The sequence below is a fragment of the Brassica napus genome, chromosome C3 (assembly GCF_020379485.1).
Source record: "Brassica napus cultivar Da-Ae chromosome C3, Da-Ae, whole genome shotgun sequence".
NCBI classification, from domain to species: domain Eukaryota; kingdom Viridiplantae; phylum Streptophyta; class Magnoliopsida; order Brassicales; family Brassicaceae; genus Brassica; species Brassica napus.
In genome coordinates this window covers 31,398,204-31,470,292 of record NC_063446.1, presented here as the reverse complement: position 1 = coordinate 31,470,292, position 72,089 = coordinate 31,398,204, and the positions used below count along the sequence as shown (strand labels likewise).

General features: G+C 40.6%; 6 protein-coding genes, 1 non-coding gene and 1 pseudogene across 7 annotated transcripts; 4 read left to right on the top strand and 4 right to left on the bottom strand.

The window, feature by feature from the left end:
• Positions 1 to 1,472: 1,472 nt before the first annotated feature.
• Positions 1,473 to 2,624, bottom strand: LOC106384417. Its single transcript, XM_013824382.1, has one exon. The coding sequence runs from the start codon at positions 2,622 to 2,624 to the stop codon at positions 1,473 to 1,475; it is 1,152 nt and encodes a 383-aa protein (XP_013679836.1).
• Positions 2,625 to 13,125: 10,501 nt separating this feature from the next.
• Positions 13,126 to 14,431, top strand: LOC106389392 (36.4 kDa proline-rich protein). Its single transcript, XM_022699627.2, has one exon. The coding sequence runs from the start codon at positions 13,368 to 13,370 to the stop codon at positions 14,175 to 14,177; it is 810 nt and encodes a 269-aa protein (XP_022555348.2). The 5' UTR covers positions 13,126 to 13,367; the 3' UTR covers positions 14,178 to 14,431.
• Positions 14,432 to 16,132: 1,701 nt separating this feature from the next.
• Positions 16,133 to 16,915, top strand: LOC106384416. Its single transcript, XM_013824381.1, has one exon. It carries the CDS (start codon positions 16,133 to 16,135, stop codon positions 16,913 to 16,915), a length of 783 nt encoding a protein of 260 aa, XP_013679835.1.
• A 2,307-nt stretch (positions 16,916 to 19,222) lies between these two features.
• On the bottom strand, positions 19,223 to 19,329 carry LOC125584590. Its single transcript, XR_007321503.1, has one exon. It is a non-coding gene; the product is annotated as a small nucleolar RNA R71 (small nucleolar RNA).
• A 7,798-nt stretch (positions 19,330 to 27,127) lies between these two features.
• Positions 27,128 to 28,154, top strand: LOC106384415 (proteasome subunit alpha type-4-A-like). The gene has a single exon (XM_022697686.2). It carries the CDS (start codon positions 27,607 to 27,609, stop codon positions 28,141 to 28,143), a length of 537 nt encoding a protein of 178 aa, XP_022553407.2. The 5' UTR covers positions 27,128 to 27,606; the 3' UTR covers positions 28,144 to 28,154.
• On the bottom strand, positions 28,152 to 28,943 carry LOC106384414 (annotated as a pseudogene).
• A 1,273-nt stretch (positions 28,944 to 30,216) lies between these two features.
• LOC106389391 (cysteine-rich repeat secretory protein 26) lies at positions 30,217 to 33,240 on the bottom strand. Its single transcript, XM_013829624.3, has 2 exons — positions 32,780 to 33,240; positions 30,217 to 30,825 (listed from the first exon to the last, which is right to left on the bottom strand). The coding sequence occupies exons 1-2, from the start codon at positions 33,119 to 33,121 to the stop codon at positions 30,382 to 30,384; spliced, it is 786 nt and encodes a 261-aa protein (XP_013685078.1). The 5' UTR covers positions 33,122 to 33,240; the 3' UTR covers positions 30,217 to 30,381.
• A 20,493-nt stretch (positions 33,241 to 53,733) lies between these two features.
• Positions 53,734 to 55,226, top strand: LOC106384413. The gene is made up of 4 exons (XM_013824378.1): positions 53,734 to 54,090; positions 54,220 to 54,273; positions 54,323 to 55,030; positions 55,140 to 55,226. The coding sequence occupies exons 1-4, from the start codon at positions 53,734 to 53,736 to the stop codon at positions 55,224 to 55,226; spliced, it is 1,206 nt and encodes a 401-aa protein (XP_013679832.1).
• Positions 55,227 to 72,089: the final 16,863 nt, after the last annotated feature.

The window sequence follows — 72,089 nt, the reverse complement described above, 5'->3', positions numbered from 1 at the left end:
CAAAGACCAGTCGGGTGGGTTAAAATCTAGTTACAGTTATTACTGTAATTGCGATTTTGCCTGAGACGGGTCTTTGACGTTGATCGACGTTAATATCGAGTCTGGCCAATATAATACAAAAGCCAAACATTGACGAAATGATAAAACCGAGTGAGAAATGGGTTAGGAAGAGGGGATGAATCTAAAAACATTACGAGTCCCATTAACCTCAATATGCATTTTGAGCTAAATTCCAATTACAATTAACAAAACAGCTCAAGACTCTCAATCATATTTTATAACTTTTAATGTTAATTATGATTAAATTATATTCACATTATATAGGGTTGTAAACACACATCAAATGATAGGCTGGAACAAACTTTTCTAGTATCCTTTCACCTAGCATTTTTGTAGTTTTATAAAAAAGTACAACTGTGTGTATAAATATATTTCTTACGAGTTTATTTAGTGGTGGACGACTAGTGGTTGAGTTTAATGACTAGTAAGTTTTTTTTTCGGTTGTTCATGCAATTTTCAATCTCCATGCATATGGTAGTTGTAATATCTAATGTGATCATCATATACAAACCAAAATAAAAACCCTACTATAAAGTTCAACCTCACTAATAAATACATTATAAAATTTATTTTTGATATTCATAAGGTTATGGTTATCGTTTGGCCAATGGCTTGTTGTTGGTAATAACTTTTTATTAATTCAAAGCAAGTAACATTATTACGTTTATGTGATTATATCTTACAAAAGTTTACATGATTTTTTTTTTTTTGTAACGGAGTTTACATGAAATTGTCGGGTGTAAATTCAGTTACATTCACCTGCCTTCTTCACCAAGTCTTTTAAGAAACTCGTAGGCTTCATCAACGCGGTCTACTCTCCCTGACAAGTCTGTTATACAGCAATAGTGCTCATTCCAAGGCTGGATGCTATACATTTTCTCATTTCCTCGAATATTTTGAGAATTGAGACCATCCTATCCACTGGACCAGAAGAAGCTTATATAATGGGCCGTGAAATCTAATATAATTGGCTCAGGTTTACTTTGAGTTCTTTAAATCGGCCCAGGCTGTTAACTGGGTTTCCATGTGACAAACCCAAATCCAAATCCTCAAAACTTTTTTTGCTTAATATGTAATAATACCAAATAATTACTCTACTTTTGTTCTTTTGTCAAGGAATACAGTACATTTGTTATGTATTGAAATACATGAATATGTTTCTTTTTTTTTTGTAACTTAGGCTTTCATTAAATAAAAAGAAAATAAAATTGTTTACAAGTTTTTGGCTTTAGTTAAGAGGGTTCAGCCCAGACTTAAAACTCATAATAAAAAAACCTTAATAATTCATGACCCATTAACTAAACAGAAAAAGAACCCACATACCCAGATTAGAAAAGACGATCAGCTTTCTTGTGACAAAAAACACAATGGTTGAGAGGTAGGAGAGGATGAATCCGTCGATGGAGAGAAGTCTAACCCACTGAAAACCATGCTTGCAACATCGCTGAGGAGAGAACCGGATTAGATTCTCTGAAGCTCATAATCTTGTTTCTCAGTTGACGATCAATGACTGCAAAGATAGTATCGACTGATCGGTATACATTGAAGTGAAGCCGAGCATTCCTTTCATTCCATGTCCAGTATATTGTTGATTTCCAAGCTAGGAGAGTTAGGAGAGTTTGATGGCGCTTCGATTTGCTTCTCGGTAGTCCAATCATCTGAGAGACTGTATCGTTCCAATCTCTAGTGGGGGTGATCCTACACCACGAAGCAGCTAAGGACCAAAGATCAAAGCTGAAGGGGCAGTCGTGGTAGAGATGATTTCTAGACTCCATAGTTGAGTTGCAAAGAAGACATAGTGGCGAAACCTGAAGGCCCCATCCGAGCAGTCTGTCTTTAGTTGGACATCGGTTTTCGATTACCAACCAAACAAGGAAGCTGTGTCTTGGGATCTCATAGGAAGACCAAACCGTGTTAGCCCAAATCACATAATTGATTTCTCCTCTCAAGTAAGTGTAAACATCTCGGGTGCTATAAGTCTGAGTAGGTTTACCTTCCAGCTCCCATTCATAGTAGTCCTGAGCCTGAGTGAGAGTGACGGTAGTGAGGTATGTCTGTAACTGAACTTGTTCTTCTGTTCTTGCAGGTGGAAGCCACCAAATTGATCCATTCCTACACAGTGAGGCTACATAAGCTTTTTCATGAATACCCAATCTTGATGAGGAGTTACTGAGGAAAGTCGAAAGGCTTCCAAAGGGAGTCCAGTTATCAAACCAAAATTTAGCAGAGACACCATTCTCCAGCCGCAATTTGATGAGTGGGAAGACTTCATCTTTTAGCTTGAGGAGGTTGTTGGCTAGCCATGAGTAGGAGATGCTTGGTTTAGTTGTCCAGTAGTTGTGAATGGACCCTTTTAGAATGACCTCCTTGAACCAAGCGACCCACACAGACCCATCACGAAAGAACAACATCCAGATCAGCTTTAAGCAGCAAGCCTTATTCCAAGTTTGGAGGTCCCTAATCCCCAAGCCTCCCTGATCTTTTGTAAGTACTACTGTCTCCCAAGCCACTCTTGCAGAGTTGTGGCTATCAATATCTCCCTTCCATAAGAACACACTGCACATAGAGTTGATACGCCTAACACACACTTTTGGCAGGATGAAGGCTGAACACCAAAATGTTGTGATTCCCGCAATCACAGTTTTAATGAGGAGGAGCCTGCCTGAGAAGGAGAGTGACTTCACTGACCAAGAGGAGAGTCTTGACTTGATCTGGTAATGAGAGGCTTACAATTGGCAAGGTTCAGTTTTTTTGAATTGAGCGGTACTCCAAGATAGCGGACAGGTAGAGTCCCACAAGACATTCCAGTAGATGCCTGCCTGTATTGTTTCAATTTCTTGAGGAGACAGACTTATGCATAAAAACTTGTTTTTTGGTAGCTGATCGCCAAGCCAGACTGTTGCTCAAATTCATTGAGGACTTGAAGCACATTCTGCCATTCTGGACCGACTCCAAAGACCCATCTATGAAAATCAGTAAGTCGTCGGCAAATGATAGGTGTGTTAGTTTCATCTTACTGCATTTGGAATGGTACTGAATGTTCCCATGAGCCGCTGCATTGTTTAGCATAAAGGATATGCAGTTCATAGCGATCACAAATAAGTAAGGAGACAGTGGGTCACCTTGCCTGAAGCCTCTTTTGCCTTTAAAATAACCTGAGACTGTACCATTGTAGCCAGTCATGTCATGCATATGCAGGCCCCGAGCCATGAAATGAACTTAAGAGGGATGTGAAGACCTTCAAGACAGGAGAAGAGAAATTCCCATGATAGTGTGTCGAAAGCTTTGGCTATGTTCATCTTTATGGTAATTTTTTTGATCCCTTGTTCTTATGGTATCCATGGATCAGCTCACTAGCAAGTACTGTGTTTTCAACAAACAGGCGATCCTTAACGAATGCAGTTTGACACGGGAAAATCAGGTGCTGTAGAATAGGTTTGAGTCTTGAAACTAGAAGCCTCGAGATGACCTTGTATACAATATTCAGACAGGAGATAGGGTGGTATTCTGAGACTCTCGAAGCTTCAGAGAATTTGGGGATCAGAGATATATTTGTGCTGAAAGGCATATTTAAGAAATAGGACATGTGGAGTTCCTTCAAACGATTTGTTAATTTAAAAGTTAGCTAAATCCAGAGTTAACTATGATTTCACTTCAATTTTGATAAACTTGAAAACCAACCATTCCGCTAGTCAACCTCTGTTTTACAAAAAAAAATCTGCAATCAATAAAAATGTTTATTTTTATTTTTTTAAGAGTATTTCTAATGAATGTGTTTTAAGAAAGTATATATATATATTACAATATATCACTACTTTAATGTTAAGATACTTTCCTCAAAAAAATCAAAATTAAAATTATTATTTTTATTTCAATATTTTTAGTGGAGATGTAGGTACATGCGTAAATTAAAATATCAAAACGATGATCGCTTTTTGATTCAATATATATATTGCTATTTTCTGCTATTGAGTTACCGACATAAACAAATTCATATGGCATCTGGATTTTATTTTCTTTTCTGCTGTCGACGGACCGACGTGTATTCAACATCAAAACCAATATCGTTTTCTTGGTCTTTTCTGCTGGTTATGGACCAACAACACGTCCTTGCGAATAATACTCAAGTACTCAGACGACCACCAATATTTCTTTTAATTTACTTGGTTTTCGAATTATTGGGTCGTGAGAGGAAATTAAGAAACGAATGGTGCAGGGACATGCATGCATGCATGAAATTGAAATCCATTATTCCATAATTATATATTGGAAGGTCAATTTTCTTTATTAGTTTCATGATATTTTTTTCATAAAGATTGGGTTTATAGCTCTTATATTGGTTTTGAACAGTAACAAACAAAAAATATATGATCCAGCAGCAGCAGTAAAGGAGATGGAGCTGATACAAGAATATATGATCCAGCAGCAGTAAAGGAGATGGCCACTGACTACTTCTCTAACCTTTTGGGATCTGAAAATGATGATGTGGTTCCCCTCTCTATTCATGAAATTCAGCAGTTGCATCCCTTTAGATGTGAAGCTTCCATGTCATTCTATCTCTGCTCAATTTCGTCTGTCGAGGATATTAAAAACACTGTCTTTATTCTTCCAAAAAATAAGACACCGGGACCGGACGGGTTTTCATCGGAGTTTTTCTGTTCATCGTGGAGTGTTGTAGGCCCAGATTTGATTTCAGCAGTCCAAGACTTTTTCAGAAACCCTTCAATGCCTCATCAACTCAATGCAACGGTCATAGCCCTCGTTCCAAAATCTCCAGGAGTGGCAAAGCTCTCAGATTTTAGACCAATTTCTCTATGCAACACGGGGTATAAAGTGATATCAAAAATTCTCAGTGAAAGACTTAAGTGCATAACACCTCTTGCAGTACAAAGGAATCATGTGGATTTTGTAAAGGGTCGTCAGCTCTGTGAAAATATTCTTTTGGCAGCAGAGCTTGTTGACGATTTTAACAAACCTGGACAATTAACGCAGGGATGCTTACAAATAGATATCACAAAGGCCTACGACAATGTCGACTGGAGGTTTCTCCTCAATATTCTCAAGGCTCTTGAATTACCAGAAGTTTTTGTTGAATGGATCCGGCTTTGCTATATGACGCCATACTATTCGGTCTGTCTAAATGGCGAGCTAGTGGGCTTCTTTCCAGGAAAGAAGGGTCTGAGGCAAGGGGACTCCTTATCTTCCTCATTATTTGTTTTAGTCATGGATATTCTGTCAAAGAAGCTAGACCAGGCTGCTTTGGCAAACCACTTCTCCCTTCATCCGAGGTGTTCTAGTCCTCTTATCACGCACCTAAGTTTCACGGACGACATGCTTATATTTTTTGACGGGTCAGAGAGTTCACTGGCTGCTATTCTGCAATCGCTCACTGAATTTCATCATGTTTCTGGATTGGGACTAAGTCTGTCAAAGTCATGCTTATTTGTTGATGGTGGGAACTTGGTTTTTGCTCAGTCTCTTGCAGGAAGATTTGGCCTAACTCATGGATCTCTACCGATAAGATATCTCGGGCTCCCTCTCATGCCCAACAAGCTAAAAGCTCCAGATTACCAGCCCCTTTTGGATAAATTCAGATCTCGGATCAATTCGTGGACAGTCAAGAGGCTCTCATTTCCAGGGCGACTGCAGCTTCTCCAATCTGTCTTGTATGGAATTTTTATTTTCTGGGCATCAGTATTCCCTCTGCCAAAAGCTTGCACAGATTCTCTGGAAAGAATGTGTAATGCTTTTCTTTGGAATGGTACACAAGACTCAGCACAAGGCGCAAAAGTATCATGGGTTTCGGTCTGTACGCCAAAGAAATCAGGAGGACTAGGCTTGAGAAGAATGGCTGATTCCAATCAAGTCTACGGGTTAAAGTTAATTTGGCTTCTCTTTGCAGCAAATGGGTCTTTGTGGGTTGCTTGGGTACAAGAGCATTTAATTGGATCCAGAGTGTTTTGGGACACAGATTTCCAGAACATTGGCTCTTGGATTTGGAGGAGTTTGATGAAGCTCAGATCCACCGCACGTGCCTTTTTGGTATGTAATGTACGATTTGGAACAAGGGCACTCTTCTGGCATGATAACTGGACAGGGCTAGGGCCTCTGTTTGATATATGTGGAGGGTCAGGACCTATGGTCTCAGGTATTAGTTACTCGGCCACAGTTTCTGAGGCAACGACGTCTGATGGCTGGCGCCTTCCAAGAGGGAGGCATCCTTTAAACCAGTTTCTTCGAGCTAGTTTGGCTGGCGTCTCCTCAACTATGGATTCTTCGGTACAAGACTTTTTTCAGTGGCGCCATTCACTTGACTCGATTCATGGAGTATTCTCATCGACAAAGACTTGGGAATCTCTTTATCCAAGCCCTCCTCCAGTTCCATGGTTCAAGTCAGTCTGGTTTAGCTCTAATATCCCAAAACATGCTTTCTTGGCATGGATTGCAACTCTCAATAGACTTCCTACAAGGGACAGGCTACTGGGGTGGGGTATGAATGTTCCAAGTGTATGTCTTCTTTGTAGTAATGCAGATGAATCACGTTCACACGTGTTCTTTCACTGCTCGATCTCAAGAGAAGTGTGGACGTCTTTCTTTGCTTATCAAAGTCTAAATCCGCCCCTCTCTTTCGATGGTTCTCTCAACTGGGTCCTACAGGCTTCTCCAAATAAGAGAGTTAAGCTAGTTTGCAAGCTTTTGTTACATGCCGTATGCTACACTCAAATGAACCTGAGACTGCATAATTCATCAAGTAGATCAGTTCATCTTCTGATTAGAGACGGTCAAATGGTCATGAAAGCAAAGATTATTGGAATAGACCGGAGCACTTCACAGATTCAGCGTTCAACACGACCTCAAATTTCCCAAGAATCCTACCTTTCTGTTTGGTTTCAATATTTCCAGTCATAGCATAATTATCATCACAAAGTCTTCTCTCACATGTGTCTTGTCGTACGCTTTACTTATCTGCTTTTTGTAACCAAAATCTCTTTTCAAGGGAGAACACAAATTTATAAACGGTATTTGCAGGAAAAAAAAAAAAAAAAAAAAAAATTCCCGATTGCATTACTTTAAAGGAAAAACCATTCAAAAAAAAGAGAGGGAATGTGTCTATAATCTATAGTATTCGGCCTCAATGATCGCTTAACTTGCTTTGACTATTTTGAGTCAACCCAAACTTACTTAACTGTGTTTTCATGTGACACTGAAAATGTATGAACATCTACTCTGTATTCTTTTGTCAATGTTATTCTTGTAAATGGCAATACATATCAACATACATTAGTATGTTTTTGTTCTGGAATATACGTACGAAATAACCGACAAATGTTTAATATGTGTGCCAGTTCATCTCTGTGTTAAAAAAAAATTGTGCCAGTTCATCCCAAGGAAATCTATTATTGCATGAATTAGCTAAAGATAGCATAATAAAGTTTCAAATCCAGACAAAATGTAGCAGAAGATAAGTTGAAAAAATAAGACATAATAAATTTTTCTTTGTACCCTCAATCGTGTCACAATACAGTTGAGTTCTGATATATTTGTGCCACTATAATATTCCCAGTATGTTACTGTCTTCTTGTACGTCTTGAGGTGCTAAACGATGGGAATTATTAGTAGACGTGTCGAAATCAATAGTAATATTTAATCCAAAAATCCGATCCCAACAAATCACAAATACTAATATTAATTTGGATATCCGTTCTTATCCGATCACAAATACTGATATTTTATCAAATATTTCTTTGTAGTTTTTGCTAACCAAAGAGCAAACAAAGTTGAGAAATCATACTCATGCATCAGTATGTTTCGCTAGGACATTATTATTTGAATCTCTCAACAAAATACAATATTTTAATGATTTCTTTTTACAAATGTTTTGATAGACTCATGTCCAAAATTCTCTAATGACGACTTTCAGCATGAATCTCTTTAAAAAGAATTAAAATATTATTATTTTGGTGACATATTCTAATTGAAATATTTTTGATGTGGATAGTCTTATTAGAGCAACACCATTGGTAAGAAGAATCCACATGGGTTTTCTACAGCAACAAAATATAAATTTTAAATAGAACTTAATTTCTTAGTTAAATTTAATTTTGATATTAAAAATCTAACCAGTATAAAATTGACATTTGGACAGTAAGGTTGTTATGTGGTTCTCTAAATTTCTCAATTAAGAACTTTTCTAGTTCTCTATTCCCTTTTATTTTTATTTAATAAATAGATATTCAGTACATCATTTTTTTTAAAACTGTTCTTAGGGAACTTGCGTAGTAGTTTCTGAATAGGTTTCTTGAAATAAAAATATCAAAACAATAGAAAGATAACGTACCTTTATAAAGAAACGTTCCACACAATTTGATATAGACTCCGGTAATATTTGTTGTTGTTTCATTGGTTGGACTTTTATTTTGTTTGAAATTTAATAATTTTAATAAAATTAAAACTATTAATATTATATAAATTAGATACTCTAAATGGGTATCATACCACTAATGATGCTCTTATGTTTGTATTAAAAATTTAGCATTAAACACTCCGATATGACATTAAACTCACTGAAGGATTTAACATTAAATACTCCGATATGACAGGTTGCAGGGGTTTTATCCCCTCCGGTGAACTTTGTTCTTACCCCTTTCTGTTTCAAATCATAATTTGCTTTCAATTTCCAATCATATTAATAGCGATTCTGTGTTATGGTCTTTCTCTTCAATCATAATCCGTGCCGTGGTGTATCAAAAAATTAAGAAGAACCCGTTCTTGATAACATATGTGTTAGTTGGTATGTATGTATCATTTAATAAATTGCGAACCATGAAACAAACCATGTATCAACTATTCATCAGCTAACAAAATATGTGATGGGTAATAAATCATGTATCCTATAACAAACTATTTATCAAACAAGAGTAGCAACGAACTTTGAATGGTATTAATAACAAAATATCTTACACAATTGCGAAATATTTTCTAATTCTATATACAGTATATCGTATAAATTGATGATAAAGAAGATTAGGTATTCAATAATATACATAATATTAAATATCAATTTTTTGGTTAATGAACTATGCACTGCTAAGAAAACATGTACCATATAAAAATTCATTTATCAAATAACAAACCATTTATCAGACAATGTATTAACTCACAAAATATGTATCAATCCATCTATCATCTAACAAACCAAAAACAAAGCTGTCTATTCAGAAAATCATATATCAGCTAACAAACCATAGAATATGCTTTGTTGGCTGATCATGATTATGTCTAGAGTGTTTAAAGATTCAATAACATACATAATAAAAAAAATGTATCTACTGCGAAAATATATATCAGCTAACAAATACTATATTAGCTAATAAATCAAGTACCAAGAAAAATTTAACGCCTAACAAGCCATATATCATTTAACCAACTATATATCTACTAACAACACGTAACTTATAACACTTTACCACATATTATCAGTTAGCGACAATTAAATACTAACATCTAAAAATCTTTATCTCAAATGGCGATAGAAAACAACAGATACACTAATAAACATAAATAATATTGGGTAACCAGTAAAATGGCTGCTAACATAAATGCTATATATATCAACAAACATCACGAAATTGCTAGCCATCACTCTGGATTCATCTTCGATCTTCAGCAACTTCCCAACCCTGGGAAGAGAGTTTATTAAAGATAAAATATATTAATGAGAAAAATCAAACATAGAAAATAAAATAAAAAGAACCAAAAAAATCCAAACGAAGAACATAATATGAAAAAGTAGTGCAAAACAAATTTCTTTCTCTTTTTTTTTTTAATTATAACGATCTATAGATTTAAAAAATGAAACAAAAATAAAGAAACTACAAAGAAAATAGAGAAGGAGAGAGAAGAAAGACAGTGCAAAACACACATTTAATTGTAAATATAGAGAAATGAAAAGAAAAAAAAAAGAACTTTGAAAAGAAAGAGATTACGAGAAGAAAGAGAACGAGAAAAGAATTTTCCATCTGCTACATAGTTTCGACATGCACAGAGCATACCGACACAACTTCATCTAAGGCCGTCAATGAGGAAGTAAGGTTAATGTCAGAATAAAACTAATACTGTCATGGGCCAATTTTCTCTAACTATTATCTCTCTATCAGTAAAGAAATGATCAAGCTTCCGCAAAACAAATTATCACAACGATATCTTTTCTCGTGTACATTTTTTTCCCCGGCTGGTCATGGACTGACGTGTCCTTACGACTAGTACATGAGTACTCAGACAGTCAGACCACATTTTTTTAAGTTTGTTTTTTCTTAAATTATGGTGGAGTCACATGCATGCATGAGATGCATTCAGCACGTCACATTATCCATTTCCCATTTTTGGTTTTTTAAAAAAATTAAATCCTAAAAGTGACAGACTTCACGGGTTTTCAATGTTTTTGCTACCCGCCAAATCCTACCCGCCACCTTGTAGTGGCGTCTAAACTTTATTTTGTTTTATTCACCGTGAATAAATCTAAAAGTTTTTAATTTCATAATTTATCATACAAAGTAGGTTTATAACTAAAATAATTTTAAACAGTTCTTGATAAACTGAATTAGAAAATAAACCACAATGTTTTTGCGATATTGTCAATAGAGATGCGAAAGTGAATATGGCAAAGAAAAGTTGTTCAGAGAAAAAGTGGTAGAGAAAACCTTTATTCCTCAAACACAGTGGGATTTTGTACAACTTTCACTCTACCTTTTCTTAGTACACCTGCGAATAGTATGGTGAAAACTGTTCAATAATAAATTTATCCAGGACAAATAGAAATTTGAATAACAAAAATCCCCAACAATACTAATAAATAAGCTTTCGATGCCATGTGAAAGAATCTGGGAGAAAAATAACTATAAATCGTGTTCTGAAGAAAGTAAATTTACAGTTTTGTTATTTTAAACGCAGTGAACGTGTGTGTTAACCAAATTATCGTTTCAATTTTACCAATCAGATACTAGATTTAGCTTTAATTAGTATATGTTGACCTATTTACACAATGAAATCATATTCTGAATCATCACTAGTATAATAGTAGTACAATATATATTTTAAAATTAATATTTAATGGAAAAATTCTAAAGAGAATCATCAATCACGGACGTTATTCAATCACTTAAAGATCTGATAAAAGGCGCACAAAGCTCGTATCTTTCAAACGCGGGAGACAAAAACAAACTAAAGAAAAAGCTTTGAACAAATCATATGGATGGATAATATATGATCCAAAGCCTAGATTGGTTATATGAAAAATGTAAATGACTGAACGGCCGAAACACGTTATGGAGGTGGGGGAGTGATTTCATCAATATAAACGAATACTTTTTAACCTGTCATCTACCTACGAAATCCCAATAACTGGGACCTTGGCTCAAGATATATCGACTTATATACTTTATATGAATACTGAACATTTGAATACTTTATATCGTAGGTTTGGTATGCTAAACCAAAACTGATTCTTTTCCTCCTTTTTGAGTAGGTAAAAACATAAACTAAAACCCAAGAGAAGTTCTGAACTTGCCTAATATGCTTCTCGAAAAGTGGACCTAAAACGGAAGGAACTAGAAAAAAAGAAGAGTGAGAAGGATGTCTTTAATTATATCTTGTCACTATAGAAGATGGGAGGTGTGTCTTAAGTCAAGTAATGCTGACAAAATCCCTTCATAAATTGTCTGCCCACTGCCCACTGCCCACTTGCCATTACACTACAAAATCCTCTGGTTACTCCCATTGTTTTCACTAGTAATTACAAAATATGTCTGCCCAAAGTTTTTTTAGAAAAGAAAATCTATGCAATAACATAACAAATGTTTTAATCTAGTGACTGTTAAACGCTGATAGACTGGGCATTCTCTAAAATGCTATTATGCTAGAGTACTAGCTAGAGCTTGGCAATATCGGGACATTTCCCTGATTTACGCCTTGATTTTAGATATTTGACCAACTGGATCTCCGATTTAACAAACCAGGGTGCAAGACACTATTAGACAGGATTATAAAAAGAGAAGGCATATTTGGAAAAGCTAAGTTTTACCCATATATGAAAATATCGATCATTTTACGGAAAATATGTAATGGAAAAGCTTGGTGACAATAGCTTTTTGGAAACGAGAACAAAAGAAAGAAATAGAAAACAAAGACGTACGATAATGGTGCCTACCTTTTCAATTCAAAAAAAAAAAATGGTGCCTACCTTTGCGAAAGTTTATGTTTTTCAATGCATGTTGACAATTTATCTCCGGTGGTCGTTTGGTCAAACATTTTCATGTTTGTACGTTTTATATTGGCTAAACCATTATGATCATGTCCAAGAAATTAAAACAAAGGACTTTAAGTGAATGTTATGAATGTCTCTTACTTTTACAACCACAAATTTCATGGTTTTTGGCCAATGATCATATTTTCTTTAAGAAAAATATTTTTGGTGGATGGACAAAGCATGAATTTTCTTTTCTTATCATAATATATTTTGGATTCAGATCAAGGTCTCGTAGAACTGAAATTGCACTCTCTCTCTCTCTCTCTTTTGGTTAAAATTGCACTCTTTTATTCCTTTATTTAAACAACCGTGGCAGAAGCATAAAACCATCCTTTAAACGTACGTTTACCAACTATTCATAATCGAATTTACTCAAAACAATTTCCAGTTTTAATATATAGCTAGAAATTACCGAGTGCAAAAACATGGATGATCAAATAATATTACGTACATTGAAGAGTGGATAGAGTCATCCTATGATTCGAGGAGGTGGCCGAATCCGAGTTACTCAGAGGTTGTATATTAGAAATCTAATATATATCTGCTTCCTTGTTCTAAGTAGACTATGAATAACAAGGTATATATATCTCCCTAGATTAAAAAAACTCAGAGGGATAAGGATAGAGCAAATGATTTGGCAGAAACCTTGCGAGGAATACAATTTTTTTTTTTTAACTTACTATTAAAGCTTATTTTTTGTATCCTCTTCACATAGGTTGATCCACAATAGAGTTTCTATGGAAGTATATATATAACGAATGTTGTCCTATTTTTTTACTACTCAGGAAATGACAACTTGTAACTAAGTGACTTACACGTGCTACAAAATCTAGATTTCAACACAAAAACAAAAACGGAAATTCAGTTTCAATAATCTAGTCACAAAATGCATATTTGAAAATTATATATAGAAAATATATTTTAATATCTTTCTATAAAATGATACACTCATATATCTTTCTTACTCACTCCTTTGGGTAAACCACACCCTCAATCTAGAAAAATGGGGTCTCGTACACAAAACCTCTCTTTTCTCATCCTCCTCTTCCTTGGCTTTCTTGCCGTCTCCTTCGCTTGCGACTGTAGCCCTCCTAAACCATCACCTCACCCCCACAAACCGCCTAAACATCCTAGCAAACCGCCTAAACCACCGGCAGTAAAACCTCCCAAACCACCCACCGTCAAACCACACCCACACCCTAAACCCCCTACCAAACCGCCCACTGTCAAACCACACCCACATCCGAAACCCCCTACCAAACCTCATCCCACCCCGAAACCACCCACGAAACCGCCCACCGTTAAACCACCTCCGTCCATCCCGAAACCACCCACGAAACCGCCCACCGTTAAACCTCCTCCGTCTACCCCGAAACCACCCACGAAACCGCCCACTGTTAAACCACCTCCGTCCACCCCTAAACCACCCACTCATAAGCCTCCACCCGTCGTAACGCCGCCATCACCGTGCCCACCGCCACCTGTTGTTACGCCACCGACACCAACCCCACCGGTCGTAACACCGCCAACACCAACTCCACCAAAGCCAGAGACTTGCCCAATCGACACGTTGAAGCTAGGCGCTTGTGTGGACGTTCTTGGAGGTTTGATTCACATCGGGCTTGGTAAAACGCACGCTAAAGAAAAGTGTTGTCCGGTTTTGGGAGGTTTAGTTGACCTAGACGCAGCCGTTTGCTTATGTACCACCATTAAAGCCAAACTTCTCAACATCGACCTTATCATCCCAATTGCTCTTGAGGTTCTTGTCGCCTGTGGAAAGACTCCACCACCTGGCTTCAAATGTCCAGCTTGATTGATGAAGAGTCTCCGAAGCTTTCGTTTTTGTAGAATGTGTTGGATTGATGATCTCTTTTGATGAGAGGTTAATGTGCGTGTGTGGGAGGTTTAATCACTTGTTTCATTTGATACAATAAAAAGGGTTTATTTGCGTTTTCTTTTTTTTTTTGGTCAAAGGTTTATTTGTGTTTTCATGCTGTACTTTTAATAAGAAGAAAAACTGTAAAGCGGTATCCTTTTCTAAATATTAAACAAGTGTGTATCTGTGTACGCAGTCTGCTTATTTTGTTTTATGTGTATACGTTAAAGAAATGTGTAAACACAAATGGGATACAAACTAGCCATGCACATTGCAGTGATGCAAATGTGATACGCGCCCCTCATACCACAACCTAGCTTCTGACCAAGTAGATGTGTTTTAATATAGTTGTATAAAGACAAGTATATCTATGCTAACAAATATATCATATACATTTTCTTGAACAACATATATCATATACTTATAATAAAAAATAAGATATATAATACTTCTTTCTCCAGAGTAAATTAAATAATTAATAAATACGATAATTCTTAACCAAACATATATTACAATCGCTCAGGTGATTACACATTTCGTTTATGCATTAAAAGGTCTGGAAAAATAAATCTGTAAACTGTGGAGATGATTTTTTTCTTTAGCTAGCGTCTTGTAACTCAAAGTAACCTTACCAGATTTCAGTAAAAAAGAGAAAAAAAAAACTTAGAGCAACCTTAGAGCATCATTAATTGGGGGGGGGGGGGGGGGGGGTTGCGGAATATAAGAAACTGGTGGGGGGGTGGCGGAATATAAGAAACTGTTTCTTATATTTTAACTAAAAAAACTAAGAACCGGTTCTTAATCTCTTAACTTTTAACTAAAAAAAACTAAGAACCGACTCTTAAATAAGATATTTAAGAGCCGGTTCTTAGTTTTTTAGTTAAAAGTTAAGAGACGGTTTTTTATATTCTGGTAAGAACCCCACCCTAAGAATTCCCATTAATCATGCTTTTAATAGGGGAATCTGAAAACAAGTTTCTTGAATGTATATATACATAAATATTCATCATATTTTTTTATCAAGATTATCTCAGAAACATGAGAATCTCAAAGTAATACTTTGTTAATATCGTTTAATTTAATGTTTTGAGAACCTTAGTACAAACTCCCCATTGCAGTTCTATCTTATGCGGTGATACAGCATACATAATAAAACTCAAATTGAAATTTGGTAAAATTCACTGACGACTAGGGTTTTGGCGACTCCAATGGCGATTTCCAGATCCGGTAGAACCTGATGACGATCCGCTTCCTCCTTCTGATCTGGACTGGTCTCGACTCTCCAGGAAGCCGGCTATCTCCTCTCTCTATCCATTTCACTCCCCTCGTTTCAACCGCGACGATCTTCTCTTGGCGTTTTCATCACGGAACATTAATGATGCTACGAACTGGATTGGTTTGAGTCCCGGGCAGCTTGTGATTGAGTTATTTCCATTGAAATACCAATCTCTCTCTGGTTAATACGATCTTTGTCGTAGTGATCAGCCGCTGTAGAGATCCGCGTCTACTGTCTCCTCTGTCTCTGTTTCCGCAACGATCAATCTCAACAACGATCCGAATCAGTGGTGTTCTGTATTGGTCGTCTCCATAGCGTTCGATTGGATTCGTATGATCTGATCGCGATAGACGGTCTTGTTTTGTTTCGACAGCAAGTCGCAGACTGGTAGTCCTGTTCCTTCTCGACCATCGTATCTTCGTATGGGGTCATTTCACCGGAACAAATCCAATCATTGGATGGATATTAAAGGCAAGGGATTTCTCTATGAAGATGATGATGAACCGATCAAGCTAACTGATCAAGACACTTCTCAAAACATCACAGAATTTCAGTTGTCTTTGATCGGCAAGATACTCAATCCAAAGAAAAAAATGTTGAGAAGCTTCTTCAGAAAATGCCATCACAATGGGGCATGGAGGACCGCATTACCGCTAACGACTTGGGCAATGGAAATTTTCTTCTGTACTTTACCACAGAAGATGATCTCAACTCTGTTCTTCTACATGGTCCTTTTCACTTCAAATTTTGTATGTTTGTGCTGGTTCGATGGGAACCTATTGTTCATGATGATTATCCATGGATAATTCCTTTTTGGACTCGATTGATTGGTGTCCCTCTACACCTTTGGACTGGCAATAATCTGAAGGGGATAGGATCTCGGTTGGGTCACGTCCACCATGACACAATTGAGCTGATGGAAGGCAGAATGCTTATAGATATAGATACTCGTCGGCCGCTGAAGTTTGCGAGAAAGGCTGAATCTCCAGAAGGAGACGAGGTCACAATTGAAATCAAGTATGAAATGCTATTTAAGCATTGCTCTACTTGTGGTATGCTAACCCACAAGAAAGAGTATTGTCCTTCCTCAAACATTCAGGCCATGATACTTCCGCAGGTGAACCGCCATGGCGTCTTTACACGGGTTCAGGTACCAGAAGTACGATCACAGTATCAGTCTGTAAAGAAGGAGCCTCAGAAAAAAGCTCAGATTACTTCTTCATCGCTTTCCTACAGTGATCACAAGTCTCGGCACTTCAATGATTCGAGATATGGCCATAGTGAAAGGAGGTATGATCCGGAGCTTGCTTCCTCACGTGACGAAAGCAGAGGTCATGCTGATAGGATCATTCGACGTCGGAGTGATCTCTCTCGGAGCAGCCGATATGGTGGTTCGTGAGCTGGTAACGGTCCATACGTTCGCAACCAAGGTGTAGCCTGGAGGGAGAATAAGATACATAATTGATATCTTGCATATTTGCATTGTTTTAAGCTTCCTTTTTGTACATAATGATCATATAGAGTAAGAGTTTAGCATCTTTAGGATCCATTTTGCATTCATATGTCTTAATCAGGTATTAGAGTGACCTATGGAGTGATTGGAGGTGTTTAGAGGCATGGGAGTTAAAGAAAAGATGAAAATGAAGTTTAGTTCGAGTTCAAGCCAATTCAACTCGGGGAGAACCAGTGCGGGTTAGTTTACCCGTGTTGAGATGTCGAGAAGAACAGAGTGAAGAACTTCAACGCGGCTTGGAGCAACGCGGGGTCGAGTACCCGCTCGCACAAACTAGAGGAATCATCGGAAATCCAGCGCGGGAAGATGACGCGGGTTGGTGTCAATCGTCTCAACCCGCGTCACGAAAAGGCAGGACGGAGCCACGCGGGACGGAGCCACGCGGGTTCCATTACCCGCGCGCATGACAGGAAAGATCGGCGGTCTGACGCGGGATGAAGGCCGCGGGTTCCACTACCCGCGCGCATGAAGCGGAAGATCAGCGAGCATCCGACGCGGGTTGTGTGACGCGTGGTATGCCCCGTCGACTCCTACCCGAGCCGAGACTTATCCTTAGTCAATTTTAAACATTTTTATGGGCATTTTAGACTTTTTAATGGGAACCATTAGGTTTTCCAAGGAGATATAAATACCCTTGTAATCACAAAGTTGGGATCTTATCTTGTTTTCTATCACAATAAGAAAGAACTTTTAGGTGAAATATCTTACTTTGATCATTTCTTCTTGTGATTTGCTTGATTAATCTGGTTATTAATCATGATTAGCACCAAATCATCATTGATTCTTGGGCTCATCATGAAGAGTATTGAGTAGTCATCTTGGGATTCATGGGCTAGGGTGATTAAGAGTGATTAGAGATGATCTACGGTGTTAAAAGTTAGATCTACTTGTTTCCTTGCTTGTTGAGGGTTCCAAATGCTATTTTAGTCTTGATCATACTAAAATAGATCTCTAGGCATTTCCTGCCCACAAGGTGTATGATGAAATGCCTGAACCAACTCTTCAATGCTTTTAGCTTTCTTTACCTAAGAGATTAGTTGCTAAAGGAGTTAAGATTGCTATTGGATTTGTTCTCCATGTTTGCTTTAGTGACATTCAACCTAAGAAATTAGATGCTTGAGTTGCTTTACCAAAAGAACATTCATCTAGAGATAGAGCTTGTTTAGCTTAGTGTCTAAGCATAAAGAAAATGTTTGATTGATTATCTTACCACCCTTAGATTGAATCTACATCACCTGAGATCAAATGCCTAGCCCCATGAGTCCTTTTACTTCAAATTGAGAATGAAAGATCATTACTTTATTGCATTAGCTTATAGTTTTTAGTTCATACAATCTTTAAAACCGGATCGCATTTAGCTTAAGCATAAACTTGCATTCCCTTTGCTTTAGAATCACCTAGGATTGGTTCGACAATCTTTTATACTACATTGATTTGATCTTAGACCCTTGAAAAGTCTTGCATCAAATTGGCGCCGTTGCCAAATTCTAGGTTGATTGTGACATTGGGATTTAGTCATTTGCTTAAGACTGAGTCAATTTTTGTTTAATTGTGTTATTGCTTTTCTTTCTTTTTCTTCCTTTGGATTTCAGGTGTATGAACACAAGGAGCAGAGGTCCAACAAACCTAGTTCCAAGAGTTGAAGATATTAGAGCACTTGAGAGGGAGATTGCAAGACAGAGGAGAGAAGTAGAGCAACAAGACCATTTGCAAGGGTTGGGGTTTGATATGGAGAATCTGCCTCAAGCTGGTGATGCCCAAGGAGGTATTGATCCAAGAGCTGATCACCTTCGACCACAGTGCCAGCCACAACATCCACCGCGACAAGCTCGCGCCTTTGGAGCCTATGATCAACCTCACATTAATGGTCATAGGTTAGGAATCAGAGCACCACCAGTGGAGAACAACAACTTCGAGATCAAATCAGGGCTGCTCAACACCATAGAGAACAACAAGTATCATGGTCTTGCTGCTGAAGACCCTTTTGATCACTTATACAAGTTTGACAAGTATTGTGGCTTGTCTAAGACCAATGGTGTTTCTTAAGATGCCTTCAAGTTGAAGCTGTTCCCTTTCTCTTTGGGAGACAAGGCACACCAATGGGAGAAGACTCTTCCAAGCGACACTGTCACCAATTGGGAAGAGTGTAAGAGAGCTTTCCTAGACAAGTTCTTCTCTACTTCAAGGACAGCTAAGATCAGGAACGAAATCTCTGGGTTTCAACAGAAAGGTCTAGAGAGTTTCAGTGAAGCATGGGAGAGGTTCAAAGGCTATTGGTCTCAATGCCCTCATCATGGTTTCAGCAAGGAGAGTTTGCTTAGCACCTTCTACAGAATACTAAAAAAAAAAAAAAAAAAAACATGTAGTTGCATCATTTGCACTTTTAGGATTGAGTCTAGAATATATAGGTTGCATTCACTTGCATTGGGAACAATGATTTAAAATGTCTTGCAAAGAACCCTTGTCTAGAACTCAAAATGACATCCTAGTTAAACACATCAAGTAGCTTAAGCATCTCTTGAAAACCTTGTACGCTTTGAGCCTTGAAAACTCCTCTTGAAACTTGTTTGCTTGCTTGATGTTGGCATTGTTCTTGAGATCAGCTCCAACCCGAACTTGGCTTGAATGAACTTAACCTCTCTTGCATATGGGCATTTGCATACTTGATCATGGATCTCATACACATTTGGGTTATCTTATTCCTTTATATACCAATCTTTGTTAACCCAAATGACACTTCATACCCTACAACCCTAGCCATTCTTTGAAACCAAACATTTAATTGCATGAGTGAGACCTCTTTTGATAGCTTGTCATGTGTAAAATCTTGAGAGTATTGGAGGCGACATAGATTTGTTCTCATCTCTTGCTAGCAAAATAAGCTAGCATTTGGGGATGGTGAGAGGGGTTTATGTGTTCTAAATGTTAATATCTTGGGTTTTGGAGAGTGAGAAAGATAAGAGAGATGAGCAAAAGAGATTAAAATAGAAATGAAAACTCTAGGGATAAAAAAAAAGTGAGAAACTCTTGATTATGTAACAAAGAACCTTCCCCCTAATAAAAAAATATATATATATAAAACAAAATCATAGAGAAGTTGGGGGAAGGGAATGAAAAAGAGTTAGAGTTTGTAAAGAGTGAATTAAAATCCCTAGTAGTTGAGTCAAAAGAAAAAGAGAGTTGTTCATTGGGTGAGTGATGTGAGGGGTTTGCTTTGATTTTGAGATGATAATAAAAGGGGGTAGAACTTGTGATTATAACAAAAGGGGCAGTATGATGAGAATGAATCTATGTATGCATGAGTTGCTTCTAATCTTAGATAAATTTTGCATAATGATCAAGCTCCTTGTTTTTTAGTGATAACCACCTTGAAATGATGACATTTAAACCCTTCTCTCTTCATTCATATTAGACCATCCTTACCTAGCCAAATGATCGAGATCATGTGCCCATTTGTAAGAATTCACCGTGTGTGTGTGTGTGAATCAATGTGAGAACTGGTTTAAAGAACTTGTTGGTTGATGAGTATTGCAACTTGTGTAGAGGCATAAGGAGTATTGATAGGCCTAGAGAAGCTAGAGCTGAATAGGGAGTTGCTCATGCTATTTGCTATGTTTCCTTAGGATGTTAAGTTGAGTACTAGGGATTGTTACTTTTGGCTATGAGTTCCCACCTTCAAACCTCTTTCTCTTATGAGTTCTTGCAAAGTCACTTGAGGACAAGTAAAGAACAAGTTTGGGGGAGTTGATATCTTGCATATTTGCATTGTTTTAAGCTTCCATTTTGTACATAATGATCATATAGAGTAAGAGTTTAGCATCTTTAGGATCTATTTTGCATTCATATGTCTTAATCAGGTATTAGAGTGACCTATGGAGTGATTGGAGGTGTTTAGAGGCATGGGAGTTAAAGAAAAGATGAAAATGAAGTTTAGTTCGAGTTCAAGCCAATTCAACTCGGGGAGAACCAGTGCGAGTTAGTTTACCCGCGTCGAGATGTCGAGAAGAACAGAGTGAAGAACTTTAACGCGGCTTGGAGCAACGCGGGGTCGAGTACCCGCTCGCACAAACTAGATGAATCATCGGAAATCCAGCGCGGGAAGATGACGCGGGTTGGTGTCAATCGTTTCAACCCGCGTCACGAAGAGGCAGGACGGAGCCACGCGGGACGGAGCCACGCGGGTTCCATTACCCGCGCGCATGACAGGAAAGATTGGCGGTCTGACGCGGGATGAAGGCCGTGGGTTCCACTACCCGCGCGCATGAAGCGGAAGATCAGTGAGCATCCGACGCGGGTTGTGTGACGCGGGGTATGCCCCGTCGACTCCTACCTGAGCCGAGACTTATCTTAGTCGATTTTAAACATTTTTTATGGGCATTTTAGACTTTTTAATGGGAACCATTAGGTTTTCCAAGGAGATATAAATACTCTTGTAATCACAAAGTTGGGATCTTATATTGTTTTCTATCACAATAAGAAAGAACTTTTAGGTGAAAATCTTACTTTGATCATTTCTTCTTGTGATTTGCTTGATTAATCTGGCTATTAATCATGATTAGCACCAAATCATCATTGATTCTTGGGCTCATCATGAAGAGTATTGAGTAGTCATCTTTGGATTCATGGGCTAGGGTGATTAAGGGTGATTAGAGATGATCTAGGGTGTTAAAAGTTAGATCTACTTGTTTCCTTGCTTGTTGAGGGTTCCAAATGCTATTTTAGTCTTGATCATACTAAAATAGATCTCTAGGCATTTCCTGCCCACAAGGTGTATGATGAAATGCCTGAACCAACTCTTCAATGCTTTTAGTTTTCTTTACCTAAGAGATTAGTTGCTAAAGGAATTAAGATTGCTATTGGATTTGTTCTCCATGTTTGCTTTAGTGACATTCAACCTAAGAAATTAGATGCTTGAGTTGCTTTACCAAAAGAACATTCATCTAGAGATAGAGCTTGTTTAGCTTAGTGTCTAGGCATAAGGAAAATGTTTGATTGATTATCTTACCACCCTTAGATTGAATCTACATCACCTGAGATCAAGTGCCTAGCCCCATGAGTCCTTTTACTTCAAATTGAGAAAGAAAGATCATTACTTTATTGCATTAGCTTATAGTTTTTGGTTCATACAATCTTTAAAACCGGATCGCATTTAGCTTAAGCATAAACTTGCATTCCCTTTGCTTTAGAATCACCTAGGATTGGTTCGACAATCTTTTATACTACATTGATTTGATCTTAGACCCTTGAAAAGTCTTGCATCAATAATCGACAAGGAGCAAAGCCTGTGTGAGATCATTTGGACAGAGTAACTGGTACTCGAGATGTTGTCTCTTACGGACAGCCATCTGCCCCAATATCTAACGACTCGAGAATTCATGAGCGCAAGAGCTCCGAGCGTAAGAGCACATGGGAAGCTCAAGGCACTAGAAGATTGGCCAGTACTATTGTTACACCCTCTCGGATTGATCATGATATGGATGAGAATGTCACCAAACGTTCCAAAGGGTCTCATCGGTATCTAACTTTTAGTACATTGAGTGCGAAGGAGCTAATGCCAGTTGATGGAGATGATCTGATTATTGACGCTTTAAATGATATGGATATCGCAGAGCAACAAGATGGTGGGATGATGGACTGCGAAGTGCAGAACGATGATCTAATGGGACTGGAGCTTGCGGAGATGGAGGATAAGGCAGTGCAAGACGTGACACATAAGTCTCAGAAACCGGCTGTTAAAGCCTCGAAAGGTAGCAAGTATGGCTCTAAACCGAGTGCCCCTTTGGGTATTCAGAATAAAAAAATTGAGATTCTTCTTCGGGGATCTCCACACAAGAGGTCATCTTCGTCTCATGAAACCCGTACTGCTGGTGAAACAGGAAAACCAAGACGCCATCACCTCAGTTCAAAGAGGCAAAAATTTGGGTCGTCCAAAAACGATGGTTCGAAGGGGTCCAAAAATCCATCTCACCTTTATCAATGAGGACACTCAGTTGGAACTGTTGAGGGATTGGGAACAACCTCACAGTTCGACGCCTTACAGAGATGTGTCAGAAGCATCGGCCAAGACTTGTGTTTCTTTCTGAGACGAATAATAGGAGGCTGATGTTGCAAAACATTCAGCCCGACTTAGGATTTGATCATTTGTTTACCGTTGAGCCACTTGGTCTCAGCGGAGGTTTAGCTCTTTTTTATATGGATGAATTGCAAGTTAATGTTTTATTTTCGAATAACAGAATGATTAACATTGAGGCAATCATTAATGGAATAAAAGTCTTTATGACGTTTGTTTATGGGGATCCTGTCCTAGAATGGAGAGAACAAGTGTGGGAACGTCTTACACGTTTCTCAGCAACAAGAAATGGACCTTGGTTCATGATAGGAGATTTAATGAAATTACTGGACCTAATGAAAAGGAAGGCGGAAGACAACGCTCTGACAGCTCTTATCTACCTTTGAAGGAGATGTTAAATGACTGTGGTATGTTGGAGTTTCCATTTTCTGGGAACATGCTCTCATGGGTAGAAAAGAGAGCTGGACGAATTATTGTTATATGTTGTCTAGACAGAGCAGTAGAAAATGCGGATTGGCATGAGAAATTTCCTCATTCAACTGTAAAGTACATGAGGTTATGGAGATCAGATCATCGTCTGATTCTTGCAGACATCCTAACAAAACTAATCAGGAGATCTAAAACCTTCAAATTTGATAAAAGGTGGCTGGATAATGAGGAGCTACGAGAAGTCATTCTTGAAGGATGGAAGTCTTCTGATCTCCCTCCTGATGCAAATATCATGGAACATATATTTAGCAGCTGGAAAGCTTTGAGCGAGTGGAGGAGGCAACACAGTGTGAACTCAGCAAGATTGGTGGAAGAGCTTAAAGAAAAAGTTGAAGGCTTGTATGCGAATGATGATGCTACGACTGAGGAAATTGAAGAAGCACTGAAGGAACTATCTGATGCCCTTAAGGCAGAGAAAATGTTTTGGAAACAAAAAGGTAGAATTTTCTGGCTCAGGGAAGGAGATAGAAACACGAAATTCTTCAATGCACATACTAAGCAAAGGAGAGCAAGGAATATAAACACCCAGGTTCTTGATGCAAATGGAAATGTGGTTGAGGATGAGGAAGGGTTGGTGGCCATTGCTACTAGCTAGTTTAGATAAATCTTTGAGTCCTCCAATCCAGAAGATATAGAGGAGGCGCTAACTGAGGTATCCTCGACTATTACTGGGCCGATGAACGACAATCTTACTGCCCCGGTAACAAAATGGGAGGTCAAATTAGCACTCTTTGCGATGCATCCAAAAAAGGCTCCATGTTCAGATGGGATGACAACTCTCTTCTACCAGAAATTCTGAGATATTGTAAAGGAAGATTTAACTCTTATGGTTAATAAATTCCTTTTTGATGGGACGATGGTCAATGGACTAAATGATACAAATATCTGTCTTATCCCGAAGACACTTAAGCCAAATGAGATGTCTAAGTTCAGGCCCATCAGCTTATGTAATGTTAGTTATAAGATAATCTATAAGGTCTTATGTCAGAGATTAAAGAAAGTTATGCCAGACAGAATTTCAGAAACCCAGTCAGCCTTTGTTGCGGAAAGGCAGATTTCAGACAATGTTATGATTGCACAAGAAATGTTCCATGTTCTGAGGACTAAACCGAATGGACGTAACAAGAGGATGGCCATCAAGACGGATATGAGTAAAACATATGATAGAATGGAATGGTCATTTATTGAAGCTGTCATGCGAAAAATAGGTTTTTCAGAGACCTGGATCACTTGGATAATGAGATGTATTACATTAGTGAAATACAAAGTGCTGATGAATGGGCAACCAAGGGGAAATATTGTTCCAGGCAGAGGCCTACGTCAAGGAGATCCTTTGTCTCCTTTCACCTTTATTCTATGCACGGACGCGCTCGTTAGCCTTCTTAGTCATGCAGAGAACCAATGGAAGATAACGGAGATGCGCGTTACACGTGCGTGTCCCTCGGTATCTCACATTCCCTTTGCTGATGATAGCCCTTTCTTCTGTAAGACGGACCCATGTGAATGTGAAGAAGTGATGAAAGCAGTCAGGAACTACGGATAAGCATCAGGCCAATGTATCAACTTTGACAAATCCTCTATACTCTTTGGTAAGAGGATTAACACAACAGTCAAACAAGAGATTAAAGATACACTTGGAATACAAAATGACGGAGGAATGGGAACATACTTAGGGATCCCAGAAGATATCAGTGGATCCAAATGCAAACTCTTTTCTTTTCTCAAAGATAAGTTAATGCATAAAGTGAATGGATGGATAGGTAGATGGCTTTTAAAAGGAGGAAAAGAAGTTCTGATTAAATATATCCTGCTTGCACTTCTGACATATGTTATGTCTACCTTCCTACTTCCATTGAACATATGTGAAAATCTTGCGAGTGCCATCGCACAATTTTGGTGGAGTTCAAACCCACCAAAAAGAGGAATTCACTGGGCGAAATGGAAAAAGTATGTTTGCCAAGGGACGGGGGTGGGATCGGTGTCCGTTTGATTCACGAGTTTAACCTCTCTTTATTAGCAAAACAACTATGGAAGCTAGTCCTATACCCTGATTCACTAGTTGCCTAGGTCTTGAGGGGAAGGTACTACCGATTGAGTTCGCCTTTGCGAGTAAACTCTGTAAGCAGTCAATCCTATGTGTGGACTAGCATTTCAGCTGTTCGAAAACTACTGCTATTGGGAATCAGACAGAAGATTCATTCTGGATATAAAGTCAAGGTGTGGGAAGACCCCTGGATTCCTATAACACCAGCGAGGTCGGTTATCCCTGTAGCTCCAGTTTTGCACCCGAACTTGAAAGTTAGTGACCTAATTGATCAGGTAACTAAGGAATGGGATGTTGGTTTGTTGGAAGATTATGTTAGCCCTGCAGATATACCCCTCATAAGGAGTTTGACCATAAGCTCAACTCATCGTCGAGATATATTCTGCTGGTCCTATAATAAGAATGGCCAGTACACAGTTAAATCTAGATATTGGGTAGCTCAGAACTTATTAAAATCCGAGGAAGAAAAAGAGGTACTGGAGCCAAGTATTACCAAGCTCCAAGCCTTTGCTTGGAAGGTAAAAGCGCCTAAAAAGATATGTCATCCTATATGGCAATTGATAACAGATCATGCTGCTGTAATGAGGAACTTAGTACGACGAAATATGAGGTGCGACAATTATTGCCCACGATGTGGAGAACCAGACGAATATGTAACTCATGCCATTTTCGAGTGTCCGCTAGCTCTATAAGTTTGGTCCCTAACGGTGACCCCTACAAGTCCAGATATCTTCCCGATACCGAGTATTTATGCTAATATGGAGTATCTCTTTTGGAGAAAAAATAACATTCTTGAACCTGAATTAGACAGGGATCCTTATCCTAGGTTAATTTGGTTCATTTGGAAGGCCCGTAATGACAAGCTCTTTATGGGGATAGACGGAGACCCATTGGAGTTAGTTCGTCATGCAGAGAAAGAATGTCAAGCCTGGTTTAATGCAAATGAGATGGTGCCGCCAATTGTACAAGATCACCGAAATGAGGAACCTCAAGTCTTAAGCTTGAACAATATTTGCATGATAGATGGGTCATGGACACCCACAGCTCAGTTCAGTGGATGTAGATGGGTATGGATAGATAGTATGGGAAAGGCTCAACTTATGGGGACACGAAACCACATTCTACATGAATCACCCTTGCACTCGGAAGTAGAAGCACTGCAATGGGCGATGGAGAATATGCTTCAACATTCGACATGCCAGAGCTTTAGGACATATTGCAAAGAGCTGATTGCTATGATCAAGGAGTCTCGTGCATGGCCGAGCTTTGCGACGGAATTAGAAAGGATTGAGACTTTGCAGATATGTTTCCCGGACTTCAAGATCAACTATGTTTCATGCACGCAAAATCAGATTTTAGATTCTCTACTTAAGACTGCTAGGTCTTTTCATAAGGAAATTTATTTTATTGGTTGTTCTATTCCGGTCTAGTTACCTAGACCACCTCAAGTTTGAGTAATGGAGTAGCCGTTTGTTGTCAGAAAAAAAAACTCAAATGATATTACAATATATCTATGTATCTTTATAGTATAATATGTTACTGAGATTCAACAAAACATGTAGTCTGTAAACTATACATACGGACACGGTGACACCGTGCAAGCATATGATATAATGTTTTTAAGATTTAAAGGTATTCTTGTTGATACTTGACGTACATGAACATCGCATATATCGAATTAAAATGTCTAATATAAGTAAAGAACATACATGAACATCGCGTAAGGTATTCTTTATATAACTCTCCTTATATTTGGGACTAGAATTATATAGAAGAAGAATAAAATCTTGATGGCAAAACTGTTGGTACACACAAAGGTACCTCTTTTTTTTTTTGGAAACATTACACAAAGTTACCATATATTATATATTAACAAAAAATAGATCAAAAGTTAATATACTGGGCTTGAATTTATTGATCGGTGAGAAGAAAGTCACCTCCAAGTTTCTTCAAACCTCCACCTCCTCTGAGAAAATGTACAAGATCGACGACCACGTTGCTTGTGCCGTTGCTGGTATCATGTCTGATGCCAACATATTCATCAACACGGCTCGTGTCCAAGCGCAACGCTACACCTTCATGTACCAAGAGCCCATGCCTGTGGAGCAGCTGGTTCAGTTTCTTTGTGACACGAAGCAATGGTACACGCAGTTCGGTGGTCTTCGTCCCTTTGGAGTGTCTTTTCTTTTTGCAGGGTGGGACAAGAACTATGGGTTTCAGCTGTATATGAGTGATCCTAGTGGGAACTATGGTGGTTGGAAAGCTGCGGCTGTTGGAGCAAACAATCAGGCTGCTCAGTCTATTCTGAGACAAGACTATAAGGATGATGTGACTTCGGATGAGCTTGCGTTGAAGGTGGATAGCACGAGCTTGACGTCTAAGAAGCTTGAGCTTGCTGAGGTGTTTCTGACTCCATCGGGGAATGTTAAGTACCATGTTCACTCTCATGACTCTCTCACCAAGCTGTGGCCGAAGCATGGTGTGACTCAACCCGCTGCTGAAACGTCCTGAGCATGAAACTATGTACATGTCTTATTTCCCTGCTTGGTGGTGCGGTCTCCTTTATCTATCTCTGTTAGTTCTCTGTTTCCATTTTGTAGTTTGATGTTAGTTAACAATGGCGTTGATTTCAATGGAGATGGTAGAAGAAGATTGTCAAGTGTTGCTTGATCCAGTTGGTGACCAATCATAAGCTCAAGTTTGTTCATTACACTTTTGTTTATGTTCAATCCAAGAGCGAGCCTCAAACCTTGAAAAGGCTCTTATAAGGAATACCGCTTTTATCTAACACGTGAAGAGTATCAATGGTGGTTTCAAGAATCTCTCTTTTCTCATTAGAAGACGCGGAACAGAACTTAACCTTTTGGTAATAGAAAGAACCTACATATGGTAAGATTATCGAATTTTGGCGTTATCATCAGCTTCAAGAACGTTTCACCAAGCTAGAACTTAGAACAAGAACCTCATAGAAACAGTTAACCGAGAGGAGCTATTCTTGAAACTCTCTGTGCTTTTACTATCACAAGAAAACCGAAACAAGCTGCTATATGGTGAACAAGGAAAAGTAGCACAAGAGGGACTCATTTCAATGGCTAAAGAATCACCTTCAGAGGATGTTCCCCACGAGCGCATCCATCAAACTTGCGGCTAAAGAATCACCTTCAGAGGATGTTTTAAGTTCTTGACACTGTTTCAAACCAAGAAGAACCTCTGACCAAGCCCAAAACCGAATCTCTTCCATACACTTTTCTGTTTAGGAACACTTCCATGAATTTAGCAGCACAATGTAACATGACTACATTTGAAGACATTACATGTAACTCTCCGTTGTTGTAGCAGAATCTCGAAACAAGCTCAAAAGTATCAGCGCCTCCACCAGGGAAATCACTAAAGATCACCTTAAGATTATCATTGGAACAAGTAGAGTTCCCAAGTAGTTTCCTCAATGTTCCATACTTGCATATGATTTGTTGAAATCAAAATACAAAAAACAATAATTAAACTCAAAAGTCATTATGATTGCAGAGTGAATCTTGAAAGACCCACAAGAAAAAGGTTTAAACTTCAATATTGTTTGCGAAGGAATAAAGGGGAAAGAAGTGATGAACAATTATCACAAAACAGGAAGGGCTTTTAAATATCAACTACAATTTGGTCTCTTTGTCTCTTCAATCAAGTAAGTAAATGTCAATCTCATAAGAGCCACAACTAAGTGAGAACAACCGAGATCGATTAGGTAGCATAGGATCCATAAACCTGTTCTTAAATGATATTAGATCGTTCCGTTGTAGCTGTTGTTAAACTCAATTGAGGTTAAATTGTTTGAATCTATTAGTTGGTTAATGGAAAGTTAATTTGATGTTGAGCCCCAAAAAAAAAATTAGAACAAAAGGGAAGTGAATAGTGTCCAAGCAAATTGCAAAGAGAGCAATCTTTTAACTTCTTAATAAGCAAGATTGTGTCTATTTGCAGAGATAAATGGAAGAAAGTCAGAGCAACGGTAAAGAGCAAAATATGCAATAAATGATGATGGAGACATATCTGCTTCAACTCTTTTAGAGTAGATTCATGCACAACCAGTTACAAATTCCTAAGTGTTCATTGGTTTCACATGAGAAAAAAAAACTTGGGTGCCCTCATTTTAAGGTAATTCTTGTGTGATAGAACATTAAATGCTGAATGTAACAGAGTCACACACACAAACACACACTATACGTGAGCCGTAATATTATCATAGAGAACTCTCATGAACTTACTTTTACTAAATTAAGATTAAACGCAAGTTAAATAAATGTTACATTATATGGACATGGATAAACCCAGATAAGAAAAAGTAAAAAATAGAAATGGGTTATAAAGTTTGGGATGTAGCCTGATTTAGCTGTTTAGAGTAAAGCACAAAGAGGTTATATTAGCCTGATTTCAAAATTAACATTGAGAAATGGGTTATAAAGTTTAGCCTGATTTTAAAATTAACATTGAGAAATGGGTTATAAAGTGCCTGAGTTCAAAAATTAACATTGAGAAATGGGTTATAAAGTTTAGCCTGATTTCAAAAATTAACATTGAGAAATGGGTTACAAAGAGGTTATAAAGTTGTTAGCCTGATCTCAAAAGTAACATTGAGAAATGGGTTATAAAGCTTGGAATTTAACCAGAAAATAAACCACAAAGAGGTTAACAATTTTTATTTCTTGATATAGTACTTATTCAAACATAAAGCAAATTAAGAGCTCCCATCAAACAGTATTAAGTTCTAAGAAAAGGGTAAAGCTCAAACCTTGCATTACAGCTTCTACACATATATCGAACTCCTTGTTTTCCATCGCCGCAGAATGGATGTTGCAAGACAAGCCAATCTAGACACACAGAGCAACCATTCTCATATAACTCATCCGTACATTGCATCATTCCATAAAGCTTCTTTGTCCCGATCATCATCTCTCCCGTTGCGTACAGTGACCCCTTGCTGTTGTTTCCCAACTTGCCGGCTTCAGATATTAGCTTATCGGTGAAATCCTTCTTTTTCTTATCGAACATCTTCTTATCTCCGCTCAGGTCCTTTGGGTTGGTTATACATAAATAATCATCATAGAGGATTCTGCTGTCACCGGCACTGAATGTAGAAATATCCAGAGTGCATTGGTCATACCATATTGTTCCTGCTTTGTTTCTCGGACATTTCTTACGAAGCTGTCATATGTATAACGACACCGCGTCGATAAAGAAGAATATTGCGTTAACTATATTACAAATATAATACAGATTTTTGTTTTCTACCAGCCCTTAAAGTGTATCAGATTACGTTAGTTAAACCTTCTCATAGGGTAAGTATAAGAATTGTCATCAAAGTCGGATACGATATTTTGGGGAACATAAACATTAAATAAGAATTTTATTAAATTTTTCATAATATATTTGGTAATTTATTTCTATATACTATATAACTTTTAATATTTTTTGAGTTAAGGCCAATTTGTATATGTTCATTATCTAATTGACATATATCTATAATCTTCTATTATTTCTGTACGTAATTGACATAATATATTATATATCTCAGTGTGTGCGGATGCCCATTTGTATAAGTTCATACTTGACTGCTAATATATTTATATATAAAGTTGGGTTTGCTTCTTTCCTAGGCTGTCCACATAGGTGGACATGTCACTAATTCGAGTCTTGAGAATCCGACACGTGTCCGCATTCAAAACGCGGCGTTTCATTAATTTGAAGTTGGAGTTGGAGATCGTGTAGGCTTTTGGTGTAAATCATAAACATGCGGGAATATTGTCGTGTGGGTCTTAACAGTATACTTTTATATTTTAGTAAACGAATAATGTTGTGTTCTTCGTCTTATGAATACGTCATAAAAGCAGCTCTCATGATATTGTTGATATTCAATCTGATCATACCGGTAAGAAAAATTAATGTAAATCAACAGAACCGAGTACAATGATTTTAGTTGGATTTACATGTGTCGAAAATACAATAAAATGTTTTTATTTATTTTAATCTGTAAAATAGCTCATAAAAACCAAAAAAACTAGATGAACCAATAGGTTTATAGTATATTAGTGAACGTACATATAAAATATATAATATTATATAGTGAATGCAATTGAATTTACTATTTTGATATACATATACTGAGCATTTAACATATGAATAATGTTTTAGGAATAATTATTTGCTTTACCCATTTACGTCAATTTATTTTTTAAAGTTCATGATTTCACGATAAATTGTGCTCCTATAATTATTTGCTTTACCCATTTACATCAATTTATTTTTTAAGTTCCATGATTTCACGATAAATACTGCTCCTAACTTCTTCTTTTTTTTTTTTCATACAATAGCGCAAATATATTATTATATATTACTCCTACTTAGCTATTTTAATAAACGAACATTCTGATATTTGAAAACTTTGAATGATTCATTTTGTACGGTAAACGGTTTTATTTCAAAGTATTAATACATCAATGCAAAAATATATTTTGCAAGATAATTACACGCATCTACAGCATAAGCTCTTTATTACATACGAGCATGCATGGATTCTATAAAAAAACGTCCATGCAATATTATCATTTAATTTAAATATATTGTTAATTCATAACACAAGTTTCCACAGTATTAATAACTTCTAAATTAATAGTAAAATGTATCTAATAAATTCTAAACTTATTTAATAACGATAAACCGTATTCAATTTAAAGAGTAACATGAAAGTTGAAGTATGACTTTCATTAATAGAAAACTATCACATTTTAATTAAAACATACACAGACCAAGCTACTCGCACTAAAAAAAGGTTGTTTTGCCTTGGATAATATAAGTTTTTCCTTAAAATATTTCTCTGGGATGATCATTGCATAATTGTATGTGGACATCATTAATCTTATTATATTAAGTTTTTCTTCATAGAATAATGGAAATTACTGTCTTTTTAATTCAGTCCAAAAATATTTATTAAAAATAACAACATGATCTTTAAATTCTATTTATTTATTTTTATTTATAATATTGTTTTCAATCTACAGTTTTTTAAAAATGCTTTATAAAATTAATATAAATTCATATAAAATAGTTTTTTCTAACTTCCCGGGCCGACCCTAGTAAGATAACAGTGAAGTGATGTTACCCCAGAGAGGGCTGTGGTGAGGCATGAGTGACACTTAGACCCGTAGGAGTCGCCACGACACTGGAGCATGACGAAGGCGGTATCGGGAGGTATATTTTTGTAGGGTCTATTCATATTGGAGTCAAGGGCAAAACCTTTTTGCAGATTAAAAGCGGATATGTTTTTGAGGGCAATGTTGAGATTTTCCTCGAACACACTCCCTGGCTTGTATTTCCCTTGGGTGTTGTTGCATGCGTGGTGGAGATACTCATTGGTAATGTTGAGGGAAGAAACGCTGGATATAAGGAGGAGTTGTATGGCCACCGCGGCCAAGATAGGGACCGATCCAAAACTTAAAGGCATTGTTTGTGATTTTTGAGGAGTGGAGATGTTTATATAAGAGACTTGATGAGAACTTTAGATTTGAAGTGATTATGATTCCTATTTTTTTCTTGTACCTTAGTGACCTTAAACAAATTCGTTTCATCATCTTAGTTTCTATATATAAGAAATGTTTTAGTCTGAGAGAGGAGAGTGGTTGAGAACTTTAGTATATGCGGCGAGAGAACAGGGCTAAAAAAGCTGTCACACAAAATGTGTGTGCTCTTGTACGAGAGCATGGCTCTCACCTCACCTCTCTCGTTCTTTTACTAATCTCTTTCATCCTTTTTCATCATCTTATTATATTTAGAGAGAATTGGGCCGATATACCCCAATGACAAGAAAATTAACAAAGTACCCAAAAGCAAAAAGAACTCGTTGGGGCCGTATCTTTTTTGTCCCCCTTTCCGAAAATGCCCCTATCGCCTCGAGACGTGCGGCGAGTAGGTGAAAAGTTGCGATTCGGCGTGATCTTCAGAAGTACAAACAAAAGATACTATTCTGACATAGTTTTCCGGCTGATATCTTCTCGAGCGACCGGTTTCTTTCGGTTACTCTGTTAAGTACAAACGGATCGAAGCAAAAGCCGTTGGAAACATCTGAGGATCATAAAAAATGGGGGGGATTTACAGGTTATCCAAAAATCTCTTGGGATTTTGGTGGTGTATTTAATGGAGGTCTAGGAAAACATAAATGTAAAGCAGAATCGATAGAGAGAGAACGAAACCTGTTAGAGTGAGATTGTTGTAGTGGCGAAGATCTTTTTACAGTAGTCGTTATCCCTTTGTGTTCGAGGTATGTCTCTAATATCTTTTAGATTTGACTTTTTGCATTAAATTTCTTAACTGCAAACAAGTTTGATACCGCAAAATAGGTGTTTTGGTCCATCGACATTTATTTTGATTGTCATAACTATCACGGTATTTAAGATATGGAAAAAATGGCTGTCAGTTCTGATGAGAAGTCCATTTCGTTTATGTTTACATATCTGTCTGTGTAAATGGGCCAGTTTGTTAAGCTTGTCGTCGGTGTGTGGGAGCAAGTTGGACAGCGTGGGTGGCTGTTCTTGGAAGATCCAACAGAGCGTAAATACGAAATCGTGGTTCACGAGAACCAAACTTACGTAAGTCTCATGGATCTTGTGAGAACACGCTACAGTGTGGGTTTGGAAACAGCCGTAACTTTGACCTACGAATTTCCGGATTGGATGAAGGCGGATGGAGACATATCGACTCCCCCTGTTGATGTGAAAGAGGATGGGGACTTTGAACTATTCATGTCCATTCGGATTGATCTTCCTTCGACGACGCTGATGGTCACTATAGGCAAGGAAGTTGTTCGCTCGCTACCTATTCCAAAGGCGTGAAGACTATACTGTTATCGGGTCTTCGAAGGGAGTGTTAGGGACAGATGATAGAGATCACCGTGGTAATGGCGATGGTAACCTCAACGCCCATATATTGGCTGAGAATACTTGTCGTGTGGGTCTCCCTGAGGGCACGTGGTTCTGGGAAGGAATGCTGGGCCAGTGCTTTCTGACTGCAAGCCAGCAGTTCCTTACGAATGTTTGCATCCGTAAAGATGTAACCATCGGAAATAAGGATGCTTTTGCCATTATGGGGAGTCAACGTTGGCCTTCGATGGAGAAAATAGGTGATTCAGAATCAACAACTGATTCTTCGCCTGGTCCAGTAGATCCGGTCCCTACTTTGTATGGGGGCGGCATAATACGTTTGAGAGATGGACCGGAGTCGTCGCCAACCGTACCAAATAAAGCGTTATCCATTGGTTAGTGGAAACTTCTGAAAGTGTGTAATAAGTTATTTTTTGGCTGTTACACAAAAATGGTATGTGTTAACGTTACTTGTTGATTAAATACAGTGGAACCACAGGCAACGAAGAAGGCAAGCCCGTTACTTGAGTACCTTAGTAAGGGGAAAGAGAATGTGTGTAATGAAGATGAAGGGGAGAAGAAGCGCAGCTACGCGAGCGGGCGCTTGAGCCCCCGATGTCAAACCCAAACTTCCCTGGCCCTATTCCTGATGCAGACACCACTGACGAAGGTAGCGATGAAATATAATCTTTTTATTTATTGATAATGGATAGATGTTATATGTGAATGATAACAGTTAGTATATGATTTAAACAGGTACAGAGGACGAAGGAGAGAAGCATCTGTTTGTGGGTCAGGTTTTCATTGACCGCTTTGCTTTCAAAACTCACATGTCTCTCTATGCTCTGGCCAACAATTTTCGGTTTTTATGTCGTCGCTCAGAGCCTTGTAAAATGATTCTTGTCTGTCGGGGGGGGGGGGGGGGGGGGGCTCATTGTAATTGGAGAGTGTCAGCATCTAAGCTTCGAGGGTGTCCCCAGTTCCAAATCAAGAGACTGGATGAGGGACACAGCTGCACGGTGGATGAACGTGGCGACTTCAAGCGGCATGCTACTTCAAGCCTTATTGGAGAAATGGTTAGCAACAAGTTTGGAAGTGGGGATCTGGGCCAAGGCCAGGTGCACTTAGGGAGTTCATGAGTACGACCATTACATACCTATCTCTTACTTGAAAGCCTGGAAGTCTAGAGAGTTGGCGTTGGAGCGTGGCATTGGCAACACAGTAGATGCGTACAAAACGTTGCCTTCTTACTTGTCGAGGTTGGCTCTTGCGAACCCTGGAACAGTGGCTGCCTGATACACTAAAACTGAACATTTCCTACTGTCAAGTTAACAGTGATAATTGTAATAATTGAGATTCAATCCAGAGGACCAGTCTACACTTTATTCTTATGCGTTTTCAACTTAGCTAAAACTAAAATGGAGTTTGAATTAAGTAGTGACTTGCAAGTAAAGTAAAAGATTTTAAAAGGTCTAGATTCGATATTGAGAATAAGCTGATCTAGGGTTTCTCATCGAGTGTTAAAACTTAGCCAAACATTTATTCAAGCTCGTTAAGACACGATCTAGAACACAGATCACTCTTAGTAGAACAGCCCCCTGTCGTGGTGCTGTTCCCTTTGCGGTCCGACCTTGACGCCTAAACTGTCGTTTGGATCAAGGATCGGTCGCAAACTATAGAGATCAAGTTCGATAAGTTCACTGAACACTCTAGCATCTACTTTTGCTGGCTAGAGATGTTCAGCTCATTCATTCGATATCAGGTAGACTACTACACGGTTAGTGGGTGAGCGTACTAAGATCTAGCAATAAGTGATCAGGTTAGAACTAGCATTAAGAACTAGAATGAACGAAGAAACGATAAGTGCTTATTTATGTGTAATCTTGCGTTTAACACCCTAGAACCCTAGACAAGCTAGACGACTACTCAGCCATATAACACAAGATGAACAGGACATAATAACTGAATAATACTGCTTGTAAATCAAAGGTAAAACAATGGGGTTTAGGATGATCTTCTCTGTCAAGAAGAGGAGCCGTCTCCCTTACAATAGCAATATCCAAGAATAGGTCTAGGTCTGTTTACCAAAATCTAGCGTAAAGAAATAAGATAGATAGGGGTCGCTTTTATATGGAGGTGCCCATAGACTTCAGAGTGGAGAATCGGCAATTAGGGAAAATCTTTGGAAGATATGAAAACTTCCATAATTATCGAGAACAATCGTCTAGCTGTTCCTGGTAGGATCGACCGTCAGACTGCTCCGCGGATTGTTCTTCAGGGGAAATCTCCAATCCTTGCTCTTTTCTTCATGCCTATTCCTTAAGCTCTTCAATCTTCTCCAGACCTGAAATGACTCTTAAAAGACTAGACTAACCCAATAAAACAACGAAAACAAGTTAGAAAGCATATACACAATGATGTCAAAAACATCATATATCAATTCCCCCAGACTTAGATCCTTTTTTTGTCCTCGAACAAGGCAAGTATCAAGAACAGGGAAAATGTTTAAAAGTGTGGGAACTCTCCTAATCCTCAATAACCATACCTTAACCTCAAATCTCTGAACCATATAAGCAACCGACTAGGACCACAAACTTTTACCAGAACTTTCGCTGATCACTGTTCAAAGATCGACTCTATACTCTACATCTCAAACCTGAAAAGACGCACTTTCTAGACAGAACTCCCTATATTCGTTTTAAAGTGTCGTGATCCTCTTGTCAAAAACATCATTCAGGGTAGACGGGCTAGGTATGAACAGGCTAATTTATAGTGAGTCAAAAGAGTGTTTAGGGGCAACCAATTTTTGAAGTGGATGCAGGATATCACGCAAAATAGCAAGAGAGAATGGATCCATTGACGTCCACAGCCTCTCACTCGTTTTGCTGACTTCTGGGGCTATCGCTTTGACTGTTCTTCTGCTCCCCACCATTGGTACCAACCCTCCTTGTTCTAGTTCTGACCGAGTTAACTCAAAAGGGCATCTGACCGATTTAGTCCTCCTTCTTTATCGATGATCTCATAAAATGGTAAATATACATATAGCTCTCTTTTTTTTTTAATAATAACTGATGATATCATAGATGATGAAGTGACAGAGAAGGAGATAATACGCGGAATGATCGGTGCCCTGTGGTCGAGCTCCTTTGCTCTCAACTGACTGCTCCTCTCATTGTTCTGGAGCTGGTTGTTCCTGATTGTTCTTGCACGATTACGAGTAAGAGGCTGCGTCGATCCTTTCCTCTCCAACTTTTTTGCACATATCTGCACATATGAAACTGAAGAATAGAATGCATGAAGGCGGAATAAATGCTTAGGTACAAGGTGGGTACTAGCTAAAAATGAACTAGCTACTCTGGATCAGCAAGATTGGTAAAAAGAGTAAGAAGTCTTGAGTGTAAGTCTCGTTTCCCTGATCTAATGCCAATGACAAGAGGAATTTGCAGTCAAGATTTGGTTCAAGTTTAGATGGAGTTAAGTCGGCCCAGTGTAACCTGATCTGTTGAAAACTTCTGGAGAGTCAGGTGAGATAAGTCAGGGCCGTTATAGGTCCAAGTGTGGGTCTTTCGTCGCTGCTAAGGTCACTGAATAAGAATGTTAAAGCACGAGGTGGTTAAAAGATCATCACAGAATAAGGTCCTAATTCCCACAAAAGTTTGGACTGACTCATACATAAAAACCGAAAGAGATTAGTTTCACACAATCACCTCCCCCAGACTTAGTTCACACAATCACCTCCCCCAGACTTAGTTCACACCATCCCTGGTTGTGAAAATAAATTTGAGGTAGGCTAAAAACAAACCAAACGAGCAAATAAAAAGCAAGAAAATAAATTGTTCAGATGGATAAAACAATGAGATAGGGTGAAAAGGCGGGATCAGTCTGACTCCCCGCTCTCGGAGCGACCAGCCATCCTCCTGTTCCTCGGAAGACGCTCTACTCCAGTGGAAGATCCGACCGGTCCCTTGCCTGTTCGATGGTACTGCTGTGGAGCCTACTCAGCTGCGGCTGGTTGCGGCTCTTGACCTCCGAAACATCCCCCGTGATCGCCTTGAGGATCCTCTTCATGAGGCTACTGTTCTTCCACTGCGAGTCAACCATCCAGCGACGGTATGCTGCTTCGTCTGCGTCATCGTCGAGTGGACCTAGGTCATAGGCCGTTTCCTAGTTCGGTGTGATGTCTTCTGGCTCGACAATATCATCGTCAGGAGGTTGTGCTCGCGGGTCGGCACAGAGGAACTCTGGGTCAGGTAAGAAACGGATGTTCTCTATCATACTGAAGTTCGTGAGGTGCGGTTGGGGCAGCTTGATGAACAACACGTTTTCTTCCTTGTCCGTGAATCTGTATGTGGTCTCGTCGTGGAGGATGTGGCATGAGATCAGATATGGAGTGTCCACATACTCAATGTTGTAGTTGACCGCGTAGGCTTGAAGGTTGATTCTGAAGTGCTTGAACAATGGAGTGAGCAGGCTGCCACAACGATCCTTCTTGTTGTCGGTCCTGAGCAGGAAGTCTTTTCGTGTGTAGAACATCCAGATGAGATGGAAACCGGGGTTGGTATGGACATGCTGAAATGGGATTCCAGCTTGTGACCTGCGGATCTCATCCTCAAGACCCGAGTATAGCATTTGCAGTTCTCCTTTGGTGACCTTTGATGTCTTATCCTTTGCAAAAAGGAGGTTGGAGACCATCTTCGCATCACCCTCAACGTAGATTTTCTGATCTGGGACTGATACGCCTTTCTGGAGGCGAATGATCCGGTACCGGTTGCTATGAGGTCCCAAAAGCGCTACGTCTGCGTGAACTTGTTCTCCACTGCGACATCCTTTCGCTCGTCCAAGATCTCGTATATCTCGTTGAGCTGGTCAAGCGAGAGGGAGCAGAAGTTGCCATTGGCCATGAAGGAGAAAGAACAGTTCTCATATGTGCGTGCCTGAGGGTTGTCGTAGCCGATATGAGCTGTAGCGAGCACTTGCCTCACTAGGTCCCGGTAGAGTTCGTGCGTCTGGTAACAGAGGGGCGCAATCCCCATTGCATTGAGCATCTCGAACACGTCCGTGTCTAGCCCAAGAGCAGCGAGGGTTTCGGTGTGACCGAATCGAGTGGGCAAGATCTCGTTGTTGAGAAGCGTGTTGTATTTTGTTGGGGTCGAAAACGGTTACGACGAAGTTAACGTCCAAATCCCCGTAAAATACAAGTATGTCTTTTCGCAACAAATCATGTTCGATCAAGAGAACGTCGCAACGTATGTTCCCGAGATAAAATTTCGTTCGAATTCTGTTTAGATCAAACATAAGCCATCGGAAACATACCCAGGCCAGTTACGGATAGGTCCGAGTATGGCGATCAGAACACGGACGAGCCAAGCTCGGTCATTACGCTACTAACGCACATGCACGCTGTCCGGTCGCTACGTAGCGACCGAACGACCGTCCCGCTCGGTCGCTACGTAGCGACCAAGCTCGAGCCGAAGCTCGGTCGCTAGGTAGCGACCGAGCGTTCGTTCCTCTAGGTCGCTATGTAGCGACCGAGCTCGAGCCGAAGCTCGATCGCTACGCAGCGACCGAGCTCTTCCGAAACGTCGATACAACATTAGTCCATGCATTCTCGTCTACCCTTCGATGCTATCTCCCGAAGACCGTAGCGAACCCATTTTACGTTTCCCGCCATTCTAAGTCATCGATCAAACTTTACCGTAAAAACCGCGGAAAGTTCGTTCTTTATCGAAAGAAGCCGTAATAAACGCTTCGAGTCAGAAGACGGCCCAAAGGGACCTAAGACATGACTCGAGGCCCAACTTACGATTTCTTAACCAACAGGCCGTAAGCCGCATGACGGTTTACGCTTGGTTCGCAAGGAAAGATAAATATCAAGTTTCCGCGGATAAATACAAAATTTTGAAGATAATTACGAAGATCGGAAAAAATGGAATATATCCATTTTTACGCTATGACGGCTTAAGGGCAGAAGAGGAAAAGCGCAAACCGACCTAGGAGCCAGTATATAAGGAGTCCTAGGCGAGAAGCATGGGGAGGACTTCTTCAGAGCAAACTTAGCACTTAGAGCAATTAGGCATATTTCCGTTTTTGTTATTCGAGCTGTGACTCAACTAGGTTATTGCCATCTTAGGGTTTTAGAACTAGGGATCTCGCCGACAGCTCTCGTAGCCCAGACTCTTACCTTGTTGTAACGCTCAAACGCAAATTCGGAATAAGATCTACTTTGCTCTCTTTTCGATTTCTTATCTCTTTTCGTCTTTAATTGCGTGTTCTGATTGCTTGGCGTGTGGTATTAGCAGATATCCGGGACCTCTGGGAAATTAGGGTTTTCCTAGTTTTCTAATTTAAACGGAAATCGACAGTGCGAATTTCGGTTCCCACAGTTTGGCGCTAGAAGGAGGGGGGTACGGATCAATCTAACTCTCAACCACATCACGCTCAACCAGACATGTCAACTGACGACGCGGATAATGTGCAGACTCCTCTTGACGGATGCAGTGGCACTGATCTCCACACTCCCGCAGCAGACATATCCGCGGCCAATGCACCAGCCAACGCCGCGGCGCTCGAGGAGTTTAAAAAGATGTTCGCCACCTACGAAAAAAGGTCGGAAGAACAGGATAAGCTCGTGAGCACCTTGACCAAACAAGTTGAAACTTTAACGGCAGGGACTCGAGCAATTCGCCCCCGCGGAACCACTATAGTCCGCGGGAGAAGACTCGACTTCGCTACCCCACTCGATAGGCCTGGAGCCGCACGGGAACAACCTTCGGGTCAAAACCCTAGCGAAAAATCTCCAGTCGAAAAGGGGAACCCTGAAAGTCCACCACCTCCCGCGAAAAATTCGGAGGATAACGAAGTCGAGAACGTCGACCTGGATCCTAGCGATGTCTCCAACGATACCGATGAGGACGTCGACAGACATCCAAGAAGGACCAGAAGCCGATATTCTCGGGAAAGCTCTCCGTTCGACAAACCAATGACGGAAGAGGCGGAAGTCCTCTATTTTAACGAACGAGAAAAGCTGGCTGAAAAGCAAACCGAGCTCACTCGCAGTAAACGCCGACAGGCTCGGAAATCTGCTGGCGAGAAGTCGGATATCTGCGATCTTCGCGACTATATCACCAAGACTGCGGCAGAAGTAAGAGCCGTGAAATCCCAAATCCATCACGCTGCCAGCGCGGACCCCGAGATCGACAGGCTGCTGGAAGGGGCTCGGAAGACCCCCTTAACCAGGAAAAATCCAAGTACCAAAGTATGATGGTACGACCGATCCGAGGGCGCACCTTCAGGCTTTCGACATCACGATGGGAAGAGCGAGACTAAAAGACGGCGAAAAAGACGCCGGCTACTGCCGCATGTTCGTCGAGAATCTGGATGGGGCAGCCCTCGAATGGTTCGCACGCCTTAAGCGAAACGCTATCGGAAGTTTCCGACTGCTCGCATCAGAATTTCTCAAGCAATACTCTATGTTCATAAATTGAGAAACTTCCGATGTCGATCTTTGGAGTCTGTCCCAGAGGGAAGACGAACCCCTCCGCGAGTTCATCAGCCGATTCAAGTTGGTAATGTCCAGGGTCAGCGGGATAAGTGACAAGGTGGCCATTGATGCGCTCAGAAAGGCGCTCTGGCACAAGTCGAAATTCATAAAATGGATAGCCCTCGACAAACCGCGGACGATCCAGGACGCCCTCCACAAGGTGACAGACTACATCATGATCGAGGAAGAAACGAAAGTCTTATCACAAAAACATAAGTCGGAGAGACCAGCCTCGAAAGATGTAGATCCAACAACGAAGAAGAAGAACCCTCATAACGACAAGTATGTCCATCACGAGGGGGAAGATCTCCAAGAAGCGCACAATTACGCGATCAGCTTGGACCAGGGCCGAACCACGGGTAATACGTGGACTCGCAATCAAGGATATGATGAAAACACCTTCTGCGAGTTCCACCAGTCCCGAGGACACTCCACGACTAACTGCAAAGTCTTGGGAGCAAGGCTGGCCGCGAAGCTACTAGTTGGAGAGCTCTCGGAAGTGACTAGCATGAAAGATCTCATCCTCGAGACCGATCGCCCCTCGATCTCCTCAAAGAAACCAATCTAGGGATAAACGCGGCAGAAGGCCGGACGAAAAGGGGAACGATAACAATCATCGCAGAGTCAACATGATCATTGGAGGATCGCAATTCTGCAACGATACGGTTTCGGCCATCAAGGCTTACGAGCAGAAGGCGGAGTCGAGCGCAAACTGGCCTACATGGTCTCCTACCCGAGATGGTCAGAATTGCTCAATCACCTTCACGAAGGAGGAAACCGGCGGGATCGATCAACCTCACTGCGATCTGCTCGTCATAGATCTCGTCATACGAGATCTGGAAGTCGGAAGAGTACTCATTGACACGGGAAGCACTGTCAATGTAATCTTCCGCGACACTCTCAATCGGATGAGCATCGAACTCGGAGAAGTAACTCCAACGCCGAAACCGCTCACAGGTTTTTCAGGCGAAGTATCGATGACCCTCGGGTCGATTCAGCTACCAGTCATGGCCAAAGAGATCACAAAAATCGTCGAATTCGCGGTAGTCGATCATCCTGCCATCCACAACGTGATCATGGGAACCCCATTGCTCAACGCCATGCAAGCCGTTCCATCGACGTACCACCTGGGTGTCAAATTCCCGACCCCAAACGGAGTCGCAGCTATTTGGGGATGTCAGAAACAGTCGCGACTATGCTTCCTTGCGGAGGAAAAGTTAAGGCAAATGACGACTTCTGCAGCGGTAAATCGCAAGCGCATGAATATAGGTCCATCTTCGGCCAAAAACGTTTTAAGAAAAGACGATTTAACATCGTCCGCTGACGCAAACGCTTCGGGCGTTGAAACTCAACATGAGTCCGAAGCCGACACTACAACTCAACCGGAACATCCGGAAGAGAACGCTGACCCGGCCACGGTCATCACGATCAAGGCGGTCAGCACGGCGACAATCGCCGAATAAAAACGCTCGCGGCGTAAAATAGAACTACAAGATGGCTTGATCCTCGAAAGAGGTACGTAGGCAGCTCGTCGAAAGACGAGTTCAGCTATCTCCCTCTCTAAAAAGGGGGGGGGGGGGAGAGTGGGTGCGTATACTCGTATACTCCCACACTGAAAAAGATGTGTTATTGTAATAGAGTTTTTTAGAGATTTCAAAAATTTTTGCTACAATATGCGTCGCTCCTTTTTAAGACACTTGCGCTTCAATTAAACGCATAAATCTTAGAACACGCTTAGAAAATCTACAAACGTTAAGACTCTTGTCAGCAGCCTCGTACGGCCCAAAATCGCGAAACAATCTCTCTTCAGCACCGAAAATATACGTATAGTCTTCGAAATAACTGCGAGACGTCGCCAAGTTAAAAGTCGAGACGATACAAACAAATTGTCCGAATGCGACAACAAAAACCTTACACTCCGTTCGTCGATTGGCCCCGGCGAACACATCAGCCGTCTTAAACAAACGCAACTTGATCACTCTTTTGATCTTCGAACGTCCAACACAAGGACGAAAGCGCGCTACAAAAAAAAATCCGAAATTTTGGTCTAGCACTTCCAGTTGGCTTAAAAATTATCTCTGGAAAGATGCTCGATTCGTACCATACAAATCATATAAGCCGAGAACCTATCGCGGACTTTAAATCGGTACGAATCAGGTAGAAATCGCAACAGGAAAATCTATAGCCGGCTAGTCACCGCACAAACCTTAAAACCGAGAGTAAACCTAGGTCTTGCCCTAAACCCATCGCATTGGTCTCAGACATCTCAAAGACATGATATCTAAACGATACGAGATCCTAAAACATGTCTCTCCGTTCATATCTCAACGTTCCCGAAAGATTGTAAGAATAAATGATTTTTACGAAAATCATGTCTCGAACAAACCAACGGATTGCACGCATCAACGAAGTTAAATATGAGAAGACAACCCATGTTTACTTCAAACCCACTCGAAACAAAGTAACTCAAACAAACATCCATTATATATATAAACCGCATAGTGGTAGGGGTTCAAAGCCACCAACGGCCAGTCCCGATAAAAATAAAAGCGGCCAAAACAGGCCCATACAGAGTTCGAAGGCCACACTCGGCCGGACATATATGAACGAAGGCCACACTTGGCCGCATAATACAAGATAAGGGAAAAACTTCTTCCTGTCAAATACTCACCTCTCACAGATCAAAGTTAAAATTCCCGGACAAGGAAGCTCCGAATGCATCCGCAGGATGGTTCACTTCCTCATCGCCACCAGAAAACTCGGTCGTGATCTCTACGGAATCTGGAGAAACCGGGATGGGATCCCAGAATCCCTGAATCCTCCCGTCGATCGGAGAAATGAGCGTCTCAGCGTGAGCATGATCCTTCATGCCGCCCTTCATTAACTCCATCTCCCTCTTGAAAACGTAGTCATCCGCCCGCGTCTTCCAAAGGCTCCCGACTGAACCGCGACACTCACGTAAGTCGCCCAGCGAGTTGAAAGCATCCTTGAGGTTCCCTTACTCAACCTGGAATTGAGAGGCGCGAGTCTTCATCATCTCGACAATCTCCCTCTTGCCCTTCCGTTCCGCCCTACGAATAGCCCTGGCATGATCACGAGCGAGTTGAGCATCTCGCGCCAACATCTCGTCTCGCATGCGAGCAAGATCCTTCTCCGCCTTCTCCGCTTTAAAGCGATAGATCATGGCTTCTCTATGGCTCGCCTCAATGGCCGATCCAAGCAAGTTCAAGCTCTGTAAAACCGATTGACACGTTATAAGCAAAACAAAAAATATATATACACTTGAATTGATCGTCAAAATTCTTAAAGCCTATTCCCCGTTGATGATACGAGATCCTTCCGCGATGACTTTCGGCCTCCCCGACTCGTTCGTGGACGGAGGAGCATCAAATCCCGAAGGAAGACCAGCGAAGAAATCATCAAAGTCCGGAATAGGGACCTCGCTCATACCACTTCCATCGCCGAAAGCAAGGTCCGGATCCCATCCTGGAAGCATGCAATCACCCACCGAAAACTCCAGGTCACCGAGGTCAATATCTTTTCCCTTTGAAGAATTCAGCCCCGTCGCAACCGTGGGAGCAGCGTCGGGACCTTGGTCATCAGGCTTGGAATCACCCCCTGTTTCCCCGCCCAAATCAGGACTAGGATGAACAAACCTCAACGCCTTTCGAACTCTCTTCGGCGTAAAGGAAGTCCAGAAGAAAGGACCGTTCCTGAGCAGATCCCTCACCGCGATAATGTCCTTAGGAAACGGAGCAAGGAGATTGATGAAGGGACGATCGTTCGGCAACCTCCGGAACAATGGGATACAACTCTTTTTGACAGACGCAGCGTCCACACGAACGAAGAAGAAAAACTTCTTCCACGAGTTGAAGTTAGAAGTAAACCCGTTAACCACTGACATGATGTTCTGAGGGACCAGCCTGTACTTGTCCGTATCCTTGATGATCTGCAACGTAAGAAGCGCTTCGAAATGATCGACGGTAAGAGAGAGACCATGCTCATAGCTCAGGATCAGGACTCCGATGAGGTGCTGGATTCCAAGGGGATTCAATTGGTTTATCGCCACCCCAAAACGATCCAACGGGAATCGGGAACCACAAACGACAGCGCACTACGAATGCTTTGTAACAAGTAAAGTAACCCTCCGGAGGACTACTAGCGCGCTCTCCTTGACGATGAACCCTGAACTCTACCGCATCCAAAATATGGTAGAACGACCGCATGACCTCGAGGAATTCGCTAGTACTCCTACTTGGTGCACCTTCCTCGACCGGGTGACGGTTAATGACCGGGAACGATTTCTCTTTGGGAGGCGTGATCGAACCATAACACGCCACCCACCATGTCTCATTCTCGGCCGGGTCTACCTAATGAGGAACGAATTCTATCTTTGGCACACAGAGCTCTTCAGAAACGTTCGCGGGCAAGGACCCTTTCTTCGAACTCCTCTTCTTACTTGACATCTCGTGTTTTCTTTAAGGAAATGATAGAGAGAAAGAAAAATAAGAAAGAATTCTTCAAGAAACCTCTCTATGAGAATGAATAAGTGTAAAGGTTGTGAAGAAATTACCTCCCTTCTTATAGGCATGAGAAATTACTATTTACTTGCGGATTTTCGGACACGAACTTCGCCCAAATACACCAATCTCGTCCGAACTCGCCATACTGCACGTTGGAATCTCAGTATAAATCCACGATCCTAACGAGCTGGGGGGCTAACTGTTGGGGTCAAAAACGGTTACGACGAAGTTAACGGATAGGTCCGATCAAGAGAACGTCGCAACGCATGTTCCCGAGATAAAATTTCGTTCGAATTCTATTTAAATCAAACATAAGCCATCGGAAACATACCCAGACCAGTTACGGATAGGTCCGAGTATGACGATTAGAACACGGACGAGCCAAGCTCGGTCATTACACTACTACCGCACATGCACGCTGTCCGGTCGCTACGTAGCGACCGAGCGACCGAGCGACAGTCCCACTCGGTCGCTACGTAGCGATCGAGCTCGAGCCGAAGCTCGGTCACTATGTAGCAACCGAGCGTTCGTTCCGCTCGGTCGCTACGTAGCGACCGAGCTCTTCTGAAACGTCGATACAACATTAGTCCATGCATTCTCGTCTACCCTTCGATGCTATCTCTCGAAGACCGTAGCGAACCCATTTCACGTTTCCCGCCATTTTAAGTCATCGATCAAACTTTACTGTAAAAACCGCGGAAAGTTCGTTCTTTATTGAAAGAAGCCGTAATAAACGCTTCGAGTTAGAAGACGGCCCAAAGGGACCTAAGACATAACTCGATGCCCAACTTACGATTTCTTAACCAACAGCCCGTAAGCCGCATGACTGTTTACGCTTGGTTCGCAAGGAAAGATAAATGTCAAGTTTCCGCGGATAAATACAAAATTTTGAAGATAATTACGAAGATCGGAAAAAATGGTATATCTCCATTTTTACGCTATGACGGCTTAAGGGCAGAAGAGGAAAAGTGCAAACCGACCTAGGAACCAGTACATAAGGAGTCCTAAGAGAGAAGCATGGGGAGGACTTCTTCAAAGCAAACTCAGCACTTAGAGCAATTAGGCATATTTCCGTTTTTGTTATTCGAGCTGCGACTCAACTAGGTTATTGCCGTCTTAGGGTTTTAGAACTAGGGATCTCGCCGATAGCTCTCGTAGCCCAGGCTCTTACCTTGTTGTAACGCTCAAACGCGAATTCGGAATAAGATCTACTTTGCTCTCTTTTCGATTTCTTATCTCTTTTTGTCTTTAATTGCGTGTTCTGATTGTTTGGCGTGTGACATTAGCAGATATCCAGGGCCTCTGGGAAATTAGGGTTTTCCTAGTTTCCTAATTTAAACGGAAATCGACAGTGCGAATTTTGGTTCCCAAATATTTTTGCGCAGACTCCTTGTCCCATCCTTCGCAGTTGAAGGTGAGGAGCATTGGGTCGTCAAGATCAATCAGCTGACCCTCCTTTCCAACGCACGGCCATGGGTAAGAGGCCGGGGCGTTGTGGCCTGTTGGCGGTACGTAGTTCTCGCGGGTGATCTTCGGGGTTTTTATCGCCTTTTGCTTGGATCTCGGAGCCATCTGCAAAATAGAACGATGAATTATGCATTAGTACCGTTCGTGGGTTGTGTAGAAAACGATGGACCTTCACCATTTCTCAGTTAAATCCAAGTCCATTCAATTTTCGAACAACCCAAATCTTATCTTGAAGAACAACGACCCTAAGTTCGACCCGCATCAACCAACAATCAACACAATGATCAGTCGCAATTCTCAATTCAATTTGAAATAAGGCGGCTCTCATTATATATCATTTTACAATGAATCTCTTATCTTCCTAGCAATCATGAGATGATCTTATTAAAGTGCAATCCCATGAAAAATGATTCAATCGCTTAAAAGAGATATGAGAGAAACCCGACTTGCGACTGGAGAGAGTTTGAATTTTACCTTGTCCGGTTGAGATAGTGCCGGAAAAAGGAGATCAAGTTCGAAATCTCAAGACATATTAAGTGCTAGAACCAAAATCAATTTAGAGAAGGCTAAGAGTTTAAGGTTTTCGATTTTAGGGTTCTAAACTTATGGGGAGGATGTTGGCGGCGATGTGAGTCTAAGTGGGAAAGTGGGGTAGTTGCCTTAAATAGGCAAACCCTAACCGCTTCCTCTTCCTTTTTTTTTTGTCGAAAACTTACCTGGAGGAGCAGCTGTTCTCCAGCGAGAGCAGTCCATTGACTGTTCCTCCAGCGAGAGCAGTCCGTGGACTGTTCCTCCGGGGGTCTTCGATTTTTTTTTTCTAAATAAAAACAAAATGGAACAAATTGCGAAACAAAAAAAATATTTACAGTTACCAGTGGGTTGCCTCCCACCAAGCGCTCGATTTAAGTCACTAGCTTGACTTTGATCAGCCTATTGAGCTGGGGATGGATCGCCTAAGGGGATTTCTTCCCCTGCTGCGATTGTCGTATCAGCCATGTATGGCTTAATACGCTGACCATTTACGACAAATTCCCCTCCATTCGGATGCAGTAGTACCACGGCTCCATACGGTCTGACCTCCTTGACAGTGAAAGGTCCGGACCACCTAGATTTCAACTTTCCAGGGAAGAGGTTCAGCCTGGAGTTGAAAAGCAAAACTCGATCATTTGGTTCGAAGTTTCTGCAGATGATCCACTTATCATGATAGGCTTTGCTCTTTTCCTTGTAGATCTTCGTGCTTTCATAAGCCAGGTGCCTGATCTCTTCAAGTTCGTGAATCTGTATGGAACACCTTTCCCTGGCTAATTTGATATCAAAGTTGAGTAGTTTGACAGCCCATGCCGCCTTGTACTCGAGTTCCACAGGGAGGTGACAGGCATTCCCATAGACCAGATGATATGGAGTGGTCCCTAATGGCGTTTTTTAGGCTGTTCTTTAGGCCCATAGCGCATCATCCAACTTTAAAGACCAGTCCTTGCGTGTAGCTCCGACCGTTTTCTGCAGGATGCTCTTGATCTCCCTATTAGACACTTCCACTTGGCCACTTGTTTGGGGGTGATATGATGTAGCAACTTTGTGCTTGACACCGTTCTTCTTCAGGAGCCCTTGGAAAACCTTGTTGATGAAGTGTGTGCCTCCGTCGCTTATGACCACTCGAGGTACTCCAAACCGAGGAAAAATGATGGTCTTAAACATTTTGGTTACAACCCGCGCGTCATTAGTAGGACTGGCGATTGCTTATACCCACTTCGAAATGTAATCCACTGCCACTAGAATGTACTCGTTCTTGCACGATGGTAGGAATGGTCCCATGAAGTCGATCCCCCAACAATCGAACACTTCGATCTCGAGTATGAAGTTCTGGGGCATCTCGTTCTGCTTGCTAATGTTCCCTTGTCTTTGGCATAAACTGCACTTGGAGATGAAAGCTTGTGCATCTCGGAACATTGTTGGCAACCAGAAACCAGCTTGCAAGATCTTGGAGACGGTTTTGAATGCTGCAAAGTGACCAGCATAAGAAGAACCATGGCAATGAAACAAGATTTCCGGGATTTCACTTTCCGGAACACAGCGTCGGAACACTCCATCCTTGCAGTGTCGATACAGGAACTGTTCATCCCAAAAGTAGAGTCTTGCATCCCTTAGAAATTTTCGCTTCTCATTCCCAGTAAACTCAACCGGTTCTTTTTCTGCTGCTAAGAAATTGGCTATCTTAGCGAACCACGGTAGGTAGGAGTACCTTTTTTTATGGTTGCAACGAAGTGTTCCTGGTTGGCGGAACAGTCCACAGAACAATCAGAGAAGTTCACCGCGGAACAATCAGCGAAACAGTCCGTGGCGTGAGTATCTGGGCTGCTCTCGGCATACAGACCAATCGAGTAGACTTGTTCTTCAGGTGGACTATCATCAAGAACAGTCTCGTCGTCGATCTTCATTCTAGACAAATGGTCGGCGACTCCATTCTCAATCCTTTTTTTTGTCTTTGATCTCAAGGTCGAATTTCTGGAGTAGGAGGATCCATCGGAGCAGGCGCGGTTTGGCATCTTTCTTCGTCAGCAAGTACTTCAGAGCCGCATGATCTGTGTGCACTATCACCTTAGATCCTACTAGGTAGGACCTAAATTTCTCGAAGGCGTAGACTATGGCCAGAAGCTCCTTCTCCGTTGTCGCATATCGGCATTGTGCTTCATCCATGGTCCTGCTCGCGTAGTAGATCACATGCAGTTTCTTATCCTTTCTCTGTCCCAGCACTGCTCCTACCGCAAAATCGCTAGCATCTGTCATGATCTCGAAGGGTAAATCCCAGTCCGGAGGCTGAACGACCGGGGCACTGATCAAGGCTCCTTTGATCGTGTGGAATGCCGTTAAACATTCGCTGTCAAACTCGAATCTGGTATCCTTGCAGAGCAGTCTCGCGATCATTGAGAAATCCTTGATGAATATCTTGTAAAAACCCGCGTGACCCAGGAAACTCCTTATCCCCTTGACTGATGTTGGTGGCTGCAGGCTCATCATGACTTCAATCTTTGCCTTGTCGACCTTGATCCCCTTCTCAGAGATCTTGTGCCCGAGGACAATCCCATCCTTAACCATGAAGTGGCACTTCTCCCAGTTCAGCACTAGATCCTTCTCCTTGCAGTGCTGCAGTACCATGCACAAGTTTTTTAAACAAACAGAAAAAGAGCTTCCATAGACACTGAAATCGTCCATGAAAACCTCCATTATATCCTCAATCAGGTCAGTGAAAATAGACATCATGCAACATTGAAAGGTCGCAGGAGCATTGCACAAGCCGAATGGTATTCTCTTGTATGCAAACGTGTCGTATGGGCACGTGAACGTCGTCTTCTCCTGATCATCCGGGTGGATAGGGATCTGAAAGAAACCTGAATAACCATCTAAAAAGCAATAGTATGGGTGGCTAGCTAATCGTTCAAGCATCAGATCAATGAAAAGTAATGGAAAGTGATCCTTGCGAGTAGCAGCATTCAATTTGCGAAAATCTATGCACATGCGATGTCCAGTTACTGTTCGAGTAGGGATCAGTTCATTTTTCTCATTTGTTATTACAGTTATTCCACCTTTCTTAGGAACTACATGAACATGGCTAACCCAATTACTATCAGAGATGGCATAAATCACACCAGCCTCTAGAAGTTTCATTATCTCTTTCTTTACAACATCTTTTAGGTTTCGATTTAACCTCCTCTGATGTTCTATAGAAGTCATCGATTCATCTTTTAGGTGTATTCTATGCATGAAAAGATCATGTAAAATGCCATGAATGTAAGCTAATGAATAACCTAGCGCCTTACGGTATTTTCTCAGCTCACACAGAAGTTTAGCTGTTTCTACATTGTTCAGTTCAGAATTCACAATAACAGGATAAGTAGAATTTGGCCCGAACAACGCGTACCTGAGCCTCGTAGGGAGTGATTTGAGCTCGATCTTTGGAGCTTTCAGTTCGCTCCATGGATCGTCGCGTGGCGTGCTAGCGCCCTTCAAAGCGACTGCTCCAGAGGTATCGCTCTGATTGCTCTCGTCTTTCTCCCCTAGACTTAGATAGGTTACAAGTCTCTCCAAGCTTGTCTAGTGCAGGGAGGCGGATTGATGGCGGAGCGAGTGGTGGGGATGTTATGCGGAAGGTTCCACTCTCCGATGGGGGTGCCTTGTTGGTCGACTTGCTGAGCAGCGAGGTCGGCTGCTGCTTGGCGAGCAGCTTCTTGGGCGTTGATTGTCTATTGCATCTGCTGCATCTGTTGTTGCATGAGCGCCATTGCAGCAGTGAGATCGTCTTGGCTTCCGTGATCAACCATTGTGTTGTTAGTAGGCCGCGGTTGTTGTCTGTTATGTTTTTCTAATCTTGCGAGCTCCTCGTTACTTAGTGTGAATAATGGTCCTTGTGTGTTGCTCCGAGTATGTCTACTGGTCATGCACGTGGATCATTAGCTGTAACAAAGAGAGAAAAACAGGTTAGGTGCTTTAGACTAAGTATAGAACTGAAAAACAAAGGTAAAATATCTGCTCCCCGACAACGGCGCCAAAACTTGATACACTAAAACTGAAGATTTCCTACTGTCAAGTTAACAATGATAATTGTAGTAATTGAGATTCAATCCAGAGGACCAGTCTACACTTTATTCTTATGCGTTTTCAACTTAGCTAAAACTAAAATGGGTTTTGAATTAAGTAGTGACTTGCAAGTAAAGTAAAAGATTTTAAAAGGTTTAGATTCGATATTGAGAATAAGCTGATCTAGGGTTTCTCATCGGGTGTTAAAACTTAGTCAAACATTTATTCAAGTTCGTTAAGACACGATTTTGAACACGGATCACTCTTAGTAAAACAGCCCACTGTCGTGGTGCTGTTCCCTTTGCGGTCCGACCTTGACGCCTAAATTGTCGTTTGGATCAAGGATCGGTCGCAAGCTATAGAGATCAAGTCCGATAAGTTCACTGAACACTCTAGCATCTACTTTCGCTGGCTAGAGATGTTCAGCTCATTAATTCGATATCAGGTAGACTACTACACGGTTAGTGGGTGACCGGACCTAAGATCTAGCAATAAGTGATCAGGTTAGCACTAGCATTAAGAACTAGAATGAACGAAGAAACGATAAGTTCTTATTTATGTGTAACCTTGCGTTTAACACCCTTGAACCCTAGACAAGCTAGATGACTACTCAGCCATAACACAAGATGAACAGGACATAATAACTGAATAATACTGCATGTAAATCAAAGGTAAAACAATGGGGTTTAGGATGATCTTCTCTGTCAAGAAGAGGAGCTGTCTCCCTTACAATAGCAATATCCAAGAATAGGTCTAGGTCTTTTTCCCAAAAACTAGCGTAAAGAAATAAGATAGATAGGGGTCTCTTTTATATGGAGGCGCTCATAGACTTCAGAGTGGAGAATCGGAAACTAGGGCAAATCTTTGGAAGATATGGAAATTTTTATAATTATCGAGAACAATCGTCTGGCTGTTCCTAGTATGATCGACCGTCAGACTGCTCCGCGGATTGTTCTTCAGGAGAAATCTCCAATCCTTGCTCTTTTCTTCATGCATATTCCTTAAGCTCTTCAATCTTCTCCAGACCTGAAATGACTCTAAAAAAACTAGACTAACTCGATAAAACAACGAAAACAAGTTAGAAAGCATATACACAATGATGTCAAAAACACCATATATCACTGCCATAGACACAACACCAGCTGAAGGAGACCTCAAGCGCTTTAAATATCTATTCCTCGCGTTTGGCGCGTCTGCTAAGGGTTATGGATGCATGAGAAAGGTCGTTGTTGTCGATGGGACACACCTAAAGGGGAAAGACAATGGCTGCCTTCTCACTGCGAGTGCACAAGATGCAAACTACCAGATCTTCCCCATATCTTTTGGCATAGTCGACAGCAAGAATGATCAGTCATGGAGTTGGTTCTTCCAGAAATTAACTGCTGTCGTACCAGATGGGTACGATCTTGTTTTCGTCTCAGACAGACACAACTCGATTTATGCTGGCCTTCACAAGGTAAATATGTGTACAAATACGGTGTATTTGGCGTTGTGGATGTTACGCATTTTAAGATACCGCAACTACAGCAGTAGTATTTAACGTGGGAGATAACTGCTAAACATATTTCTACCTCTCTGTTTGCAGGTGTATCCAATGGCGAAACACTATTCTTGTGTCTTTCATCTCCAGAGAAACATTGTCAGTATGTTCAAGAAGAAGCACATTGCATACCTTGTGTCAAAAGCAGCTCGAGCCTATCGTGTGTGTGACTTCTACAAGCATTTTTAACGAGATCAAGATGATTGATATTAACTGCGCTGATTATCTAGTCAGAATCGGGTTTGAGCACTGGCCTAGGTCACACTCTTCTGGGATTCGTTACAATATCATGACAAGCAACGTCGCTGAGTCACTCAATGCTGCACTTTCGGAGGCAAGGGAGCATCCTATTGTCGCTCTGGTTGAGTACATTAGGGGTATGCTTATGAGGTGGTCTTCTGTGCGCCGTGAGTCATCAGCCAGGTATGGTGGACTTGTCACACTCAAGGCGGAGGAGCTCATCTCCCGTAATTTCAATGTCTCAACCGGGTATTTGGTCCGTCATATAAGCAAATCTGAGTATGAGGTGCGTGGGAAAGAAGGAGTTTTATTCTGTGTCGACCTTGATGCAAAAACATGTAGCTGGCTCGAGCTTGATATGCTCTGTATACCTTTCGGACATGTTGTCGCTGCTGCAATCAACTCTAAACGTAGGGTTGATGTTCTTGTTGGGGAGGAGCTATCAAGGAACAATTGGGCTGGTGGGTACTCAATGAGTGTTAACCCCGCTGGAGATGATATGGGAACAATACCTGAAGACGATACGCTTGCCTCTCTGATCCTCGCACCTCCAAACACAAGGCGTCCTCCGGGTAGGCCCAAGAAGACAAGGATATTATGTAGGGGTGAATTCAAGGCAAGTAGCGTGCATGGCTTTATGGTATCAAACATATGTGTGTGTTAGTTGTTACGTTTGCGAGTAGTAATTAATCTGATTAGTTACACTATATTGTTTTCTGATGCAGCGTGGTGGGATTGGACGCAAGAAATGGAACTTTACGAGGTGTGGTGGGAAGGATCCCAACCGGGCCACCTGCAAGATGCCGATATGAAGAGTGTTTGAAGGTTGTTAAGGGGGTCATTTTAATGAAGTCTTTTTTTATAGGTCTGATGTGGGGCGACCAATTTTCATGTATAATATCTAAAGTTCCCCATGAAAGTCCCAAGAATCGTCTATAGTTTGTAATACATAGTTTGGGATCTTAATAATGTATCGGCAATGGCCCCCCTTCACTACAAGAAAACAACGGTATTCTGACGGACATTCCGACGGAAAATGAAATCTTCGGAATTTTCCGAGGAATTTCTGAGGAAATTCCGAAGAAACCCAAAATTTGGGTTTCCTCGGAATTTACTCGGAATATACCGACGGAATTCCGAGGAAACATCAATCCGTTGGAATATTCCGAGGAAATTCCGACGAACTAGTGATCGATCGATGCGTTTTTGAACATATACCCATCGATCGATCACATTGTTACGCTTTGGTCCATCTTAGTGATCGATCGATGCGTTTTTGGACATAAATCCATCGATCGATCCGTTTATAAAAAAACATTCGAGATTTTGAAACCCCAAACACTAGTTCCTCGGAATTTCCTCGGAATATTCCGAGGAAATTCCGAGGAACACTTGATATCCTCGATCGATCGATGGGATAATCCCATCGATCGATCACATTGTTACGCTTTGGTCCATCTTCGTGATCGATCGATGCGTTTTTGGACATATATCCATCGATCGATCCGTTTATAAAAAAACATTCGAGATTTTGAAACCCCAAACACTAGTTCCTCGGAATTTCCTCGGAATATTCCGAGGAAATTCCGAGGAACACTTGATATCCTCGATCGATCGATGGGATAATCTCATCGATCGATCACATTGTTACGCTTTGGTCCATCTTAGTGATCGATCGATGTGTTTTTGGACATATATCCATCGATCGATCCGTTTTAAAAAAAAATTGACGTTTTGAAACCCCAAACATTAGTTCCTCGGAATTCCCTCGGAATATTTCGAGGAAATTCCGAGGAAATAGGGTTTTTAAACCGAAAACAACGTTTTTGCGGTTTGAATAACACCTATATAACCCTTATTAAGTGTCTTACGTTCATTATGAAGTCAAAAATTTGTTCCTTACCCTATAATAAACACTTTTCCGATTGTATGAACGAAATCCCCACAACATAAGAGAAACACTTATACACTTTAATGAACGGTAAAGGGAATACTTACTATTCGTTTTGAAATTTGTTATTTCATGGTTTATGCTCATCTATACAAAGAATCATCAATGGTATGCATTACAATTGTATAAGAAATGAAATACGGCAAAACAAATTGATGTTTTGAAACCCCAAACACTAGTTCCTCGGTATTCCTCGGAATATTCCGAGGAAATTCCGAGGAACAATATAAATTAACAGAAATACATGCACAAGATATTCTTTTTCCTCGAATTAATGAAAATATTCCGAGGAAATTCCGACGGATATTTAAGTGGCCGTCGGAATTTCCTCGGAATATTTTCATTTAACCGGGCAAACAAGCCGCCAAATATTTCGGGAAAATTGAAATTGAAAATACTGAGGGAATTCCGACGGAAAATATCCGTCGGACCCAAGGTTTTATAAACTCCAAACGCATCTTCTTCCCCATTTCTCTCTTCTTCCTCTCCGGCGATCTCTCTCTCCTTCTGGCGTTCTCCACCTTCTCTCGCGACGAACTCTCCGGCGAATCCTTTCTATTCCCTTACAAATCATGTAAGGACCCTATCCCACTCTCTTAGGTCCTATTTGTTAGGTTTTTAAGTAGATTTGATGATTTTAGAAGGTTTTTGATAGATTTTTGTTAGGGTGATTGGGTAGGATTGTGATTTGTTGTGTAATAGGTTTAGAATTGTGATTTGGTTGTGTTGAATTGATTTAGAACTTTTTTTATAAATTGTTCATTATTTTTGTATTTACAAAACGTTTTTTCTATATAAATTCGATTTTACAAAACGTTTTTTGTATATAAATTCGATTTTTGGATTTATAAAAGATGATTTCATATTTATAAAAATATTTATATTTATTAAAACTAATTTTGTATTTATAAAACATTTTTTTGATTTATAAACACTATTTTTTTATTTTTGTATTTATAAAAACTATTTTTAAATATACAAACCGTTCTTTGTATATAAATTCGATTTTTGGATTTATTAAAGATGATTTCATATTTTAAAATTAATTTTGTATTTATAAAAATTTTTTTTTGTATTTATAAACACTATTTTATTATTTTTTCTATTTATAAAAACTATTTTGTATTTATAAAAAGATGATTTCATATCTATAAAAATATTTATATTTATAAAACTAATTTTGTATTTATAAAACATTTTTTGATTTATAAACACTATTTTATTATTTTTTGTATTTATAAAAACTATTTTGTATTTATAAAAAGATGATTTCATATTTATTAAAACTAATTTTGTATTTATAAAACATTTTTTTATTTATAAAAACTATTTTATTATTTCTTGTATTTAAAATATGTTTTCTATTTCAATTTTAATTTTATATTTTCGAATTTCAATTAAAAAAATAAGTTTATAATTTTTTTTTTTAATTTTGGAAATATTCCGAGGAAGTTTATCCCTCGGAATATTCCGACGACATCTTCCTCGGAATATTCCGAGGAATTTCCGACGAACTTGTGGTCCTCGGAAATTCCGAGGAAATAGGGTTTCCTCGGAATTCCGTCGGAAATTTCCGAGGGATTTCCGAGGAAAGATGAATTTCCGAGGAGTTATTTCCGAGGACTTTTTTCGTCGGTATGTCGTCGGAATAGCGTTATTCCGACGACATAGCGAAGATTTTTTCCCTCAGTATGCCGCTGTTTTCTTGTAGTGCTTATGTAATGGAAAAACCTATGTTATATAATGTTGAAGTTATTTTGTTGTTTGATTTATTTTTGACTGTTGATCCTGACAAAGACCAAGTGATTGGGTCGAATATGCTATTTGTTGAGTCCTTAATTGTGATTTAAGAAGGGAATTTGTGGAGAAGAGTTCGATGTTATTTGTTGTATAACGATACCCAAAAATCGTCTATGGAAAAGTTAGCTTCTAGATTCTTTCTTAACAAATAAGCATGTGCTAATTTGCCAACTCTTTCTTAACAAACAAGTATGGGTTAATTTTGGCTTAATTTGGTCATGAGATCATCTCTTGAGATCAGCTCAAGTATAGTTCGTTATTTGCAAAGTACAATTTAACCTAATGTTTTAGTAGGTATGTGTATACGTTGTCTGTTAATCATCTTCTTAGCAGTAACGTGTGTGGGTTCTTAGTAATAACTAGTAGCCATTAGCATCTACATATTTTAGTTTGGAGTCTTAGCCTTGATTGTTAACGAATACAGAAACTTGGCAAGTTAGATTATTGTCATTGGTAACTAACGCTTTTGACAAAAGTTTAAGGATGTGTGTACGTTGGCTGCTAATCTGTTTCTTAGCAGTAACGTGTGTGGGTTATCTGTATACTTGGCAAGTTAGCTTCTCGATTCTTTCTTAACAAATAAGCATGTGTTAATTTGTCAACTCTTTCTTAACAAACAAGTATGTGTTAATTTTGGCTTAATTTGGTCATGAGATCATCTCCTGAGATCAGTTCAAGTATAGTTCGTTATTTGCAAAGTACAGTTTAACCAAGTAGGTGTGTGTATATGTTGTCTATTAATCGTTTTCTTAGCAGTAACGTGTGTGGGTTATTAGTAATAACTAGTAGCCATTAGCATCTACATATTTTAGTTTGGAATCTTAGCCTTGATTGTTAACGAATACAGAAACTTGGCAAGTTAGATTATTGTCATTGGTAACTAACGCTTTTGACCAAAGTTTAAGGATGTGTGTACGTTGGCTAATCTGTTTCTTAGCAGTAACATGTGTGGGTTATCTGTATACAAAAACTTGTTAGTGATAATAGTAGCCATTAGCATCTATATATTTTAGTTTGGGGTCTTAGCCTTGATTGTTAACGGATACAAAAACTTGGCAGGTTAGATTATTGTCATTAGTAACTAACAATTTTGACAATAGTTTTAGATAGCATGGAAACACAACACGCAAACGTCAGATTACAGACCGATAGTACGACGATTAAAAAACGAGGGGAGATTGCAAGTTTGGAAAAAAGAGAAATAACAACGAGGTAATGAAAAGATGCAGATGATGTTTAAACAGGGGTAACGTCGCGATAAACGAGAACAGCCAGGTGTTTAGTCCCCGCAGCCAAAAAGTCCCGTGTGATCTCTTTGCAACCGTCACCGTCGCTAGCAGCATTGGCCTGGATGAGCAGTACGGTAGTAGCGGCTGCGTCAGTAGAGTTGTGGTTCTGAGGGACATCCTTCACCCTTATCATCTGATAGGGTTTGCGTTGATTGGCGCCTAAGTTTCCAGTTGCTGTGTTGAGGATGTGAGGGACGACAATGGTAATTGGGTTCAAGTCTTTCTTCATCATACTTTGGGTGCGAAAGCCAAAATTGCAGTCAAGCACTTGTACGAGTCAGGTAAGTGAAGACATACTCCGATCCAGTGCTGTTTGTCGATGCAAAATGGAAAGTAAATTCGTTCGTAGGCATCTACGCTGCTGGTGGGAGGTATGAAGTACTTGAGAACAGCTTCATAGCCTACTGCGATCCTTCGCAGCGGTGTTGACGAGCCGGGCATGTTGTTGATAAGAACTTGTATGTATTATGAGTAAGAACCTCCCAACCACCCTCTCTTAGTCTCTACACCCAGAGTCTAAGCCTATTCTTGAATCCCACAATCTGAGATCTCAAGCCACAACTGATTCTAACTGCATGACCAACAGAAACAACTAACGAGCCCCTTATATACTGAGACTCGTTTACATCTGTTAACTAACCAACTAACTTGCCAGCTCAGCACTCCCGTGAGCCATTCCCTCGTTGATACGCCTCTGCCTCTTCGAGATATAAACTCTTGTTGGCATATCAATACCCCCCGGCTGAAGAACGAGCTTGTCCTCAAGCGAATAAGTCGGAAACTGATGTTTCAACTCAGACAAACGCATCCAAGAGTTCTCGTGTGACGGTAAGTTCTTCCAAGAAACGAGCACCTCTAGATGTCCTTCTACATCGTACCGTGTACCCAACAACTCGTCTGGTTCAATCAATAGCTCATCGTCCCTCGATAACGTCTCAGGTAATGGAGTGATTACCCGACCCTGTCCAATGACTGGTTTCAACTGTGAAACGTGAAACACCGGATGCACTTTCGATCCTTCCGGCAATCTTAGACGATACGCAACTTTACCTATCCGCTCCAACACCTCATAAGGTCCATAGAACCGTGCTGACAGCTTGTGACACAATCATCTGCTCACTGATTGTTGTCGATAAGGTCGCAGTTTCAAATAAACCTTCATACTCACATCAAACTCCAATTCACGCCTTCGCTTATCTGCGTTATTCTTCATAACATCCTGCGCTCTTAACAGATGTTGTTTAACATCCTGCAGCATCATATCTCTGTCACTTAACATTGCTTCTAGCTCGAAATTCTTCGTAGATCCTTCCTCAAACCGTAACAATGCCGGTGGATCACGACCATATACCATCTTAAATGGAGTGCACTGCGTCGCCGTATGATAAGAAGTATTATACCATAGTTCAGCCCACACCAAATACTTGGACCACGTCTTTGGATGCACAGAAGCAAAACAACGCAGGTAAGTCTCTAGACAGCGATTCAGCACCTCGGTTTGACCGTCCGACTGAGGATGAAAAGCTGTACTGAAACGTAGAGTAGTACCCGCAGCTCTGAAATAATCTTTCCAAAAGGAACTAAGGAAGATCTTATCTCTATCGGAAATAATCGACCTTGGAAACCCATGAAGTTTTACCACCCCGTCAACAAACTTTTGAGCAACATCAGCCGCAGTGAACGGATGTTTAAACGAAATGAAATGGCTGTACTTACTCAATCGATCAACCACCACAAAGATCACATTCATTCCTCGAGATACTGGTAAACCCTCTATGAAATCCATAGAGATGTCTTCCCATATCTGGTTTGGGATATCAATAGGTTGCAACAATCCCGCAGGTGCCAGAGTCGAATACTTGTGTGTCTGGCAAATTTCACATGCAGCTACGTAATCCTGAACGTGCTTCCTCATCTTAGGCCAATAGAATGTTGCCTTAATCCTCTGCAACGTTTTTAAAACTCCTGAATGGCCCCCTAGCAGACTGTCGTGGCATTCACGTAAGATCATCGGGATATGCTTCGAATTTCCCGGTAAAAACAGACGCCCTTTATAGAATAATCTTCCTTGCACCAACGTAAACCCCACTTTAGGTGCTTGACCACTGCTTACATTCGCAATGATCTGTTGAAAGTTCACATCATGATCAAACTCTGCATATATATCTTGAACTTGTAAAGACGAAGGTACCGTCAGTGACAAACAACGAGGAAATACTTCTGCGGCAGTGTAGTGAACAATGCGAGATAACCCATCCGCCACCCGATTCTCTGATCCCACTTTATACTCAATATCGAAGTCGTAACCCAATATACGCGTCAACCATCTCTGGTAGTCCAAGGTTACTTCTCGCTGCTCCAGTAAGTACTTGAGGCTCTGCTGATCTGTTCTTACTATAAACCATCGCCCCAACAAATAATGCCTCCATTTCTGAATCGACAACACAATAGCCATTAACTCTCGCTCATATATTGGTTTCTGCATTTCTTTTTCTGTTAAAGCGTGGCTGAAATAGGCAATAGGATGCTTCTCTTGCATCAACACTGCGCCCAACCCATAACCAGACACATCTGACTCAATTATGAACACCTTAGAGAAGTCAGGAAGCGCTAAAACTGGAGTGGATGTCATCGCCTTCTTCAGCTTTTCAAACGCTAACAGTGCGTCTTGTAACCACTCAAACTTGTCCTTTTTCAGCAACTCAGTCAGTGGTCTGGCCAACATCCCATAGCTTTGTACAAACTTGCGATAGTACCCTGTTAAGCCCAAGAATCCCCTAACATCCTTCACTGTCCGTGGAATTGGCCATTTCACCACTGATTTTATCTTCTCTGGATCTGTTGATACTCCTTTCGCAGATATGCAATGTCCCAAATACTCAATCTGTTCTTGACCGAAAGCACACTTCTTTCTGTTAGCAAACAACCTGTGCTTTTCAAATACTTTCAACACTTCCCTAAGATGCTCCACATGCTCCTCCAATGACGAACTATACACCAGTATATCATCAAAGAACACCAACACAAACTTCCTCAAGTATGGTTGAAATAACTCGTTCATGAGAGACTGAAATGTAGCCGGAGCATTCATTAATCCAAATGGCATGACAGTGAATTTGTAGTGTCCCTCATGTGTTCTAAACGCGGTCTTCTCAATATCTTCTTCCTTCATCCTTATTTGATGATAACCTGATCTCAAATCCAGTTTTGAGAAGCACTTTGCACCATGAAGTTCATCCAATAGTTGATCTATCATGGGAATTGGATACTTATCTGAGATGGTAGCTTGATTCAACATTCTATAATCCACACAAAATCTCCAGCTGTTGTCCTTCTTCTTTACTAATAAAACAGGACTCGAATATGGGCTGTGGCTTCGCCGAATTGTTCCTGAAGCTAGCATTTCTGTAACACTCTTCTCCATTATCTCCTTATGTACTTGGGGATATCGATACGGTCTTACTGAAATAGGACCACAACCTGGCTGTAAGATAATGCCGTGTTCCCTGCCACGTACTGGAGGAAGCTCTGTTGGTTCCCTAAAGACATGCTCAAACTCATTCAACAATTCTCTGAGTTGTGCTGGTACCTCAGACACAGGTTGTATCGTCTTCATTGTTTTCTCAATTGTTGGTAACGACTGATCCCCAATCAAAGTCACCTGTTGCCCTTGATAGTTAAACGTATACTCATGTTTCTCCCAATCTACTTGACATCTCCCCAGGGTTCGTAGCCAATACATCCCCAAAATGACATCAATATTACCCAACTCCAATACAATGAAGTCCGTAGTGAAAGACCAACCTTGGAGAGTTATTTGCACATTTCTACAAACTCCCACTCCACTCACGGAAACTCCTGTTCCCAACAACACTTCCAATCCTTTACCCTCCTCTGTAATCAACTTCAGTTGAGCTGCTACCTTCGGCGAAATGAAGTTATGTGTAGCTCCACTATCCAACATTACCAGCATTACACGTTTCTTGATACTCCCTATCAACTTTGTTGTTGTTGGTGAACCTTTACCCAAAAAAAATTGCAAAGAAAGAGTTTTTAACTGAGGTTCCCAAATGATTTCCTCCGTCTCCCCATCCTTATCTTCCTGATCAATCAACTCCATCTCCATACCCTTCCATGTTGTCAAAACTCGTAAGGAAGCATTTGGACATACCCCATTCACCAAATGTTGTCTACTCCACTTTGCATCACATTTGAAACAGAGCCCCAGTCACCTTTTTTCAGCAATCTGCTCTTCTGAAAGCCGTACTGCCGGCTTCACATTATTCTGCTGTGTTGGAGTTGTAGTTGTAGTAGATGGCATCGCTTGCTTCTGTTTCCAACTACTAGTAGGGACATAACTTGAATACGACTTCGAGGTCGTATTCACTGCTCCACCTCCCTTTACTTTCCTCAGTTTCACCTCCTTCTGTATAACACTAAACAACGAGCTATCTTCCATCTGATACGCTGTTGCAATCATATCAGGAAGGTCTACTGGTTTACACATTGTAACTACTTCTCTCATCTCTTCCGTAAGACCATTCATAAAGATCCCTTCCCGTTGTGTATCAGAGACCCCTGAAGCTTGTGTAGACAAATCCTCAAATTGATGAATATACTCTGAAACTGATCCAGTTTGTCGAACCGCGAAGAAAGGTTGACTAGGATCTCGCAGCTTCACTCGACTAAATCGAGCAATCAATCTTTGTTTGAATTCAATCCAAGTCTCAAAAGGTCGTCTCAAGATCTCGCTGTTAAACCAGCTCAGAACATCACCTTTCAAACTGACTGATACCAATCTCATCTTCGTCATCTCATCGTATTCACCCATGCGAAAGAATCTTTCCGCTACAGCGATCCAGCCATACGCATCCTCTCCATCGAAAATCGGAAGCTCAACGCGTTTCATCATCTCTCGATAGTCACTTAACGCGTTCGGAACCCTAACTTTTTCAATCCTAATACTACGGTCAGGTTCCGAGGTCGACGTATGTACCTGATTTGCGCTGGTCATCGGAATCTGATTTGGATCTGCAATCGTTGGAGCTACCGAGTTCTTCGTCAACAGATTGAATAACTCGGTGAACTTATCTTCCAATCTCGTCATCGACGCTCGTAACTGCATCGTTGATTCTTGTTGCTCGGCGTAGTTCGACGCCACCGTCTGTGATAACGATTCTAACGTCGTCGCTCTCGTCATCTCTGATTCCGCGATTAGTTCGATCCAGAACGCTCCTCACGCACCAATTTGATAAGAACTTATATGTATTATGAGTAAGAACCTCCCAACCACCCTCTCTTAGTCTCTACACCCAGAGTCTAAGCCTATTCTTGAATCCCACAATCTGAGATCTCAAGCCACAACTGATTCTAACTGCATAACCAACAGAAACACCTAACGAGCCCCTTATATACTGAGACTCGTTTACATCTGTTAACTAACCAACTAACTTGCCAGCTCAGCACTCCCGTGAGCCATTCCCTCGTTGATACGCCTCTGCCTCTTCGAGATATAAACTCTTGTTGGCATATCAGTTGTTTCATCAGCAATGCGGGGAAGTTGGTGTCATAGATCGTAATCTTAGAGGAGTGAATTCGCTTCCTCTTCCTGTCAAGTGCGATGTAATGCATGAGGGCATCCATCACCTGTGAAAGATAAAAAATGAAGGGGTTAACTTTCTCATTGTTGTTTTCCAAAAAATAGCTACAATATGTCTGTGATAGCTACGTAAATGAAGTAGTAGTATCAATGTAATTACGTAAATTGTATTGACTGAGAACATTTACACAATATATAGAGATTACACAATTAGTTAATTACAAGGTGGTCCTCTAACTATATCTCTCTTACATGCCCCCTCAAGATGGAGGCAGTTGACGGACTCCAATCTTGGAAGAAAGTTCTGCAAAGCGTTGCCGAGCTAAGGGTTTAGTAAGGGCATCAGCAAGTTGGTCTTTCGTAGAGATATGGGTAACACGTAGTGCTCCTGACTGAACATTGTCTCGGATGAAGTGATAGTTGAGTGCAATGTGTTTCATGCGAGAGTGGAAAACAGGGTTAGCGGAGAGGTAGGTTGCACCGACATTGTCACAGTAGACAACTGGTGCTGCAGGCAAGGTGATTCCAAGGTCAGAGAAGAGCGAGCAGATCCACCGGAGTTCAGATGCTGTGTTGGCGACAGCTCTATACTCAGCTTCAGTGGAGGATCGTGCGACACCGCGCTGCTTCTTGGACGACCAGGAGATAGGGTTGGTTCCAAGATAGACAACATAGGTATTTGTTGAGACATAGTCATTGGTGTCACCGGCCCAGTCGGCATCAGAATACGCATGGAGAGTCAGGGGAGTATCTGGGCGCAGCAGGATCCCGTGCGTTGTTGTGCCAGCAAGGAATCGGAGTACTCGTTTCGTAGCCTGCCAGTGGAGGTCCATTGGCTGATGCATGAACTGAGATAAGTGATTGACGGCGAAAGCAATGTCTGGTCTCGTTAATGCTAAGTATTGAAGGCTGCCAACAACGCGTCGATACTCTGAGGGGTCAGCGAGTTGTGTTCCTGAGCCAACTGATAGCTTTGGCGTCGTTGCCATAGGAGTGGGAGCAGGTTTGGCACTGAGCATGTTGGTCTTTGAGAGGAGCTCTGTTATGTACCGCTTTTGCATAAGATGAAGTCCAGAGCGAGTTCGAGAGACCTCAATGCCGAGGAAGTAGTGGAGTTCGCCAAGGTCCTTGATGGAGAAGCGTGCAGAGAGATCGTTGATGCAGGCAGTGATGAGAGAGGAGGAGCTTCCTGTGATCAACATGTCATCAACATAGACAAGTATGTAGACATGGTCTTTCCCTACATGTCGCGTGAAGAGGGAGGTGTCTGCGATGCTGTTGGTGAATCCGAGTTTAAGAAGATGGTTTCGGAGTTCCATATACCATGCTCGTGGAGCCTGACGGAGACCGTAGAGAGCTTTCTTGAGGCGACACACGTAGTTCGGTCTGTCCTTGTCAATGAAACCTTGAGGTTGAGCAACATATACTTCATCTTCAAGAGTGCCTTGAAGAAAAGCATTATTGACATCAAGTTGGCGTATGTCCATCAACGTAACCGAAGAGATCATAGCCGTTGAGAAGAGCGGTAACTTGACGGCTCCACATCAAAAAGTTGGAAGAGGTGAGTTTCTTAACGTTCGTCATGTTGACGTTCAGTAGGGTTTGTCTGTCAGAGACAATGATAGTTTCATGAGAGCTCGCTGGAGAGGTTGACATGTCGGGAAGTTTGAAAATGAGGGTTGGCGGCTTAGAGAGAAAAATTTAGGTTTTAGGTATCAAGATGCTCTGATACCATATCAATGTAATTACGTAAATTGTATTGACCGAGAACATTTACACAATATATAGAGATTACACAATTAGTTAATTACAAGGTGGTCCTCTAACTATATCTCTCTTACAAGTAGCAGTTACGTTGGTAGATTACTTGCCTAGTATATAGGTTTTACGGTTAACATTATCATTAGCTACAATGTGTCTGAGTTATGAAGTTCGGTGGACAGTACCTTTGGTGTCATTTGCTTGGTGCGGTCCACAATATCGTTGAACTCATCTGTTGTAACAGAGAGTCCGTTTCCCACAGTAAAAACCCTGCAGAACAAAAGTATTACTCGGATATTTATATGGTCAATTATTAGTTAGCGGGTTGAAGTGAAACGTACTTGTTTTGGCCAGCACTCTCTCTCATAGAAGTGTATATATCGTCGATATTGTCTGCCGTCGCTGGTGGGGGTACTTCCACTCTGAAAGCTTTTATCTTGGGGTCGCACTGGTAGTCATTGAACAACGGGTGTGGGATCCTTGTCCTTATGCTCTACCTAGTCTCCCCAATGTCATCATTTGCTACTAAAGCAGGTACTGTATCAGGAATTAGCTCAGTGCGTTGAACCTCATCCTGCGAGAGGCCCAGTGAGAAGGAGGGTATTTCGATCAGAGATAAAAGGAATTCAATCTGAGAATATCAACCTCGGTCACTAAGATGCAATACTATTGCAAATTAACAATGTAAAAGAAAAGTAGCAACCCTGGAATTGCGATGATTGACCTCGTTCTCGCATTGGCTGAGTTTCTCCCTCACTGGAGATAGTTGTTGTGTGTGGAATTGTTCTGACCGCCAAGTGGGGAGCTCGATTCTATGTCCATTTGAGTATTAGCAGCATCTTCAATATTTCTGTCGTGATCTTCGTCAGCTTCTCTGCACAGCGGGAGGTTTGTGGTGTCATCTGGAGGAACCACCTACGATGAAAAGAGGCAAATACTTTATGGACAGTTTAGGTAGAGTTTATAACAAGGTAGCAAACAGGGAGGAAGCTAACCTCTTCAAGTTCAGTCAGACCCTCAATTTCTGATATCATCATGTTTATGACCTTATCAACTTGTGGTTGGACAAAGGCAGGCTTCACTTGTTGTGGTGAGTCTGAGGCCTGTGCATCAGAAGGCTCAGTTGGGATCGCTTTTTGACCTACGCCTCTTGATATATTAGTAGGTTGTAATGGTGGTCCAGTAAATGTGCAATCCCCAGCAGGTTTAGGGTCCACCCCTATGGTCTCTTTCACCGAAGAAGTGTTGGGAATGGAGTTTCCCAAATGGGTAATGATACTCTGAATGACTCTGCATGTTTAAAAGTTTAGCTTTGATCACCTTCGCCAGTTGCTCCTCAAGTTTGGCGCCTTGCTTAACAACAACATCATCGATCAATTGGGATACCGTGCGCCCAACAAGGTTAGCGATGTGGGTCGGCTCATAAACATCCCCACTGTCCCCCACGGGAGAGTCGACGTGGCTATCCCGTTCTTTCTTATCTTTCGCTTCTTTGTCTTTATGTTTTTTCTCCGGTCTCTTGCGGGCGAGATCAGCAGCAGATAAACCTCCTCCAAACATGGACTTGTTGAACAGATGGCCTTCTTGAATGAGTTGTACAAGGTTGTCATCATCTACCTCGTCGTCTCACATCAGCTCTTCTGGAGTGTGTGTGGTGTCCACCACGATCGAGATAACATTTACCTGCGGTATGGCCGGAGGAAATAGTTAGATGGAGTCCCAGGGAAAGCTACTATTAATTTATGCATGTACTATAGCAAGCACACAGATTTATAGCAAGTAATATAAAAAGTTAACAGAGCAAAGCATATTTGTGTGAGACTAAGTTAGCAGAGTTAGCAGCTAAAACTATTGTGGGAGGCCGGGGGGCACAAACTGGTTGATACGGTTTATGTTAACTGCTGTCATGGTGAGGTTATAAGCTAATCATTTAAGTATTGATACATTATTTTTTAAAGTCTACAGATATCACTCAAATTATCCTAAGGAGTGATTTATACTCTCTCAAATAAGAGGTCGAGTTGTATTACTTATGGATCGAATTCACAGGGAGCTAGGGAACCTAACGGATCTAATATGATTTGTTAAGAAGAAAGTTTTTAAGATTTAAAATGTAAATTTGCAGTTTTGGTTGAACAAGTAATTGCTTTATTGATTGGTTGAGGTTTTGGTGCTTAAAAGGAAATAGCTAGACTTAGGGTTTCTATTCAGGAAACTTGGAATTATAATCCTACAGATGCCTAATGATGAGTTGCATGCATGATAATGTAAACAGTGCCGTCTTAACCAATATAATAGCCCTGGGCGAAACCCAGAATATGGACCATTTTATAAATATTTTATATATTTTTCTTCACTGCATTTCTTTTAACTTGAACTCTAAGACCTGAAACCAGTGTTTTGAAAACTGGACCAGACTGGCCGGCTGGACCGGACCGGCCGGCTGACCGGCCGGCTGACCGGCCGGCTGGACCAGACCATCCGGTCAGACCGTGACTCGGCCATCTATTCGGTTCCGGGTTATACCAAAAACCGGATTGGAGTTAAATTGGCAAACCCGGTCAAAAACCGGCAAAACTCGCTAAAACCAGTGATCAAGGTTGATGTTAAAATCCTATTTTTTCAAATCCAAGAATTTTTTTTAAACTGCAAATTTTAAAAATATTTCATAAAAATTTCATATTGTTTTCTAAGTATCAATCTATATAAATTATTTTCAATATTTTATATTATTTAAAAAAAAAATATTTTTGTTTTCATATCATTTTTAGATTCTAATAATTATATAAAATTTTATAAAAATAATTTTGTTATACATATAATAGTTACTTAATAAAAAAATTTAATTAAAATTTAAAACCCAGTTGAACCAATTGGACTGGTCCGACCATTAATCTAGTTACAATGCCGAATCAATGTCTGGTCCGGTTTTCAAAACACTACCTGAAACAAATATAAAAAATATCTCAAAACTAATGGTGAATGTACAGATTTTTTATTGTTTTGTATTGTAATAAATAAATTAGATTTACTTAATTATGAGTCTTTTTGATAATTTAACAGATTGAAATGGACCTTTAAAACAACACAGAAAAATTTTGGACCCATGGCAAATGCCCATGTTGCCATGGGTAAGAGCCGAGGCTGAATGTAAAGCTCAACTATCAATTCAACAAGTCCATCAGCTATCGCATGTTTGAACTCGTCTATTAACTAGATCTAATGACCCAAACAAATGTGTTCGATCAATAGCAGTGTCGATCGATAATCCTATAGGGATATCGATCGATACACCTTTCGCTCCGTCGATCGATTATCCAATATGAATATCGGTCGACGCGCTTCTAGTTAAGCTTTATGCGCGGGTTGAATAACGCTTACTAAGCTCACTAGATCAGCTCTCGCCTTACTCTTAGCAAGAAACTTAGCTCAGTTAGTATGTTTTCAGGATGAGAATGAGGCTCTCGCTTTTATCTATCAATCCTAGGGCAAGTTCTAGGTTGATAATCTAGAAACATGCATTAATAAACAATCCTAATGACAATTACCACAACTCAGCAATCTATAGTTGGGGCTAATCCCTCATAACCTATTTAAACTCTAAATCTAATAGTGGAACTACTCAGACATGGCCAAGCAATTCATAAAAGCAATTAGATTAGAAAACTTCATAGAATAGTAAAATAGATATTAATGGAGTTCCAATCACAAATTATAACTTTGGATCTTCTCTCTAATCTATCACAATCTTAAAACCTTTTGCTGAAAGTAATAAAAGTAAAAACACAGAAAATCACACTTTGCCTCTAACATGGTGGCAAAGCTTATATAGTTAGGTTAAAACTCGTCAGGGGTAATCTTGAAAATTGGTGAAGACTTGGGCTTCAAGTCGGCTGGGACCAAACGGGCTTTATGCACGCTTCGGTGACGATCGATGTTCAGGTGTGAACATCGATCGATATTCCTCCTCTAATATCGACCGATGGTCGAGCTCGATGGTCATCTCGGGTGCTTACTCCAAATATCTCCAAAATGCTCCAAAAACATCACTTATCTCCAAATCACTCATGATCTTATAAATATAATAAAAAAAACTCTATAATATAATAATAGATAGTAAAAGCACCTATAAACCATGGATGAAAATGGGTCAAATCCATGGTCTATCACCTACCTACAACTCTTATCATCTAAACCATGTGTTGCGCAGTTCTAAAATGCATTAACCGGCACGGAAAAATGGTCAAATCCATGGTCTATCAACTCCCCCAGACTTACCCTTTTGCTTGTCCTCAAGCAAAACAAACAGGCAGTCTCTCTGAAAGAGGCTTGAAAACAGCAGAGACTCACATGATTTAAAACTTAGAATCATCACCTCTACAATATTGCAATCCACTTCTAAAATGTCCTAATCACAAAAGCACATCATACCATATCCTCGCTTAGCAACCAAATTCATCTAGCCAACAACTTAGCAAATCTTGTCTGACATTCCCCTCTACCAACCTCATTTCTTAGCATAAATAAAAGTGTAGGCTTTACCTTGGGAGTATCGATCACAGGATGCAAGGAATTTCAAACAAGTATCTGGACCTGCAGGTAAACATTAGTTCTTATCCTCTCTCTCTCTCTCTCTACTAATTTCTCTCTTAGTCAAAGTCTGCTTATATTTGCAAGATCATTGACCAAGATTGGACAGACTTCCATGAATCAAGCCTTAATGGTGGTTGCCACCAAGTCATGTTTACTTCTTTTTGACCTACATCCTAGGATTATTTGTGAAGCAAACCTTAATGATTGTAGCCACCAAGTCATGTTCTAATCCTTTACCTATAGAATTCATATGAAGCAAGCCTTAATGGTTGTAGCCACCAAGTCCTGTTCGAATTCATTCCTAAATAAATCTCTAATAGATATGTATATATATATATAAATATTATTATTTTTTTTTTTTTATCTATATTTCGAAAATAGAGAGAGAAGATGATAAATCTATCTACACAAGGTTTTACCTTCCAGACTTGTTTGAAGAATCCGATCCCATGTATACCAAGCCCCAAGACAAGCAGTTGTGTCAAGTTTAGTGTTGGAGGTTAGCTTTGGTTCTTTCAAACAATATCAGCAAGTGTAACATAGTTGACAGGTTGATCCACTTTAGTATCTTTAGTACTATCTGCAATCACTAAATCTAAAATGGTGCTAAAGAGTGGTTAGATATCAAGCAAAAATCTAATAAGTTCATTATCTCCTTCTTGACTCAATAAAAATTTTCTGT

Coding starts and splice junctions, on each gene's coding strand:
- LOC106384417 (XM_013824382.1), bottom strand. CDS start 2,624: ATGTGCAGTGTGTTCTTATGGAAGGGAGATATTGATAGCCACAACTCT.
- LOC106389392 (XM_022699627.2), top strand. CDS start 13,368: ATGGGGTCTCGTACACAAAACCTCTCTTTTCTCATCCTCCTCTTCCTT.
- LOC106384416 (XM_013824381.1), top strand. CDS start 16,133: ATGCCATCACAATGGGGCATGGAGGACCGCATTACCGCTAACGACTTG.
- LOC106384415 (XM_022697686.2), top strand. CDS start 27,607: ATGTACAAGATCGACGACCACGTTGCTTGTGCCGTTGCTGGTATCATG.
- LOC106389391 (XM_013829624.3), bottom strand. CDS start 33,121: ATGCCTTTAAGTTTTGGATCGGTCCCTATCTTGGCCGCGGTGGCCATA. Junction 30,826..32,779: donor TCACCACAGCCCTCTCTGGG/GTAACATCACTT, acceptor TACATATGACAG/CTTCGTAAGAAATGTCCGAG.
- LOC106384413 (XM_013824378.1), top strand. CDS start 53,734: ATGTCAAAAACACCATATATCACTGCCATAGACACAACACCAGCTGAA. Junction 54,274..54,322: donor TTCATCTCCAGAGAAACATT/GTCAGTATGTTC, acceptor TGTCAAAAGCAG/CTCGAGCCTATCGTGTGTGT. Junction 55,031..55,139: donor TATGTAGGGGTGAATTCAAG/GCAAGTAGCGTG, acceptor TTTCTGATGCAG/CGTGGTGGGATTGGACGCAA.